Source organism: Corapipo altera, unplaced genomic scaffold (assembly GCF_003945725.1).
Source record: "Corapipo altera isolate COAL_440 unplaced genomic scaffold, ASM394572v1 268, whole genome shotgun sequence".
Taxonomy (NCBI): domain Eukaryota; kingdom Metazoa; phylum Chordata; class Aves; order Passeriformes; family Pipridae; genus Corapipo; species Corapipo altera.
The window spans coordinates 9,556,210-9,624,662 of record NW_020884901.1 but is presented as its reverse complement, the minus strand read 5'-3'; the positions used below and the strand labels follow the sequence as shown (position 1 = coordinate 9,624,662).

The 68,453-nt window shown below is 53.8% G+C and overlaps 3 protein-coding genes, 1 long non-coding RNA gene and 1 pseudogene across 7 annotated transcripts in view; all 5 read left to right on the top strand.

Moving 5' to 3' along the window:
* The window catches only part of NELFB (negative elongation factor complex member B), an 11,762-nt gene extending 11,065 nt beyond the window's left edge, over window positions 1-697 (top strand). The window contains exons 13-14 of the mRNA XM_027650215.1: window positions 1-53; window positions 291-697. The exon at window positions 1-53 is cut by the window's left edge and continues 56 nt beyond it. Coding sequence (XP_027506016.1) covers window positions 1-53; window positions 291-428 — 191 coding nt within the window. The 3' untranslated portion in view covers window positions 429-697. The remainder of the gene's footprint in view (window positions 54-290) is intronic.
* A 7,790-nt stretch (window positions 698-8,487) lies between these two features.
* LOC113950474 lies at window positions 8,488-17,254 on the top strand. The gene is made up of 3 exons (XR_003528744.1): window positions 8,488-9,460; window positions 10,832-11,049; window positions 15,053-17,254. It is a non-coding gene; the product is annotated as an uncharacterized LOC113950474 (long non-coding RNA).
* Window positions 17,255-19,429: 2,175 nt separating this feature from the next.
* On the top strand, window positions 19,430-44,254 carry LOC113950468 (glutamine synthetase). 4 transcript variants are annotated; one of them, XM_027650348.1, is made up of 7 exons: window positions 19,430-19,449; window positions 38,063-38,238; window positions 38,774-38,935; window positions 40,590-40,736; window positions 41,604-41,731; window positions 42,745-42,944; window positions 43,502-44,254. In XM_027650348.1, the coding sequence occupies exons 2-7, from the start codon at window positions 38,073-38,075 to the stop codon at window positions 43,821-43,823; spliced, it is 1,125 nt and encodes a 374-aa protein (XP_027506149.1). In that variant the 5' UTR covers window positions 19,430-19,449; window positions 38,063-38,072; the 3' UTR covers window positions 43,824-44,254. The 4 variants fall into 4 exon arrangements, with proteins under 4 accessions (XP_027506149.1, XP_027506147.1, XP_027506148.1 ...); XM_027650346.1 differs by lacking the exon at window positions 19,430-19,449 and adding an exon at window positions 36,359-36,380; XM_027650347.1 differs by lacking the exon at window positions 19,430-19,449 and adding an exon at window positions 37,888-37,911.
* LOC113950444 lies at window positions 21,166-22,671 on the top strand (annotated as a pseudogene).
* Window positions 44,255-59,972: 15,718 nt separating the features above from the next.
* ARRDC1 (arrestin domain containing 1) overlaps window positions 59,973-68,453 on the top strand; it is a 39,998-nt gene continuing 31,517 nt past the window's right edge. Inside the window, exon 1 of the mRNA XM_027650322.1 lies at window positions 59,973-60,138. Coding sequence (XP_027506123.1) covers window positions 60,021-60,138 — 118 coding nt within the window. The 5' untranslated portion in view covers window positions 59,973-60,020. The remainder of the gene's footprint in view (window positions 60,139-68,453) is intronic.

Genomic DNA, 68,453 nt, shown 5'->3' with positions numbered 1-68,453 from the left:
TGGCACCAGCCAAACTAGAGTCTCTCCAAAAGGCTTTGGAACCCACCAAGCAGGTAGGAAGGGGAGCATGACAAGGGGAAAACTGGTTGCAGATGAAAGCAGCTGCCTTTCCAGACGTGGTTTAATGGACCACGAGCTCTGCTCTGAGTGTACCCAGCCGTAGCTCAATCACCTTGCAGCTTCCTTCTTCTTTCTGGGCTGGTTTTTGATGGCACACTTGCTGTGCTGGGTAGTAGGGGCTACAATGGAGTGTGACCCTTGTTTTTCCCCCCTCAATTCTCATTTTACAGAGTGGGGAAGCTGTGAAGGAGCTTTACAACCAACTCACCGAGAAGCTGGAGCTCCGCAAGCCGAGTCCAGCTGAGGTGACTGAGACCCCCTCCATGGAGCTGCCCTTGCCCACTGTGCCCACACCAGCCTCACGCTGAGCTGGGTCTGCAGGAGAACAACTAACCCAGTGTGAAGCTCTCTGCTGCCTTCTGAGTGTCTCTGCCCACAGGGTGGAAACACAAAAAAAGCCACTGAAGCTCCTTCAGGAAACACTGCAGTTTGCCCAACTCATGCTGGCTAGAAAACTGTATGCAGTGCATTGCAAGGTTTACTTTTCTTAAGGATAGCTGAGTGTCTTCATGTAGAGCCACTTAAAATCTGACTGTACATTGTTTTTTCCAAAAGAAAATGGATATTTTTAAGCTTGGCATCTTGTGTTTTTAAACTGCTGTAAGAACTACTCAGTGAGTGTGGAACCCCAGTGTGGCTGAGCAGGTGGTGTGGGCTCCTGAGGCTTATCATGGCTTTCTTTGGCCTTGGTCTGCTCTTGGGGGTCTTTGAGAAGATGCTCAACAAGAGGAGGTGTCAGAGGAGATAAGCTCCACTGACACCATTTCCTGTTTGAGGTTTTAACTCTTCTGGTAGATGGTAGGACATGCTGCACTAGTCAGACATGTCCACTGCTGTCACAGCCCAAGCAGCAGTAACAGCCTCTTCTCTGACAGGCTTTTACAAAGAAGGCCAGAAATCAAATCATTCCCTCCCCTTTTTTCCCCACTCTTCTCCAAAGGAGTAGCTTGGAGTCCTGGAGCAGGTGAAAAAGAGCAAGACTGGCACATTCCTCAGTGACAGTGGGGTTTGAGTGTAGAGGCAGTGAAATTCTGGTTTTGAAGAAAGAGAATCATAGAATAGTCTGGCTTGGAAGGGACCTTAAAAGTTCCAACCCCCTGCCATGGGCAGGGACACCTTCCACTAGCCCAGGTTGCTCCAAGCTCCGTCCAACCTGGCCTTGGACACTTCCAGGGATGGGGCAGCCACAGCTTCTCTGGGCAACCTGTGCCAGGGCCTCCCCACCCTCCCAGGGAAGGATTTCTTCCCAATATCCAATCTAAACTTACTGTCTGTCAGTTTGAAGCCATTGCCCCTTGTCCTGTCCCTCCAGTCTCTTGCAAATAGTCTCTCTCCATGTTTCTTGTAGCTGCCTTCAGGCACGGGCAGGCTGCAGTTGGGTCACCCTGAAGCTTCTCCCCTGCAGGCTGAGAAGTCTGTCCTTCATGGCTCACCTGGGTCACTGTCTGTGCTGTTCCAGCTGACTCCGGTTTTGCTTTTGTTGCTGCCTCAGGTGGAGTGTGCAGGAAAGTGGGCATGGGAGAAGAATGACCTGTGGGAGTTTACAATGGAATTCACACTGATTCCAGCAGGTACAACATGCCTGAAGAGAACCTGAATGTCCCTGTAAGCAGGAATCTGTCAGCAGGAATTACTCCAAATCTCAGAGTAACTCAGATCAGCCTGATACCCAGCCTAAACCTCCTCCCTTTTCTTTTTTCCCCCCAATTCCTGGTACTTAAGCACTCCCAGTGCCAAGTCACGCTCAAGAGACTTCTGTTTCCTGAAGCTGTGTCCAAAAGACCCAAACAAACATGGTAGTTAAGTAGAGGTGGAACTCCCTCCCCAGAGCTGCTCTCTCCCTCCTTGTGTGGTTTTCTTCCTCCTGAGCTCAGAAGTGCTGTGTGAGGAATGTGACTGTCCCCTCTGTCCATCACCTGGGTGCTTTATTTCTCTTTTGATGCAGCAACTTGTGGGAGAACAGGAAGGTGGGTGGCTTTGTGGGTGGCACAGGTGCCCTGTAGCCCAGGGTGCCTTTGTGTCCCTTGTCTCTGCTCCAGCTCCCGGGGTCGGGAGGACCCTCCTTTGGGAGGCTCTGGGCAGTTCTGATACTGGGCTTGTTTGGAAGCAGGACCTGGGGATAACAGTTGGGTCTTCCTTGCAAAATTTTCGTTTCAGACTGTGGTGCCAGGTGTGCAGGGTACCAGGGGTGCAGGGTACCAGGGGTATGGGGTGCCAAGGGTGTGGGGTACCAGGGATGTGAGGTGTGGGGTGCCAGGGGTGTGGGCTGTAGGGTGCTTGGGGTGTGGGGGGCCAGGGCTTCCAGGTCTGAGGTGCCAGGGGTGTGGGATGCTGAGGCTGTGGGGTGTCAGGGGGCTTGGGGTGCGGGGTGCCGGGGTTGTAGGGTGCCAGGTGTGCAGGGTGCTGGGGATGCAGGTTGCTGGGGGTGTCAGGTGCCAGGAAAGGGGGCTGGGAGTCCAGGTCTGGGATGCCAGGAGTGTAGGGTGCTGGGTATGCAGGGATCTGGGCATTCAGGATACTGGGATTTCAGGGTATGGAGGATGCAGGGTCTGGGGTGCTGAGGGTGTGGGGTGCAGGGTGAGGGTGTGCAGGGTGCTGAGGGTGCAAGGTTCAGAGTGTCAGGGTGTGGGGTGCAGGGTGCTGGGGATCAGGGTGTGGGGTGCTGGGTGCTTGGCATGCAGGGTGCTGGGATGCAGGCTCTGGGGTGCCAGGGGTGCAGGGTGCTGGGGGTGTGGAGTGTGGGGTGCTAGAGATGTCCAGGGTGTCAGGAACGTGGAGTGCAGGGTGCTGGGTGTGCGGGGTGCTGGGTGTGCATGGTCTGGGTGTGCAGGGTGGTGGGTCTGAGGGGTGATGTGTGTGAGGGGTGATGGGTGTGCAGGGTTCTGGGTGTGCAGGGTTCTGGGTGTGCAGGGTCTGGGTGTGCAGGGTCTGGGTGTGCAGGGTCTGGGTGTTTGGGGTGCTGGGTGTGCGGGGTGCTGGGTGTGAAGGGTGCTGGGTGTGTGGGGTGCAGGGTGTGCAAGACAGTGTCTGCCACCTGTGCCAGGGCCAGGACCCCTCTGTGTTCTGCTCTGGGGCTCCCCCTTGGAGGATCCCCCTCCCTTCTGCCCCCACAGCTGCCGTGGTGTGGGATGGCTCCGTCCTTTGGCACAGCAGTAGGTGAGGCACAGCCGGGCTGGGCAAGGGAATTCCTTTTGCCTAATCTTTTCCCTACTGCCCTGTCCTGGCCGTGCTCCCAGGGCTGGCAGGGCTGCTGTGCAGGCAGGCACGGCTGTGGGTGTGCACTAGAGGGTGGTGCAGCTCTGCCTGCCCTGGGATCCCTGGCAGGGACCTGGGATCGCTCCCTACTTACACTCAGGTCGCAGTTTGTCTTTACAAGAGGGGTGTGATACCTGTGATGTGAACAAAGTGTGTATTCTCTCCAAACCTGCCATGCCTGACCGGGGAGTGGATTTTTACAATGAATTCTAATCAGTTTGAGGAAACTGGTCCTCACTGAGGGCTTTGCTGGGAGATCAGAGTAACCCAGAGCCCAGCGAGGTGCTTCAGGCTCCGTGAGACTGGCACTTACAGGATGACAAGAGGTGGGAATGGGACAGCTGAAGGCACTGTCAGGCACCCTCACACCTGTGAGTGCTCAAAAGCATCTGCTCCTTGGCAGAACACCCTGTTCTTAGTGCTGTGGGTGCTGGATCCCTTGGAAAAGCGGTTGGGAACAATGGATGGGTTGTGGTGCAGATGGCTGGAGGGAAGATGGACATGGAAAGGAGTGTCTGACAAAGGCTGGAGCAGATGCTGCACAGCAGAAAAATGAGTTATCCCTCTCCAAGAGACTTTTCTGGCAGAGCTGCTGCAAGCTTCAGGCTTTGGGGTAATTCTGGTGAGTTGTGCGTGGTAGGGGGTTGGGTTTGGGACTTTCCCTGTAAATGAGGATCCCCTTATCCCCAGCTGCTCAGAATGAATGTCTGTCTTTCACTTTGGAAGAGTTGCATTTAGCCCAGAAAATGAAGTGACACGAAAAATCTTGTTACTTCCTGTCCTGGTTTCAGCTGGGATAGAGTTAATTTTTTTTTCTATATCTTTATTTTCTTCTTAACTCCTTTTGCAGACTAGTTCAGCCATTTGAGGGTGGAGAACAGCCCCGATTTTGCCTGTAGGTGGGTACAAGGGTATTTGCAGCTGCTGTAAATGCTGTTTTAGCTCTGCTCATGCTGGGGTTGTCTCAGATGAAGGGAGGTGGTGTTTGGAGGTGCCCAGCAGCAGGGCTGTGTGGGGCAGGAGCTGTGCCCTGGTGCTCTGAGTCTCTCCAGAAGCAGAGGGGACTGAGCACGTGGGGCAATTCAGAGCTCCTGGCCTCTGCAACCCAGTTCTGATGGATGGCACACAGATACTGTTCCATGTTTCCTTTTGTACAGTGGTCCTGGCATACAAATGCCCCTGTGAATACAGCTGTCTCCCTGGAGAGATGTCCTGGTGGAGCAGTTTTTCAGGAGCAGGAAGTGCTTCTGCAACTGTCTTTGCAGCTCTGATAGATCCTGCTGTGACCTCAGAGCTCTCTGCTCTCTCCACCTTCTTTCTGACCTTTATTTCCTGTCCAGGCTGTTGTGTGAGTAAGGACTGAGCTCTGCAGGGCTTGTGTATCAGTCCAAGCTCCATCCTCATGTCTCAGGCATGCTCTGGTTATCCTTCCCAGCACCAGAGCCAGGCTCAGCCTTAAAAACAAGGGCAGATCAGCTCCTTGGAGGTTTAGGTGGGTGTAAAACATGGATTGAGAGCAGCTCCACTCAAGGTCACTCAGTGTTGAGGGCACACCAGACAGGGCTGTGGCCCTGTGGTTGCTCCAGACTTTGCCACTCCTGGATATCCTCTGCATTCCCTGCTCCTTCCCAGGTCCCTCCTCTGTTCTTGCCCTCTGTAGTGCAAGAAGGACCATCAGCAGTCGAGGAGAATCCATTTAGCACGTGGAGAGCACACTGAAGATAAGGAGGTCAGTCCAGCTGGAAGGATAACCTCTCAGAAAGCAGCCAAACCATCTGTGTGGGTGAATTTTGGCCTGCTGGACCTGCCAGGGGAGTTTGAGGAGAAGGACAAAGCTGAACGACTGGATGCAGTGAAACCAGCTTCCTTTTCTTGCAAAACACTTGCACAAGGGGCAAAGGTGTCTCACCTGGGCTGAGGTGAGTCCTTGTGCTGCTTCTCCTCCTCAGCAGGGCCTGTGCTCAGGAAAGGGGGAAAGCATCAGTGTTAGAGCACAGCTCCACCTCTGCCTGGGTGAGAGGCAGCCCAGCAGGGAGGGTTGGTTCTCTCCTTCTTCTGCAGGTCCTGTGAATGGAAGTTCTATGTGGCAAGAAAGTGAGAAAGATGAACTCCCAGACTGGTTTGGGTTGGAAAGGACCTTAAAGCCCATCCAGTCCCACCCCCTGCCATGGGCAGGGACACCTCCCACTAGCCCAGGTTGCTCCAACCTGGCCTTGGGCACTTCCAGGGATGGGGCAGCCACAGCTTCTCTGGGCAACCTGTGCCAGGGCCTCCCCACCCTCACAGATATTTCTGTGGTAGTTCCTGTAACCAGCCATCCAGTTTGAGTCAGGCTAAACCCGTGCTAGTTCTTGTTCTGTTGTCATAAAACCCAATCCAGAACTCAGAAGACAATTATTTTTACTTGTAGTTTTAATATTATTTCTTGCCCTCAGACCAGCATCAATTTGCTGTGCCCAAGCTGTGTTGCCTGATGAGGGTTAACAACACAAAAGTGGTGAAATGTGTATAAAATCCTGGGGGTGAGTCACTAGCACTCTGATACAAAGCAGTCGGATGATTAAGGGTACAAGTTTCATACTGGCATTTTTTCAACCACATTTGTAAGTAGAAACAAGTGAAAATCCTCAGAAGAAATGTGTCTTATGGCATCTGTTCTTTGTCTTTTGTTAACTGTTGACTCCTGTCAGCTAATGGAAGGTGCTGACAGACTCTGCAATGCCTCTTTTGCCTTTTAACCCTGAAACTCCATTTTCCTGCCTGCTGGGAAGGCTGAGAGCTGCTCTCTCCTGGATTTGTTGGCAGCTGTGTGTCCACTTTCCTCCCTCCTTCCAGATCTGTTTGACTTCCCAGCTGGGAAAGGGAGCACTGGTGTGGTGGGAGAGGAAAGGCAGGGCTGTGTGTGCAGGTGATGTTTGTTCCCCTGAGCTGCACACGAGGCCTCCTTGGAAATGTCACTGGTTGGTTGCTTGTGCAACAAAGCCTGGGTAGCAACAGCAAAGCATCTGGTCCAGTAGGTCACAGCCAGTTCCCAGTTTGTTCTCCTCCCAATGAGCACCGTGGGCTGTTTAATCTCTGCTGAACAATCCCATAATTGCAGAGGGATTTTTGCAGGCGGGTTCCTTGAAGAGCAGCCAAAGGGAGTTTGTTTTCCATCTCACCCATCCCAACAGGACAACACTCAAGGGCTTTGGCTGAGGACCAGAGTGTGGGGGGATGCAGGAAGCACCCCTGCAACTAACAGGGTCCTGCTTGGGGGGTTTGAAGACCCCAGACCTCCAATCCACCTTGGCCAGTGCTGTATCTAAGCAGAGGGACTTGCACTTGCAGGTGTTTGTGGCCTGACTCTGCCTGGGGGGGTCACTGCACCTTCTGGATGCCACAGGAATTTTGGACCATGACCCCATGGCCTGTTGCAGGAGCTGCTTGTCCTGATCTTTCAGTTCAACCTGTGTGTGGGAGGTTTGATGTTCCCAGAGCTATCCTGCTGTCTGGAGGGCCCCAAACAAGAGGACCCCAGATCTCTGTCTTTCCAGTGAAGATCAGGAGTTCCTTCTGAAAAGCCAATAATTGCAATAAGTCAAACACACAGTTTAGGTCAACCCTGACTTGCTGCAACAAAAGAATTATTGCTGCCTTTTTGTGATGCACCCTGGAGACTGGGAGAGCTCTGGGTCGATGGTGAGCCTTAGGGAGGTGGAGTTTCCCGTTTTTTAGTCATTACACCACATTCCAAGCAGAAGAATGAGGCAATGGGTGCTTCCCAGGAGCCTGGAGGAAGGTGATCTTTGGTGCTGGAGTGTGTCCTTGGGGCTGCAATGGATATAAATACTGACTGGCACCTACCACCTCTGTTTCTGAAAACCTCTTTAGCAGTAAAGAGGCTTAGATTGTCATCCAACATCAAGGGAAACAGGCCCTGAGGAGCAGAGTGACACAGTCCTGTTCCTCAGTGTCCTTGCTCCAATAGTGCAGCCCAAAGGAATGGGAATGCTGCAGCAGCCAGGTTTGCAAGGAATGAAGGGCTCAGTGACTACACAATTATTCTGGGTTTCTCTTCCAGCCCAACCAGCTGGACTGAGCCCTGGACAAAGGAGCTCGGCCTCATTTCCACCCTGGTTTCACAAAGGAATTGCAAACCTGACGTGCTGCTGCTTAGGAAAGAGATTTTGTCAGTGCTCCCCTCTGCTCCATTCCCTTTGTGTCAGCTCCCACTGGGAGTTGCCACAGTTGTCCTCTCTGTGGGTTTCTGCCCCACCAATGTTTTGTATCCCAGAGCCTGGGATGTTTTGTATCCCAGAGCCTGCTTTTCATTCCCTGTTCTTCAGAGCCTGCCTGAATTCCAGGCTCTCTGACACCACCTCAGGTCCTGCTTCCCTCTCCTTTCAGGCTTGGGGAACTTTATTCCATGCCACTCCTTTCACTTGGCCTTCAGCCAGATTTGACCTACTTGTCATTTCTGTGGAATTGTCTGAAAGCAACAGGAGAGAGAGGGGATGGCCCTGAGGAGTCCTGGCTCTTCATTACAGCAGTGGACAACTGGAGAAGCAGATCAAGGCTCTGCTCTGCAGGTGAGCTCTGTTTCAGCAGGTGCCTGTTATGTGATAACCTTGTATACACATTTTATTGGCTTATCTGTGGTGTACTGATGGTTATCAAACAAGGCAACAGCCCAGCTCTTGATTGCTCCCAGCTCAGGAAGCCACGGTGAGTTTGCAAAATGCTCCTGGGCTCCACTGAGAGGATCTGAGCAAGTGGAGGATCTGCAGAGGTGCTTCTGCTCCCACCAGACTTCTCCAGCACAACACCAAGGCTGTGCCCTTGGGTTGAAGTTATGGAATCACAGAGTCCCAGACTGGTTTGGGTTGGAAGTCACCTTAAAGCCCATCCAGTCCCACCCCCTACCATGGGCAGGGACACCTTCCACTAGCCCAGGTTGCTCCAAGCCCCGTCCAACCTGGCCTGGGACACTTCCAGGGATCCAGGGGCAGCCACAGCTTCTCTGGGCAACCTGTGCCAGGGCCTCACCACCCTCCCAGGGAAGGATTTCTTCCCAATATCTGATCTAAATCTACCTCCAGGCTGGGGGGCAGAGGGGAAACACCAACAGCTTTGTGGGGGATCTCAGGGCACCCCACAGCTGTGAGAGGGGTCCTGTACCCCCTGTACAGGGGGTCCCTCAGCAACATGGCCAGTCCCACCCTGCTCTGCCCTCCCAAAATGGGCTGTAATCACTCCAAATTCTAAATTTTTTTGACTCATTTGTCAAAGAACTTACTGCTCGTGACTAGTCACGGTTTGGAAACAGCTGCTGTGTTTTGGGCTCTCACAGTAACTCACGAGTTTTGGGTTTTCTGCCCTGTGTAGTATTAAGTATTATTTTTATTCCAAAGATGGAGCATCTCTCACAAGCCTGAGTGAGTTGTTTTGAGTTATTCTGCTGCTCTTATCCTGGTAATTTCTCTCCTTTGAGTCTGTGTGAAAAGCTGCTCCCCCTGGAACAAAGGAGTCACGTTGGCTTTACTCATCAAAAATTGCATATGTATAAAATCTCAGTGTTGTCCTCAGCCTGAAATCCCTCCCCATGTAGGACTTGTACCACACACTGGAACCCATTGCCTGCAGCCTGGCAACCGCCTCCGTTGCCATGGGAACGGCTCCACTATCCTTCCATGGAGAACCTCAAGAATTCCCATTTTCGGAGCTTTTAGAACACCTCCAGTCCTGGCTTGTTTCATTCACTCGCTCACTCCCATCCATGAGATCTTCCCCTCCCAGTTTAGAGAGTTACTCAGCACTTTGGGACTCCTGAGGAGTTGGCTGAAGGGAAGTCACACAGCACTTTGAGGCGCAGCTTTATCTGGGATGTTGGTGCTGCCCTTGGGTTTATTTCCTGTGCAGATGTATCATGTAATTAGCATTGAATGTGTATTAGATTTGTACTTCACAGAGAACTATAAACTGTCTGACTTCTGCACACTTTTCTGCACTCACAAAGGGCAGAAGCGTCTGAGAAACCTCCGACCTCGAGTGTTAAACCCCCAAGTGATGTAACCTTGGCTGGGGGAGAAGCAGCTTCCTGGTGGTGAGTTTGTTGTGGGATGGTGTGGGATGGAGTGTCACACCTGCCCTTGGATCCCACTCCCCAGCACGTGGAGAGCAAGCCCACTGGTCCTGATGTTTGTGCAGGAGCTGTGGAGGATCATGAGGGTCGCTGGGTTTGCCCCTCCCCGGGCACTTTTTTTGCACCCAACTGGCACAGTTCTGTTAAGCACAGGTAGGTTTTCTCCTGACAGTTATTTATTGAGAGCTTATTGTTTCACTTATGGGAAGATTGAACTGGAATAACATGAATTTTGAGCAAGATGGTCTTAGAAACATGTTCCTGGGGGTATTTTCTTTGCTTGGTTTATACAAATGTCTAAACAAGGCTGGGTTTTGCTTTTATCCAGCTAGAAATTCCAGGCACAGGTCCATGGGGGAAGGAGGGGAGAGGTTGAGGGGATCTCAGGGTGGGGAGGCCCTGGCACAGGTTGCCCAGAGAAGCTGTGGCTGCCCCTGGATCCCTGGAAGTGTCCAATGCCAGGTTGGACAGGGTTTGGAGCAACCTGGGCTGGTGGAAGGTGTCCCTGCTCATGGCAGGGGACGGGTCTGGATGAGCTTTAAGGCCTTTTCCAACCCACAGCATTCCATGATTCTGTGATCTGATGGCACAACCAGACCTCAGTTATCCAAATCCTGCACCTCTAAACAGAAGGAGCTGGAAGGGCCAGGAGAGGAGCCCTGGTGTGGAAAGACTGGATGATGTGGCATCAGGTTTCCTGCACATCAGGGGCCCGTCAGAGCCTCACCACGGGGGAAAGAGCAGCTGAAGATTTAGGTGAGGAATAACAACAACGAGGAAAACAAAATAACGGTGTGAGAACACCGAGGAGGAGAAAAAAAAAAATTCTCAGCTGCAAAATACTCAGTAACACTCCCAGCCAGCATTGGCTCGGTGCATCCCAAAATCCTGAGACATTGGGAAGAGACAGCTTGGAGAATCCCGAATTACTGACTGGGGTTTTGATTTATTCTTTGCAGCCAGACAGTGCTCTCTCCCTCTCTCCCTCCCTCCCCTCCCTCTCCGGTGTGCGGGCACAGCAGCCACCTCTCCCCCTCCACCAACCAAAGCTGGGGGGGGGGGCTGCTCCCGCAATAAAAGTGTGGGAAGCTCATGGCTGCGGAGTAATGCAGACAAAGCACGAGGGAGAGGGACAGAGAGGGACGGAGCCCCCGGCGATGTGACCCACCCCGCGGGAGGACGCGTCCGTAGCCTCCGAGCCGTGTTTGTGCTGCCTCACGGCGATAGACAGAGGGCTCGGATCCCCCCGGGGATTTCTCCGGCGCTAATTCACTCCGCACAAAGCCCAGCCTGCCGGGCTGCTCTCCAGCAGCAACCTTTGCATCCCTCCAGCTCCCCCCGAGCCGCAGGAGCTGCTCCCCCCCGGCTGCTCCCGAGCCAATGTCACCTGTACCCAATGAAGCAGACCCCGAGGTGCCACGCATGGATCCCAGGATTCTTATTTTCCTTCTCTACGTGATGATCCTTCACGAGCTGGTGAGTGGCTGGATGGAGTACCAGAAGCAGATGGCCAAGCCAAAGAAGCAGGCGGGTCCAGTTTGGTCCTCGAGGTGAGTTGATGCCTATTCTAGTCCCAAAGGTGCACAGCCCAGGGGTGTTTTGGGGGGAAAGGTTGTCTTTTGTGTGTGTGTGTCAGTCCTTATAGATGTGTGTGTGTCTGTCTGCTCTGCTGGGCATTAATATACAGGGTGAGGATTAAGGTCTGTTAATCCTTTGAGCCTGTATTGTCTGAGCATCCCGTGCATTTGACACACTTGCAGATAAACATGCCTGTAACTGGGTTTTTTTCCCTGTGGAAATGGGCTGTAACTCAGCATATTTGCTGTGACTCAGGTTCCCAAACACCTCACCTGGAAGAGAAAAATGTGGGCAGCAGAGGAGCTACAGTTCATGCATGATATTCATCAATGAGGCACAAACCTCCAGAGACTCCTGCAATCAGAGTATTTCATGTTAAATCACTACTGTGCATGTCACTATCTCTCTGTCTCCTCCCACTCTCTGGGCTGTGCCCACTACACCAATCCCTTGTTTTCTGCCCAACAACAAAAATGAGCTGGAGAAATAAGGACATAAACAAAAAATGCTGCATGTCCTTAAAATTCAGCTCTGCTTCTGTTCACATCTCGCTCACATGTAACAGTGTCTGGGGTAGTGGTTGGCTCAGCAGTGTCGGGGTCCTGTAATGAAAGATGTCCTGACAGCTTCCATCAGCTTTGTGATTACAGACTTGCACCCCAGGACCCAAAATTCACCTCCTGCCAGATTTCAGGCCATGGCACACCGACACCTCGTAGCCTTGGACCTGAAAAGATGCCAGTGACCCAGTTTGCTCCAGGTCTGACGGCTGCAGCTCGAGTGAGCTCACAGCTCACTCCTCATCCTAATCCTTTGACAGACTTCATTCCCAGCAGCAATTCCTGTGCCTGGTGCTGCACAAACACCCCCCAAAGGTGTCTCCGTAGACAAGACCCCCCAGGGAAAGCAGTGGAGTGAGGAAGCTCCTGGGGCTGATGGAAATCAGTAGCCAGCAGCTCCCAGCCTCTTCATCTGCAGTTCAGGGATACATTCACTGGCTGGGTTTCCAGACCAGCAAAGCTGAGCTGCACCTTGTACAAGTGAAATGATTAGCACTGGGAACACTGCCATGGGTGGAGACAGTGCAGAAATAGCTTGAAAGAGAAGGGGCTGGCTGGCTTCTGATTGAGGTCAGAGGCAGATTTCATCACTGTCTTCAAGGCAGAGTGGAGGGAGGACTTGGGACACAACTTGCACTGAGCTCTGGGGCACCCTGATGCAAGAGAGAAAACCTAATGGACTCATTTGATTTACTAGAAGCCACCAAAATACTTGCATCAAGCAGCCAGGAAAATGTCATAGGACTGGGGGGTTTCTTTATAGGGAACCTAAGGGAATTAGATATCCCACCAAATCCAAAAATCTCTAGGGGCTTCCACCTCACCCAGCCTCATTTGGGAAGGTGGAACCAAGCCAAATGAGTTGTGCAGAGCCCCAGACCCTGGAGGCATCCCAGCCCTCTCCATCTGAGCTGTCCCTGCTCCTGCTGCTCCTCTGGCTGACCTCAGCCAGCCTGGGAAAGCAGAGCCACCAGGTCTGTCCGTGTCACATGAATCCTTCACATGTTGCTCCATAAACAGGTGAAGCTCTGTGACCCAGAGAACTGGAAAATTACAGGATAACTGGGATCCTTTCAGTGGAATTAAGTTTGTCCTGTGTGGACACCCTGGTTCTGGTGTAGCCTGGGCTCACACCCCCCCACTGAGTTAATAATGCTGAGGTTTCTTGACTGGTGAGCCCACAAGGCCAGGTTTCCAGCTCTTGGAGAGCACAGCTGGAGCCAGATGTTCACCCTTCAGTCTAGTCTTGGGCTTGGAAAGTGCTCAGAAATGGTTGCCACATCTGTAGCCTGGCTGTCCATAGAGTCCAAGCCTTGGCTCAGCAGCGGGATAAAGCTTCCTGATGCCTCACATCAGGTCAGGAGCAGCACAGCACAAACCCAGCACCTGCACCAGGGTGAGAGCAGGGACCTGGGACACCCATCCTGGCTCAGCTCAGCCCTGGTGGCAGTGGCTGTGGGTGCCACCTCCAGCCAGGAGGGCACTGGTGTGATCTGTGACCTGAGGGGTATTTTAGGAAGGATTTACAGGCATTGCCAAGGCAGCCACTCAAAACCCTTCTGTAAGAGCTTAACCCTGAGGCAGCAGCAAGGCAGAGCTCCTTGGATGAGATGGAAGTGAGGGCACAGCTTCCCAGCACAGCCTGGAGCTGGGCCAGTGCTGTAGAGGTGAAGCTCCATCTCCTGCCACAGGGCCTGAGCTGCCACCTCCCCGGCCTGTTAGAAGTAATTAACGTGAAAACCAATTAGGAAATTAAGTTATAAAGCAGCAGGCTAATTAGGACATGAGAGTGCTCTCTCTTGGCTGCAGCCTCAGCCCAGGCAGATCCTTTTGTGGCCGTTGGATAGTAACAGGCTCTGTTGTGAGGCAGCTTTTTCTCACATTCACAGCTTTTCCACAGCTCCCTCTTCCTCCGCTCCTGGAGTGGCTGGCAGCTCCCCCGCCCCTGCCTCCATTCATCAGCCTCCTCTGGCATCCCAAGGCACTTCTGCTCCCTGGTCTCCCTTCCTCCAGTGCTTAGATCACAGAATCACAGACTGGTTTGGGTTGGAAGGGACCTTAAAGCTCATCTCATTCCACCCCCTGCCATGGGCAGGGACACCTTCCACCAGCCCAGGTTGCTCCAAGCCCCGTACAACCTGGACTTGGACACTTCCAGGGATCCAGGGGCAGCCACAGCTTCTCTGGGCAACCTGTGCCAGGGCCTCACCACCCTTACAGGGAGGAATTTCTACCCAATATCCCATCTAGCCCTGCCCTCTGGCAGTGGGAAGCCATTCCCCCTTGTCCTGTCACTCCACTGCCTTATCCGAAGTCCCTCTCCAGCTCTCCTGGAGCCCCTTTAGGCCCTGGAAGGGGCTCTCAGGTCTCTCTGGAGCTTTTTCTCCTCTCCAGGCTGAACACCTCCAGCTCTCCTTCAGCCCTCAGAGTACCCTCTGGCCTCCTCTGGACAATGTTTATTGACAAAGTCCCTGGGAATCACAGGAGGAAGATCTCTGAGCAGGATCTGGAAAGAGGAGAGATCTCCAATCACCAAACCCAGAGATCACCAAGGCACAGCCCTTTCTGCAGGGGTGGGGACAGGACTCCATATGAATGTCACTCCAAGTTCCTCCAGAACTGTTGTGCCCCACCTCACCCCCAGCACTGGCAGCACAACCTGCACATTTGCTGTACCAGTCTTTTGCAGTCTTTGCAAATCCAGATATGAAAATGGGGAGTGAAGGTATCAGCCAGGAGGGCTGAAGGAAAGCAGAGCTTGGGACACAGTGCCTGGAGAGAGGAGAAATGCCCAGGGCAAGTGGGCTGGAGTGTTCAGTCGTCCCAGAAGAGCCTGGGGTGAACGCAGCCCTGCTGGTCCTGCAGCCCAGCCAGCTCCATGAGACTGTCCTGGGCATCTCTGCACGGCTGAGGTTGGTTCATGGCATGTTTGGTTCATGGAGTGATTGGTTCACATCCAGAATAACCCCCCTGAGAGAACATGGACTGAAACAAGGGTGGCAAAATCCCAAAGAAAAACCAGGACTGCACATTGTTTGCTTTTAGGGGGTTTGTTTTCAGTGACCTACCTGGAGAGAGGGGACAGACCTTGGGGCTCTCATGGGCTGTTTAGGGGGGTTCTGAGCTCACATTTGTGCACTTGAAGTTCAGCAGCTCTTCCCAAGACCTCCAGTAGCTGGGACAGGGAAGGTTCCTGCCACCACTTCAGGTGCACAGGGGAGGCTCAGCCCTGGGGCTGCAGCTCAGGCACCTTGAGCATCAGGATCTGTGGCAGGATCCAGCACTGGCCCTTCTCTTAGCACCAGTGGTGGTGAAGCAAAACTCCCCGTCCTTTCAGGAGCCTGCCCTGGACGCAGCAGCTGTGCCCCAGCTCTGTCTCACCCCAGTAACGATGTCTCACTTTGTTCCTCCACAGCAATGCCACTAGATCCAGCCCCTCCAGCTTCTCCAGGCCCCTGGTCCACTCTGTGCGCAGGGAGAGGTACAGGGACTGGAGGAAACCGGGAAGGATCATCCGGAAAGCGTGAGGATGGATCTGTTGGGAGCGTGGGGAGAGATGGCTGAGCCGGAGGAGCCACCCCTCAGGGTCTGCACCACCTCACCAGCCCACACAGGAGCATCCCCCAGGCACTGCAACCTGCAGCTTTCCTCACTGAGAACACACCACTGAGGAGGAATGAGCCCCTTCCTCCTGGGAATTCGTCCCTGCAGGGTGAGGAGCTGCACTGGAGACTCCTCAGCCAGCAGCAGGATCACTCCAACTGGCACCTTGGCCACCCAACACAGTGAAGTGACTTCTCTGCTTCCCAAAGAGTTGAGTGGATGGAGACCAGATTTCCTGGGGGGAAATTTGCTCCTGCAGGGGCAGCCCTAGGAAGCCTCCAAATGGTTTCAGGCTCCTCTTCCCCTGCTCCAGGACTGCGTGGCCAGTAAGCCTCACTTCCCAAACTGACTGGAAAATCTCTGGTGTCCAGTTTGTCACTGCTCCCAGGAGAACTTACCTCTACTGGGACACACAGAACCTCATGGCACTTTGGGAATGCTGGCTCCCCATTAAGTCTCATGCACTGAGAATCCCTAAATTCTTTTCTGCTTTCCTTCACGCTTGTTAAATGAGTTACTCTGGGCTGGAAGGGGGAAAACGCCCTGAACCAGTGACTCAGAGTTATGCCACCAAATGCAATTTACTGCAATGACCTTGTAATTAGCTTTCCTTGGAGCATTCCCAGCAGTTGAGCCAAATAAATGTAAGAGCCACTTTCTAATGAGCAGATAGATGGGGAAGGAATACAGTATTGCTCTTTTTGAGCCTGCAGTTCAGGCATAAAATTAAATTTTAGAGGCAAAAGTCTGCTGTTGCATCCTGCACCTCACATAGGCAGGATGGGAATCTTGGAGCACTGGAGGGATTCTGACACTGGGCTCTCACAGCAGCTGTCCATGGCAAAACTGCTCCTTATTTGCTGAACATAATGTTTGGCTCAAAGACAGCCTGTTTTTCTCGTTGCCAACCATTTATAAACCTGACTCAGGCTCACAGACGCATTATCCAGGAGCAGATAGGGAAGGGAGTCGGGATAGATTATGCATTCATTATCCAGAAGTAGCCACCAGATACATTTGCACATTTGTCTGCTGCTCAGTTGTTTGCAAATTGTTCCTGTTGGTTGACACTGTGTTTGTTCAGTCACCCAGGGCTGGAGTCACCTGAGCTCAGCACCCAGACCCAGGTGCTGCAAAGAGGGGAATGGGAGGGGGTGTGAAGTGACTCCTCTGAAGTTAAACCTCACAAGGAAGCTGCCTGAACAGTGTTCTTGAAGTTCCCAATCCTCTATCCCCAGCAGTATAAGTAACTCAGATGTAAACCTCTACTTTCACATGGGGGAGATGAATTTTCTACCTTGAAGTTGATGCCTCGTGTTCAGATGTGTTTGAAAAAGGAGAAAGAAGTGGCAGTTAATGTTTTCCGCACATTTCAAAGCATAAACTCCCCGCTAAGCTGTGCCTCAGCCCTGTGACACTGTGACACTGTGGCTGTCCCTGAGGCCTCCATGGCCTGTCCTGATCCCTGCAGGTGCAGCCAGAGGTGACAGCAACAGAGGGAGAAGGTGGCAGGGGGAAAAACATTCAGAAAGTGTTTCTGGGGGCTGGGGGACTTTGCTTCCCTGGAGTGTGAGGGCGGATGTGCAGCTGGATATTCTCCCTGCTCTTCTGCCAGAGCCTGGGTGAGTTTGCTGGGAGCACTTTGCTATGGAAAAATTAATTACCCCAGTGGGACAGGATGGGACTGGCCTCACTGACACGCTGGGCTCCTCTGTCCTCAGTGGGACAGACAGACCTGAGCGGGCACAGAAGGACCTGACTGGGCAGATCCTTAAGGAAGGGTGAAGGGCCAGGACTGCCGTGCTCTGCTGATCACATGCTGGGTTTATCCCTGTAAATATCATCATGTTTCCTTCCAATAAACTCTTTTCCACACGTGGTGTTCAGGCTGTCTCTGTCCTCATTCAGCCCTTCCCTCTCTCTGCTGGTTTTGCTTTTCCCATTCTGGGAGGCAGCGAAGGTGCTGGCTGGAAGCTGCTGCTGTAAGGGGTGATCCAGCATGGCTGGAAGCATCTTCCACGCTGAATTTATGGCACAAATGTTTGTTCTCTCACCCCTTATGCAGAGGAACCCTTGATTGCAAACCAGAGTCTTATTTTCAGGTGGTTGTGGGTTTGCTCTGGTTTTTTTGCAAATGTTCAGGGTGCTCTGAGCTCTGTCCTGCCCAAGGAAAACACCTCTGAATGGGAGCTGGTGGTGGCAGAGGGCTTGGGATCCACCAGGCTTCAGTGGTGTGGACCCCCAGACTCCAGACCCTGCAGAGGCTCACCTTCACTCTGGTATTTGCACAATGGTCTGGGCTGACTGAGGGTTCAGGGTGAGGAGGGCACAGCCGAGGGTGGCCCATGTGCTGAGGTAACTCCAGCCCCTGGGGTTTGGGTCTCATTCTGTGCACTTTCACCCCTCAGCACCCTTTGTCACACATTTATTCCCTTTGCAAGGGAGGTGGGTGACTTCCTCCCCAGGAAGGGCTGTGCTGTGACATCACCATACACAAGGAATGACTCCAGACAGGAATTCCCAAGAAGACACCCCACATGTGCTGTAACCACACAGAACCAGCACAGCCGCTGCACTGAGCTGGGCTATTTATTACAGAAGAAGACAAACGCCCCCAAAAGCCTAAAAAAGGACATGAAGCAGCACTTTCTGGGTGCCCTGTGCAGCCCCTTGCCCCAGTGCAGCTTCCCCTAAAGCCCCCCATGGCAGGGAATCACCTCGTGTGGCTTCAGGTGCTGCCATCTCAGGGCAGGAGGCTGTGGGGGCTGTTGGCTCTGCTCGAAATAGTCTCTGTGGGTGGCACACAAACTAAACCACACTTTGCTTAGAAACTTCCTTTTTAGATCGAAATTCAGTTTGCAGCCTTCCACAGAGAGCCAGTGAAAGCCCCGCTCACCCCAGAGCTGGCTGCCCACAGGAGCACCCAGGGGGGCTTGGAAGCATCAAGTTTTGACCATCCACGGATTAACTTTCCTTCAGGGACTGTTTCCATCAGGTCCCAAAGAGTTCGTTGGGATGCAGCATTGGGATTTCACCCCCTGGGCTTTTAATCTCAGCTATGGATGTGTCCTGCCTTACAAAGCAAAGGCAGTGGCAGTTTCGAGGTTGGGCTTGGACCAGAACACTTCTGCACCAACACACCAGAGATCATCTGAATCATAGAATCATAGAACCAGCTGGGTTGGAAGGGACCTCCGAGATCATCAAGTCCAACTCTTGATCCAACCCCGCAGTGGTTGCCAGACCACAGCACTGATGCTGCATCCAGTCTCTTCTTAAAAACCTCCAGGGACAGAGAGTCCACCACTTCCCTGGGCAGCCCATTCCAATGGCTGATTACCCTCTTTGTAAAGAAATTCTTCCTAATATCTAACCTAAACCTCCCCTGGCACTGAACATCTCAGTGAAGCCCTTTGGGGGTTTCCTTTTGCCTGGGAAAGAAGCAGGAAGACAGTTCCAAAAATTCCCATTTTCTGACCTGCAGAATGATGGGACTGTTTGCTGTGACTTGGGGACACACCTCCCCATCCACAGCTTATGATCCCACCAATCTGCAGCTTTTACTGAGCCTGAAGAGTAAACAGCACCCAAACCTGCTGGATTTAAATGGTGCAGCTGAGATCTCAGGCTGGGTCAAGTGGGGGAGCTACAAACAGGGGGGTTGGTGTCAAACTCTGCCTGTGATGTTACAGCTACAAGAGATTAGTGTCTGCAGTACCTGGAACCCCCCACTGACTGCCCATCTTACCCCACCCAGCCCTGCCACCCCCCTGCTGGTGTTCCAGTGGTTTGGGAAGTGATGTCACCCCAGCCCTGCTGAGCTCTGCACCCCTCGATGCTTCCTGCTGGGGCTGGACCCTGCTCACTGTGCTGGGTGGGGTCACACAACCACTTCCCCTGCACCCTTGCAGGGTCTGTGCTCCACTCCCCAGCACCTCCTGACCTTCCCCTGGGGAGAGCAACCCCGGAATCTCCTGCTTTTGGAGGATTTTGAGCAAAAAGTCCAGCTGTTCTCATGCATCAGCTGCTGCTTTTGCTGCCTGCAGTTCTCTGAGCTGCTGGAGTTTCACTGCCAAGTTCTCCTTTCCACCATCCAGTCAGGGGGTCACTGGGGGCTCCTGCTGCCCATCAGCTCTTCCCTGGGGAGTCTGAAGGAGCTCCAGTGCTTCTGCTGCTCTGCCACCGGCCTGGCCCTCCTGGGAGGACAGGGTAAGTCTCCCCCATGGCTGTATGTGAGGCTTTATTTGTGTTATATTGTAACAGGAATCAGCTTCTAAAGGTAAAGCTCTCCATGGGCGTGACCCCACGAAACGCTGTTGGGGTTTGTAAGGGCTGAGACAGGTGAGGGGGTTTTATAAATAAAGGGCTCAGAGCTGCAGGGTTGGATGTGGGTCCTGATTCCTCCCTTTCACATCCAGATTAGCTCTAAGTATGGAATCACAGCATCACAGGCTGGGCTGGGTTGGAAGGGACCTTAAACCCCATCTTGTTCCAAGTCCCTGCCATGGGCAGGGACACCTTCCACCAGCCCAGGTTGCTCCAAGCCCTGTCCAACCTGGCCTTGGACACTTCCAGGGATGGGGCATTTCTCCTGCTGTTCTCCAGGCAAGTTTGTGGCTAATGGTTTATGTGATTTGCCTTCAAGTTACATGAAAATTAACTGTTTCCCCCCCCTTGCTTTGCCTTATTAAGTTAAAGCACATTTCAAATTTTGGAATAATCCTTAGGTGTTTTCTTCTTACCTCTCAAAATTCCTCCTCTCACTCACAGTACAGATGCTCTGTCTCTTTCTTTATGAAATTATTACATCTATTAAAACTTGTTTTCTACAGAGTGGGCATTTAACCCAAACTATGGCTACTGGGGAGGAAGGAAGGTCCTTTTGCCTGAGAAAGAAGCAGGAAGACAGTTTCCAAAATTCCCATTTTCTGACCTGCAGAATGATGCTTGTTTGGACTGTTTGCTGTGACTTGGGGACACACCTCCCCATCCACAGCTTATGATCCCACCAATCTGCAGCTTTTACTGAGCCAAAAGAGTAAACAGCACCTAAACCTGCTGGATTGAAATGAAATCCATGACCCTGTGGATTCTTGTCACCCTGAGCTGGTTGTTGCCACCACAGTGGGTCTGTTTTGGGTAGAAAAGAAAGGATCCCCTTGTTGCCAGCGGTTGCTCTCTGGAATGGGGTGGGATTTCTGGAGCTCTGTGGGTGATGGTGCCATAAGGCAGCCACAAAACATTATCAAAAAGGCTTTATTTCAAAAAGGTTCACTTTTTAGGAAAAATAGTGAAAGACAGAGGAAAGCAAACATTTAATGTCTGCCTTAGCCCCCTCTGTGTTAGAAGCCACTGTCCTTTGCTGATGTTTTAGCAAATAATAATCAGCCTTCCCTGACCTCCTGGCTTTGACTCCCAAATTTACCAAAATGGGTGTTAAAGGCTGGATTAAGGAATTGACACCCTGTTTCAGCCGGGCTTGGGCAAGCCCTGGTGAGGACAAACTGGTTCTCAACACCTCCTGAGCTGTTCAAGCCCCGTTCCTTCCTCAGCCCCCCCGGAGCACACAGGAAGGGGCAGTTTCATTGCTGGCTGAAGATGCCTCTGTTTAAAAACACATCAGCTGTGACAATGCCTTCAGGCCTGTTTCCTCCCTGGGATCTGTCCCTCATCCCTTGGGATGTGGTGCAGAGCTGTGGCTGCAGCAGGACAGGCTGAGAGCATCATTCCATGGAGCTGGTACCCCAAAGTGCCCTGAGCATTTTGGGGAGGTGCTGGGGTGGGACGTGCTCATACCCCAAAGGCAGAGTGAGCAGTGACTGGCACAGAGGCCAGAGTGTAAATCCAAGTGCCTGAATGTAATCACAGGGATCTGAATTCAGGATCATCCCCAGGTGGATGTGAGGCTGCCAAAAGGCCAGGGAGATGCTTCACTGCAGGAAAGTCTGGCAGCAGGAGAAGGGAGCAGGTCAGTCAGGCACTGGCTGAGTGTGCTGTAACCAAAGCTGGAATCATGGAGTGTGGGGAATGCTGGGGTCTCACCAGGCATTTAAAATGCAGAGACTTTTGGAGCCAAGCAGCAACAGCAGCATCTGTGTCATCTTTCTCCATCAGCAGTTAGTGGTGGTGAACATTTAAGCTGCTCCCACTGTTCCTGTGTAGCCCTTTCTCCTCCCTTTGTGGCACAGTTGGAGGATGTCAAGCTGAGTGTGGCAGGTTGGAATCTGATTCTTGTGAGGTTGTATATTTGTGTGTGAGAAGCAAGACTTTGGCTCCTTGAACTGTGGAAGCCAAGGTCAGTGACCACTGGAAAACCAAAGCAAGACTTTTGGCCTTTGAAGCTGCCAGGATAATATGTGGAGGCCAGGATGAATCGTGATCGACTTTTGGCCACAGATCTTCAGGATCAGGGATCACTGGAAAACCTCCCTCTGCTGCTTCAGCCCCTGTTGCCTCTGACCCAGCTCAGCCTAAAGGTGATGAGCTCAGGGGCTTCTCTCTTCCACCCCACCCCTTGCAGGTCAGCACTGAGGGTTCTCCTGAGTCCTCTCTCACCTTCATGAACCCCAGTGTGGACTGAGTGTCCAGGGGCTGCACCCACTGTCCCTCCCCTGGGCACCCTTCTCCTGCTGAGTGGCTTCTGGACCAAGCAGTGGGATTCAGGCATGATCCTGCAGTTCAGCCTGGTCCTGGGAGGTGTCCTGATCCATCCCCATTGCTCCACTCAGGCTTTCCTACCTCAGCCTTGGCAGAAAAGTAGAATTTTCTGCAACCAGTGGCCATTTGGGCAGTTCCTCTGCCAGTTCAAGTTTTCCTGCACTGCAGCATCTATTTCCAGATATTCATCTGCATCCACCAGTACTTTGGTGTTGGATGGTGCAAGAGCAAGTCCCTCTGCAAGAAATCTGGAAAGCCTGTGCTTGTTCATCTGGCTCATCCTCTTTGTCCCAGGATTGCCTTTCTTCTTCCTCCTCAAGACTTCAGTCCCAGGCTCAACAAAATGCCTGGATATTCATCTATTTTCTTCTTCCACGCCATGGTTCTTGTTTTGCTCTCTTTCCTCCTGTCCTTTGCCATTTCCCTGACTTGTGGAGCTCTGTTGGGAGCTGCCACTGCTGCAGCAGCAAGGAAAGCTCCAGAGGCAGCAGAGGGAGAGCAGGTCTCTGCAGATCATTGCAGGTCTCTGCAGATGATTGCAGTGTCTCTGGTGGTTTTTGCCACCTGCTTTGACTCCCTGCACATCTGCAGGACCACTGGCATCCTTGTGAAGTCCTGTGGCATGTCTTGGCACCTCTTGCACAGAGGAGCAGTTGCCTCATCTGGGTGTTCATGGCAAACACCTGCCTGGATCCCTTGATTTATGTGTTTGCCAATGTTTGCCAATGCCAAGGGAACCTTTCTGTCTCATTGCAAATGCTGGGCACCAAGTGAGTGTGAAAGGTCCAGGAACCACCCAGGACATTCCTGGAAGATCCCACGGGGTGGCTGCTGGAAATCCAGATCCTGAACTTCCTCCTCCTGTTCTGTCCCAGGTTCCCAGAGCTACTGTAGCAGCACTGCAGGAGTTCCAGGATTTCTTTGTGTCCTCCAGTGCTATCAAGGGCTGTTCCTTTGGGCAGGGACTCCCTGGGCTGTAAGGAAGCTCCAACTGGGCACCATTCCTGCCAGTACTGGTGGCTGAATCTCCCAAATGTGGGCTTTTTTTACAGTGGCCAGACCTTGTTGGGTGCAAGAGGGAAGAAGAATTGACAACCACAGTCCTAAACCATGAGAAGGTCCAGTGAAAATTGCCATGAATCTCGTGCCCAGGAGTATTTTGTGCTTTTTCTTTTCCATCAGGAGCAGGGTCTGTGCAGGTCTGAGTCCAGCACCCCAAAACACAGGGGACAATAACCCATGTGCAGGCACCTGGTTGTCCCTTGGCCACCCAGAAGTCAGCAGCTCGTATTGTAGTGATCCAAACTGTGGGAAAGATGGGAGTGAAATGAGTACTAGGGCAGGAGTCAGAGAGAGCAGATGCTCCTCTAGATAATGCAACAACTTGGAAGTTCAGGGTTTATTTTTAGGCTTTGCTGTAAACTTATTCTCTGAATGTGACACAGGATCCAAGTTTCACTTCCCCATCCCTCAAATCAGTCTGAGTCGTCCTTCCCCTTTCTCTCTTGTCTCTTCCTATGGAAAACCTACAGTTAACAAAGTCACTGTGACCTGCTTTTTGTACCAGCAAAGCCAGGGTTTCTGGAAAACACTGCAGGAAGTGCTGCTGTGAGAGAATGAGAGGAGGAGAGTCCTCATCTCCCAAGAGGAGATGGGCAGTAAGTCGGGATTTTCAACAAGGTTTTTGTTCCCAGTGCTCCACTTAGGTTTGGGTTTGGGTATTGTGGCTATTGGATCTGCCCCCGGGGCCACCTCTGGCCACCTCTGCAGACACAGCCTTTGCTGGCAGTGCCCTCAGGGGGGTGAGGTGGGGGCCCACCTGTGAGGAGGGTGCAGTGACCTCCCCCAGCACCAAAGCAGGGGCTGGGAGGTGCAGAAAGGTGGCTTGCAGGGGTCTGCTCTAATCTAACCCAACAAATAACCTGTTTGTCTTAGAAATCAGTGTCAAGGGCAGGGTAGAAGTGACTGAGAGACTCGTTTTCTGACTTGGTTTCTCTCTAGTGATTAATTCCTCGATTAATCCCCACCTGCCTCACCGGGGCTGCTGTGAGGCTTCACTGAATTTGTGTCTATTGTGCACCTGGCAAGCTCAGAGGAAAAGTGTTGTTCCCTGCTGGTAGAACACTCCTGTTGGATAAATCCTCTTGCCAAAGCCAGGCAGGCTCCAGAGCCCCTGCCTAAGGCACGTGGGTGACAGAAAACAGCACCTTGGCTTTGGGCTCTTTCCTAGAGGAGGAAATACTTTTGTGTTTGTGATTTGATGCACAAATAAAGGGATGTTTGCACATGCCTGTGGAAAAGGTGACTGTCCCTGTCCCCTCACAGCATTTGCCACAGTGCCCAACAAACAGATGAAGCTTCATATTTCAACATGCAGCTGAGCAAGGGATGGGGAAGGGTTGAATCAGGATAATCCCTTTTTATTCCACCAGGGAGCATAACTCTAATGGTTTTGATGCAAAACACTTCTGCAGGTCAACATTCACCTTTTTATTCTTAAGTAACTGACCATTAGTGATTCCCTCTGGACAGCCAACTGTGAAACAAACCCAGAGTTGTTTGGGCAAGTACAGGGATGGCAAATAACCAGGAATTTAAATGTATCTGCAGTCCTGCAAATGGCTGTAGCTACACTGAAACCCAAAACCTGCCCTGAGCACCCACACAAATCTTATTGTCTCTCCTCAGTTTGAGCAGTTACTCAGTGTTTAGTAACTCCAGTAGTCATTCAATTCCATGTTTGATTTAAGGGAACTTTTGGGAATATGGTTCCTATTCACTTCCTATGAGGAAAAAAAAAACCTATGAGGTTTTAAGCTTGTAATATTTTAAGGTGATTTTCTTAGGCCTTTGTGAGGTGAATTTCTGAGCTCGTAAGGGGCATGACCATACCACTTCTTGGTTAATAACCAGTAACTACACCTTGGTTAATCCAGATTATCACTGTTGTTCAGGTTTCACAAACAGCTCCTACCCAGGGGCTGGAGAGCCACAGCTCAATGTTTCAGCAGAAAGTCACACTTTGGGTGCAAACACTTCATTCTGCAGATTCCCTGGTTCCCCCCACGGGAAGAAACCCTTCCTCCCCCGGGAAACATCACCCCATTTGCATATTAATCGAGCTGCTGGACGATGAGTGACTGGGAGGTTCCTCGTGATGTCAGAGCCCTGCTATTTCCAGTGGTCACCCGCGGTGGGGAGGAGCAGGGAAGTGGTGGATTCTCCGTCCCTGGAGGTTTTTAGGATGAGACTGGATGTGGCACCATGGTCTAGTAACCACGGTGGTAGTGGATCAAGGGTTGGACTTTATGATCTCGGAGGTCCTTTCAAACCTGGCTGATTCTGTGATTCTACGATTCCATGATTCCACGACTCCCGCTGCTGCTGCTGCTGCAGGGTTGGGAAAGCCCCTGGCAGGGCTGAGGGTTTGTTCCAGCGTTTCTTTGGGATCCCAGCAGTGCCAGCCTGGCGTGTGGGTGCTGGCAGAGCCTCCTGCCCGGCAGGAACCGCGGCCACTCGCCCACATTTTCAGGTGGTGACTGGCAAAGGTGCTTCCTGTCTGTGAGCTGCCAAAGCCTCAGCACGGGCACGGAAGAGCTGTGGAGCTGGGGAGGCACCTCAGGAGGTGTCAAACCCCTGCTCGAGCAGGGTCAGATGTCCTCCCCATGCCCACATGGCTTTTGAGCATCTCCAAGGATGGAGCATCACCTCCCTCAACCCACCAGCAACACTTTGTCTAAGGCAGCCCAAGGTGCCATCACCCTCTTCACAGGGTCCCCCAGTTGGATCCATGAGCATGTTTAGGATGTCAGTGGTGTCCTGGGGGTTAAAAGGGTTTTTTGGGGAAAAAATGGGGCGTTTGGGGGGAAGAAATGGAGTTTTTTAGGAAGGAAAATGGTTTTATTAGGAAAAAACAGAGGGTATTATGGAAAAGAAATCAGTGGGTTTGGGGGAAAATGGTGGGATTTGGGAAAAAATGGTGGGGTTTGGGGAAAAATTTGAGAATATCTTTGGAAAAATGGTGAGGTTTTGGGAAAAAATTTTTTTTTTTTTGGAGAGGGAATTGTGGTTTCTTGAGAAACAAATGGGGTAAACCCATGGTTTTTTTACAGAAATATAGGTTTGGGGGGCAAAAATGGATTTTTTTTTTTTTAATATGGGGTTTTTTAGAAAAAACATGGGGGGTTTGGCAAAAAACTGGGGAGTTTTGGAAAAATGGGGGTTTTTTGGAAATTTTTTTTCGGGGGGAGAAAACGGTGGGGTTTGGGGGCAAAATGTTGGGGTTTTTTTGAGAAAACTGCATTTCTGAGGGACCAAATTGGCTTTGGGGGGGGGAGGGGGGAAATACTGATTTTTAAGGAACCAAATGATGGTTTTTAAGGAAAAAAAACAGGGAGGTTTTGGGGGAAAATGTTGGGATTTTTCATGGGGGTTCAAAATCACATGATTTGACTGCATGGTCTTCAGAGGCACCTCCAATCTCAGCCCCTCTGTGCCTCTGGACAAACATCTCCAGGGAATCCAACGGGATGGTCACTGCACCCAGAATATTTGATCCAATTGTTTAGACAAGTGCACATGTTCACCCAAAAATATTTAGTGAGTACATTAAGAATAATGAGAGTAATAGGAGTTATTCCCCTTGTGAAAGGAAAAGCACTTAAACTGCTGTTCTGTTTGATCCTTCGTTGGTGATTTTTGGATGGAAATGGAAGTTTGTTGGTGGCTCGTGCTCAGGTTGGTGTCCACCAGGACCCAGCTGCTTTCCTGTGTGTGTTGGTGGGTGGGGTTTTCCCATTTTGCAATGGTGGAGGGGACAATCTGCATTTTCAAGTTTGCTTTTGTACCCAAAACAGCTGGAAAATGGGGAAACCTGCAGGTTGGTCACTCATCAGGGGTGACTTTCAGGGAGCAGAGGCTGGACACTGAAAGGCCCCATGTCCCCTGAGACCTGCCAAGCAAGACCTTGGTGGATTTTCCTGCTCCAAACAGGAACAAAAGCAGTTTTTAAAGCTCCCTAGTCCTGGCACAAGAGGTTGCTTGAGCCTGTCAGCACCTCCAGGGCTGCTTGCTGGTGGAGGCTCCTGCAGGATAAATATTTACAAGAGAGATTTGTGTGAAAAGGTGCCTTTGAGTGTCCCAGGCACCATTTTTGGTTAGAAACACCACATTCATTGAAAGCTGCCCCACTGGCCCGTGTTCAGCCACACACTGAGCTGGCCCATGGCACCTGCTGGGGTCAGTCCTTCTAAAACTCACAAAAACCAACCCAAATCCACTTCTGCTGGGGAAGGAGTGGTCACTGCTTGCTTTTGCACCTCAGTTTCTACCTAGATCATGATGTACCAGCCTTTCCAAGCCCAGCCCAGCTAAAAAAAGCTCAGTCAAAAATCCCAGTTCCAGCCACCAGGATTGGTGGCTCAGGGACACAGGCCCCTGAGGGATGTCCCTCCTGGGGGAACTGGAGCACCACTACTGGGCAGAGTCCTGCTGCTCCTTGCCTGCCCCAGGGAGCAGCTCAGGGCATCCCGTGCCCAAGCCCAGCCCTGTGATCCCTGCACAGCTGGAGAGAACACAGGTGGTGCCTGTGGAAAGGGAAATCAGGGGATCAGCTGCAGCTGTGCCTGTACCTGGAGGGAGCAATTTGTCTGCCTAAGGAGAAAATAACCAAAAAATGGGTTTTTGCAACCACTGCAGGGAGGTGGAGGGGGGTGAAGGCCAAGCTGGCACCGTGCAGCTCCCGGGGCTCTGTTTAGTGCCATCTGCTCAGGAGAGATGGTCCCAGCCAGGGGAAATGCAGCTCAGAGACCACCAGAGAAACACCACCACGGCCCCAGGGCCCCCTGCACCTGCCTGGCAAGGCCTCACCATGCTGGGCCTCAGCTTCCCTCCCTGCCCTCGTCTGCTGAAGGTTGTTGCTGAGGATGGAGAGCTGGGTGAGGGATTTCTCCCTCTGCTTAGGGAATATTTGGGGATGCTTATCCCATCCCAGACTGTTCCCCACATCCAAGGGCTGTATCAAACCTCCATGCTGCTGCTGGGGGAGCTGTGGGTGAGGGATGGAGGGTGATCATCACCTGCAGCTGGAGGTGGGAGGTGCCCCAGGGGAGGGAGCAGCCCTGGCCAGCCCAAGGATGCTGCCTGGAGCTGGCCAGGGCTGTGGGACCCTTGCTGGGAGCACCAGGACCTGCCTGGTAAGGGCCAAACGTGGTGTTCCTTTAGCTTTCTGCAGCGGTGGGTGATGGGGGAGGCTCACAGGGGGGCCTGTGGGGCAGCAGGACTTGGCCAGCAGTGCCCAAGGGACCAGCACTGCCCCACCAGCTCCAGCCTGGGTGTCCCAGCAGTGGCTCCAGGGGGTGAATGAGCTCCCCAGGGCCACCCAGCACAGCCTGCAGCCAGGTGCTGGTCTCTGGCTTCCAGCCTCCGTTACTTTTCCAGGTCCACTCTCAGGTGGGGGCTGGTGAGGCCACCAGGGAGGGAAAGTGGATGTCACCTGGGTGAGGGACCACGGGCAGGGTCCCCATCCAGGCCTCCCCTTCCCCACTGCCCTCGCTGTTGAAGGTGAAGCTTTGGCTGTGCTGCTTCTCTCCTTTCCCTCTGGTCCCTGATGCTGTTCCTGGGCCAGCACTTGGCCATGGGCAGGACTTTCTGTTGCCCACCTGGCAAGTGTTGGAAAGAAAACTGGTGCAGAGCAAAGGTTCTCCTGGAGCCAGGGAGTGCCTGTCCCTCCTGCCTCTGCCGTGTCCCTGCTCCCATGGCAGCGGGTGTCACCCGTGGGCAGTGACCCCCTCTGTGTCAGGGGCTGCTTTAATATCACCAGGAATTCTCCTTTCCTTTGCAGCATGGGAAACCAGGAATGATTCCCCCAAAGGTGCAATAGGGTGGATGGATCCTCAGGCAGAAGGAGGCTGAAGGCTTTGAGGATGAGTCAGGATGTCCCTGGCTCTGGGGAGGGAGGCTGCCCTGGGTGCTGTGGGGAGGAGATGGGGCCCTTCCATGCTCATCCAGAGCTGCTCCTGGGGCAGCATCACTGTTGTTCTCCCAGGGGACTGTTGTCCCCTGAAGCCCCCCATGTGCCATCAGCCAAAGCAGGAGATGGAGCAGCTGGAGAAGGCTCATCAAAGGGACTGTGAGTGCAGGAAGGGGGGTCAGGTCTGGCTAAAAGGGGAAGAGATCAGCCCCAGGGGGTTGCCCAGAGCCGAAACAGGCTCTCTCTCCCACAGGACACTAAATCTGACTTTCCTTGGTGACTGTTGCTGCTCTGACTTGCCCTGTGGCACCTGAGCCTTGAGCCCAGAGGGCAGCAGAGCCCCTGCCTTCAGTGGCACCTCGGGCACAGGGAAGGGACACCTGTAATTAGACTGAGCACTGCTGGTCTTAGACCTCTTTGTGCTCATTACCAAGGGGTAATTAGTGACTTTGCAGCCTCGTGAGATCGGAGGGTGGAAGAGGGGGTTGATTTAAGGTATGAGGAGAGCCTTGCCCTGGTTGTGGGAAGCAGCACAACAGCCTGGGAGATGCCAGGTGAGGGGGCAGCAGAGACAGACCTGTTCCTTGCAAGGGGAATTTTGCTGGCAGGCTTTGGGAAGCTGAAGAGAAAGGTGCTGGAGTGACATTTTACCCCACCCTGGGGAGTGAAACAGGGAAGGGGTTGGGGCTGCAGAGAGGGGTGGGGGTGGCCCAGGGCAATGGCTGGGCTAAGGACGGCTGTGCCACCTGCTCCAGCTGGCACAGGGAGGCTCCCAGGGACCAGCTCTGGATGTTTTGGGGTATCTCCAGCCATTTTGGGGTGTTGGAGCCTTGCTGGCCAGGCTGGAGACTCAGATTTGGGGGTGCTGTGCATGGCTGTGCCCGCTCTGGCCTCGGGGCTCTCCTGCTTCGTGCCACCGGTTTGGCATTTTGGGTTTGGCTGCTGCTTGGATAAGGAAGGGTAAATCCAGAAGCACTATAATGTCCCTGGTCATGCTGAGGACAGGTGACAATGGGGGGCTGAATCACCAGGTCACCCCAGATTGGTGCTGGGAGAGAGATCCCCAAGGTTTGGGCAATGACAGAAGCTGCATTGGTAGATGTCTTGGTAGATTCCAGAGGGGGATCATGTTGGAGGCTTGGGATGAGCACCCAGATGGGGTGATAAATAACTCTGGGGTTGTTGTTGCTCTTGCAGAAGAGCAAACCTGCATCAGCCTAATCTCTGGGAGGGGGATGAGAGCCAGTGTGGATGGGGATGTTCTGCTGGGGAGCAAAATGAATTCCTTTTGAACCAATCTACTGGTAAAAGGGGTTAAACAAGGCCAAAATGAAGTGCTTAGTGAGTGTTTTCCCCCCAGACATGAGAGTTTCTCGGGCTCTGGGTTTGAGTTAAATTCACACAAAAACCCTATTAGGGGAGGTTTCTGGTTTTACCTGTGTGGGATCTGCATTGAGTTACAGACTGAAGTTCAAACCCCACTACCCAGAGCACTCAGGTGCACTGAACTGCTTTGCTCTGTGTTAACCTGCCAGATTTTACCTTTCCTTGGTGCAAAAGGCTGCAATGAGCTGGCAGCAAGGTGGTTTTGTTCAAAGAACAAAGCTTTCCCCCCCCAGATATCTACCCACTACCATATCTGCACTAGTGGCCTCAGACACAACACAGCACCTATCAGACAGCCTTGCTCTGTGCATCCAAGGCCAAACCCTGCTGCAAGAATTGCCTTTAAAGTGCTTAATTAATTCCCCCCCACCCCTTTAAAGTCCCAGCTCCTGAAAGCTTGTGATGGCAAGGGGGTGGCAGAGAAAAGCACTGGTTTTGGGTAAGCACTGACATAACAAAACCACCAACAAAGAGCCTCCTACTCTTCTCCTTGGAAAAACCCCCTCGTGACTGGGACAGACAATGTGACACTGGGTTGAACACCCCACTGGCAGCAGGGAGGGAAGTGAAAAAGGCTTTGCATTTGTGTAAGGGCTGCAAAAGGGGGGTTGCCAAACGGGATCCAGGCTGGGAAACCAGCTGGGTGAGGAGGTTGTGGTGACCGTCCCCCTTGCCCGGGTGATGACAGTTCTGTTGTGATAGTTCTATTTATGATGAAAGGTAGCTAATCTTTTTGGTGGTTTGCACTTTGTTGCCATGGGAACTTTGATGCACCTTGACATTTTTTTATGTTTAGTTTTGCTGACACAAATGCTGCTGGTCAAAAATCCCTGGGTTTGCATCCCTGGAGGCTTGGGGGAGGGATGTCACAGGGCAGCAATCATGGAAGGAACAATCACTAAGATTGGAAAAGACCTTTAAGTCCATCAAGTCCAGCTGTCAACCCAGTACCACCACGGTGTTCACCATTAAACCACAATGCTACATCCACATGTTTTCTGAACACTCCCAGGGATGGTGACTCCACCAGTTCCCTGGGTGGTCTGTTCTAATGCTTTACAACTCCTTCCATGGAAAAATTTTTCCTAATATCCAATCTAAACATCACCTGGTGCGATTTGAGGCCATTTCCTCTCCTCCTGTCACTTGTCCCTTCCCTGAAGCAAAGAGCTGGGAGGTGGCTGAGCCCTGGTGGGCTCCTGGCTGGGGAGCTCCAGCTCCCTCCCTAAAGAGATGAGAAGGAAGTTTGCCCCTGGAGGATTGGTTTTGGCAGAGATCACAGGGGAATTTATCCTTGTTGGCCAAGAAACCCTGGGGTGCCCTGGCCCCACACCTGCCCCTTCATGAGCTGGGGAAACCCTGGTTTGTGGCTCCCCAGGCAGCCCTTCCTTCCCGACTGTGGGTGACCCAGGGAAGGCTCAGGTGAGATTCAGCCCAGCTGTTCATCCATCTAACAGGTTTTGTGTTCCTACTCGTGCCTGTGCTGCTTTTTCTGCCTCAGCAACCTGCAAATTGTAGCTGCTTGGCCAGACAAGCCCCTTTCACTTTGGCTTCCTGGGCTTGTGCCACTGTCCCATGCCCCCTCTTTTCCTCCAGTTTCTTTTCCTACAGCCTGAAGTGACTTCCAGAGGTTTAAAAAGTAAATTCAAATGAAAGCCTGGCAGGGGAAAACTGCTTTGGGTTTATACCTGGGATTTATTCTGTCTGGGGGGTCATTCAGGGGCTGCATGAGGGTGCTTAGGGCAGCTGAGGAGGGGCACAGCCCTGTGCCCCTGCCCTGAGCCCTTTCTGCTGCCTGTGGGGAGCAGAGAAAAATGTACACACGACCCTAAAGCTGGAAATAACCTCCAAAATGTTGCTTAGCCTGAGGAAAAGAAGGCTCAAGGGAGACCTTATTGCACTCTACAGCTGCCAGACAGGAGGTTGTGGCACGAAGGGGGGGGGGGGGGTTGGGGGGTGCTGCCCGGGGACAAGCGAGAGGACAAGAGGAAACAGCCTCAAGCTGTGCCAGGGGAGGGTCAGGTTGGACATCAGGAAAAAATTCTGCACAGAAAGGGTGGTCAGGCATTGGAAGGGGCTGCCCAGGGAGGTGGGAGTGTCCAAGGAAGGACAGGACTTGGCACACAGTGCTCTGGGCTGGGGGACAAGGTGGGGATTTGGCACAGGGTGGACTCGATGACCTTGGAGGTCTTTTCTAATCTCAGTGATTCTGGGAAAATAATTTGTAAGAGTTTTCTGCAAACAGACCCTGATGCACTGTCTGTGCTGTGAGCAAGCTTGGGCTTGTACTGGCAGCTCACACCAGCCCCATGGGGCTGGAGGAGAGTCACTGGCCCCTACACAGGGTTTCTCTGTGACCTCAAGCAAGTTCCCCGTGCCTCCAGGTCGGTGGGTGTTGCAGGGTGTTGTCTCCCCATCGCTGAGGGGACACCCAGCATCCCACAGTGGTCACCCAGCAGAGGTGTGAGCGTGGGAGGGGGGGTGTCCTCCCAGACCAGCTGAGCCAGGAGCTGCCAAACCCAGCCTGGGTGGCACATGGAGGAAAGGGCAAGGCTCCAGCACCTTGGCATTGAGTTGCTCCAGGATGAGGGCTTTATCCCTGGCTGTGAGGTGGGGAGAGGCAGCTACACTCACCCCAGGCCAAATACCCCCTTGTGTGTGTGTGAAGGCTGAGGGACAGCAGGGAGCTGCTTGAATCCCTCCTCACTTTGTTCAGAGCAGGGTTTGAAGCCTCACCAACCCTGTGCCGTGGGCTTTCCCTGCCTGCACTGGGCTGGCACTGCTGGATCTGGAGCCACAAGTGGGTTGAAGCCTTCCCAGGGGGATAGAGGAGGAAAATCATAGTTTGGGGTCTCATGGGCTTCCCTCATGGAGCAGTGAGTGCACTGGATGGGCTTTCCCACCACGGGGGAAATGGGTGGGATGAGTCTGAGTGGGAGGATCCCACCTTTACAGGAGGGGCACAGGTTGGTGCCAGGTGCTCTGGTGGGCACCAAAGTGCTGTTTGAGCTGGGACTGTGGCACGTTCAGCTAGGACATAAAGAATTATGTGTATGCATATGTATATATGTGTGTATGGACAGCAAAAGGTACGGCAGCACTGCCTGAGCGAAGGGAAGGTGGTTTGGGTGCAAACATCCACACATCAGGAGATTTGCCATTGCTTAAATGTGTTGCAGCTGTAAAGGGAAACTGTCAGTTCAGCTGTTTTGTGGGGGAAAAGTGTAAAAGTGAGTGTGTATTGGGACAGGGGAGTGCCAGCACAGCCCCCTGAACACAGTGCTGGGTGGTCTCTGCTAAACCCTTCAGTGTGGATCTGGCCCACCTTGGCCACCTCCTGCCACATCCCAGCACATCCCAGGCAGTTCCTGCAGGCCTGGCCTGGGTCACCCACCCCCCAGCCTTTCCCACAGCATCCCCCTCATTTCCTTGGCTAAAAAAAGCTGTTTCTTCCAGCGCAGAGCACACAGGAAAATCCCCACCTGCTCTGCCCCCAGCCCCTCTAATCCCTTTATGGTGTTTGTGCCGATCCTGCTCTTTGCCTTCCCTCTAATCTCCCCACCCAGCTGTTTGGCAGGACACAAACACCGTGGGCTGTTCGGATCAAACCCAGGGAGAGGGACTGTTCCCACCTGGGGTCCCTGGCCCAGGGCTCCAGGAGGTGCTTTGGGGGTTTAACAACCAGGGACAACCCCCATCAGTTCTGAGCAGCATCCTGAATCCTGGAGGATAATTCAGAGTGCAAACCAAAGTCTCCAGCCAATATCCCTGCTTTCCAGTGTGCCCAGGGATGATCCCTCATGGGCAAGGGTGAGGAGGGAGCTGACAGCCCTCTGCCCCACTGTAGCACCAGCTTGTAGCTGGGGTGAAGGTGTTAAAAGTCGCCCCAGGAGGTAAATTAGTCCATGTTTTACCCCTCCGTGGTAAAACTTGTTGTGTGACTGAAGGTTTTCAATCTGGAAAATTTGCTAAGGGTTTATTATTCCTGTTAGACCAAATAATCTTTGGTGTATCCTGGCAAGGCTGGAAAACTCTTGGGCTGATAAAGCCTCAAAGTCAGAGAGATAAAAGCTCTGTTATTGATCTATTATAAGTAATGCATTATATTAAAAGTATTTAGGCCTTGGCCAGGTCTCCCCAGGAGGGTTCTCCAGGCATTGCTGCCTGCAGATTGATGGCCATCACCCCAAAAAAATAGGTGCTGGGAAAGTTGCTGCCTCCTGCATGGCCTGCAGCTGCTGGGTGATCCCTGTGGATACTGGGATGGTGTCCCAGCTGCCACCATGGAAGTGATGGTTGGCCTGGGCTGTAGCAGCAAAGCAGAATCAGCTTCTCTTCCTTCTGTCCTTTATCTCCAGAAACCCCTCTGTGCTGTGCCAAAGCTCTGAAAGGGCTTCAGCAAAGTCCTCTGGAGATTCAGTCTCTGACCTTTTCCTTCTACAAGGACGCCCCTGCTCCCTTCCTGCCCTCAGCTCTGACCTTGGGCCAGTCACTGATTCCCTGAGCCGGGAGCCTCGTGGTGGTTAATATTTGCTGTACCTGGGGCAGAGGGAACCTTCTGATTGTGAGGAGCGTGGGCTTGTTTGGGGGTAAAATGTTGTCCAAGAGGCTCGAGGGTTCAGGTGTGAATTGTGTTTGGCATTGCCAGTGTAACAGAGTTGATGCTACAGAAATGGCTGGAATTAGACTGTGGTGAGGTAAGACTTGATCCCAAGAAAAACTGACTAAGCAGGTGCCCACCACTGTATGGCAGAAACACTTTTTCCTGCTTACTAAAACCCTTTTTGGTAGGAAATAATTTTGTACATTTGGCAAACTGCCTCGGGTGTGGTGTTTGGGCAGGGGTGGGACCAAGGCACTTGGAAACATGGGTTAGTGGTGGCCTTGGCAGTGCCAGGGAATGGTTGGACTTCATGATCCCAGAGGTCTTTTCCAGCCTAAATGGTTCAGTGATTCCACAGCTGTGCATCCACAGGCTGCTGTCAGCCCTGCTGCCCCCAAACAGCCACAAACACAGTGTTTGTCCTCCTGGGGCTGGATGGGCTTTGACCAGGTGAGGGATTATTGGTGTTTGTTCTGCCTTCCCCTTTTGGGTATTTTGGTGCTCCGTGGTTGCAGCCATCCACAGAGGAGCTCTGCTCCCTAATCCAGGTTACTGGTGAGCGTTACCACTGCCTGGATTTCATTTCATTTTTCCATTGTTCTGAGCCCACTCAAGATGTGGAGTGTTATTGCACAGGAGGGCACATCCAGGGCTTTCTCTGGGAATAAAATGAGGCTGTCCCATACCTTTACTCAGGGAGGTGTGGGGATTTGGCACATGGACACGCTGTTGCTGGTCCTGCTGTGAAGGATGCAGCACATCAGGCTCTGGTGAGGTCTCTCACCTCTCCCCAGGATGGGTTTGAGATGCTTCCCAAAGGATGCAGATCCCTTTCTGTGCTTCCTGATTGCATGAAAGCTCAGCATCAGACCCTGCTGAGGCCAGTCCCACGGGCTGCAGGTCCCCAGGCAGGACAGAAATGGGAACAGGGAGCCCAGGACCCGGCAGAGCCGCTGGTCCCTCCAACCCCACACCGGCTCGGGCACGTGTTGCAGCGGCTCCGGGAAACGCTGCTGCACACCCAGGGGTGCATTTCCTCCTGCCCTGGGACGATTTCCAAACAGGAATGAGGAAATGCTGAGCTTTGCAAGCACACTCGTGGATGTGTCCCTAAAATACCTCGTGGAGGGAGGCGGCTGCTTTCGAGCTGCACCCCAGTTTCAGCTGCAGGAGGCCCTGCATGTCACCCGGGCAGCATCGAGGGCACGGGTGACACAGAGGAGACCCCCCTGCTGCTCCCGGGGACCTCGGGCACATCCCTGGGTGCCAACCTCCTTCCCAGGAGCTCTGCTTGGGGCCGTGCCCGTGGGCAGTGGGGTGGGTGACGTCTGGCCCGCCCGCAGCCCTCTGTCACTGATGTCACTGCCCGGGCACCAAAATTGCTAATTAAGTTTTGCTTCTCTGGCTGCCAATCTCATTTCCTGGTTCTTGTGCAATCCCAAATGCTTTCAGGTTTCTTCCCGGTTCTTTATCTGCCTGCGGGACCAAAACACCTTCAGAAGAAAAACAGAGCTGGGGTTTTGGGTCAATGCCCGGGGAGGAGACGTCCTGGGGGGGGGCAGTCAACCGTAAAGGGTTTTTTTTTTAGCTGCTCTGGTGCAGATGTTTCATTGTCTTGCAGAAAAACATTCCTGAGGGTGATTCAGACTCAAGCATGAGTCTGCCTTAAGGACCGGGGGAATTAGCAAAAACCCAACTGCTTTGGAGCCCAGTCATGCTTTAAAGCCTTTTCTCCTTTTGTAACATCGAAAAACTGCTTAAAAACCAAGGGTGGAGAGCCGCGAAAAACTACTTAAAAACCGAGGCTGGAGAGTCGCGGTGCCCTCGCCCCTTTGGGTTTGCTGGGGGTTGTTCGAAATCCTGCTCTCCTCCTAGAAAAAAAAAAAAAAAAAGGAGTATTTGAGATAACGCCCGGAGGCGCCGGCACGGGCTGTTTGTGTCTGTGCCGGTTGAGCGCTGGCACCTTTGGGGTCTGTCTGCCCTGACACGTGGGAGCCTCTAACGCAGGATCTATGGAAAACTGGGAAGGCAGCGGCGCGTTTAATTCATTCTAATTGGATCTGCGTTCGGCTCAATAGCTGGAAATTGCTGCTATATTGAAATAATCGACTCAAATTCACACACCTGTTGGCTGGGGATTTTTAGCTGACTGTAAATCACATCAGGGCCACTGCGGCGCGGGGATGTCTTGGGGGTTTAAAGGTACTTTACTACGCTCTGGTGCTTAAAAATTGTACTTAAGCTCAGCGGTTTATAGTTGAGAAGGGCTAAAGTGGGAGATTTTAGTGTTTTCCCAGTAGTTCTCCCTGGAGCCCTCACTCTTTCCTTCCTTTGAAGGAAAGCTCGGGGGGCAAACACAGCCCTGCAGCACGGGGGGCTGAAACCGGGTGGGCAGGAGTTGTCCCTGGGGTGTCCAGGGCAGGATGGGGGGAGAGGCAGTGGTAGGGCTGCCAGGCATCTCTCTGCCCCTGTCCCCAGGGATTTGGCTACTCCTATCCCCAGGCTGCCCTTGTCCTTGGGGATCTGGCTGGTCCTGGTATCTCCAGGACCACCCGGGCACCCGGATCCATTCCCAGGCATCTCACCTGCACAGGGCACGGTCCCAGAGAGGCTTTTGGGGTGCTGGGGGGAGCAGCTTCCCCAACTCCCATCCCACAGCACCGTAGCAGGGCTGGAGGGAAAAATACCCGCCGCGTGTAAGGAGGCGACCCTATATCAACAAAGCGCCAGGGGACACAGGCAGCCAGGGGGCAGGAGGTGGAAAACGGGATTTTCAGTGATTAATACTCGTTATTTTAAAATAAATATTAAGTCATTTAGCCAATACCTCGCAGTTTTTTAGAATAAAGCGATGTTTTAGCCGTATGGTAATCGTTGCTTTCAATAAGTCACATTTCAGTTTGAGAAAGAAAACAATGCTAAACGCGTTTGGAGGGTGTCCCCGGGGGTGGGGGCCGGGTCCCGGCGCTGCCGCCCCGGGGGAGGAGCCGCCCCCGCCCCGACCGCGGGCGCGTATAAAGCGCGGGCGGAGCGGGCACGGGCAGCGCTGGGGCCGGTGAGCGCCGGGGCCGCGGGTTCGAGTCCCGCGGGGGGAACCACACTGGGCTTGGAGTTGGGGGGAGAGGGGCTGGGTTGGCTTATTTTGGGGTAGGAGGTTGGTTTGCGAAGGAAATGGGCCGGGAGTGATGTGGCTGTCACCCTCGCAGGGCCGTCGCCATGTCGGTGTCACACAGCTCCAGGCTGAACAAGCTGGTGCGGGAGCAGTACATGAGGCTGCCCCAGGATGGGAAGGTGCAGGTCACCTACGTCTGGATCGACGGCAGCGGCGAGGGCGTGCGCTGCAAGAGCAGGACCCTCGACAAGGAGCCCAAGAGCATCGAAGGTAACGCCGCTGCTTATCCCTCTGGGTGATGGGTGGCATCCTAGTGGGCCCTGAGCATCGCCTGGGAAAAGTTCTGCGGTGCTTTGGGCAGGGGGAGTTGGCACTTGCTCTCCCTGGTTGCGTGGCACGGGTGATACCTGTCGCAGTTGTCTCGTGGGGTTACAGCAAGCGGCTGGGTAAACACCCAACCTGCGTCGCTGCGGTTTCCTTAATCCGTTAATGACGGGGAGGAGGAGTTCCTCGCCCCTTCCCACCAGGCAAACAGGCACTGAGACGTGTCGGCATCTGGATGGGGTTTGGCAGAGAGAGGTGAAGGGTTTGGGACTGATCCTGCCTATGCTTGATGGTGCTGGGGGAAAAGAACACACTGGTGCTCAGGGATGTGCAAGGAAACCTTTGTGGTCATCACCCCGTGGCACTCGGTGCCCTTTGGGTGCTCCATCCTGGGTCTGAGCCACCAGCACTCGGCTCAGTCCACACGTGATGTACCTTTTCCCAACTCTGCTCCCCCCTCTATCCCCCTTCTGCCTCGCAGACGTCCCAGAGTGGAATTTCGACGGCTCCAGCACGGCACAGGCAGAGGGCTCCAACAGCGACATGTTCCTGGTGCCCGTCTGCATGTTCAGGGACCCTTTTTGCCTGGACCCCAACAAGCTGGTGCTCTGTGAAGTGCTCAAGTACAACAGGAAACCCGCAGGTGAGCACCTCCAGCGTGCACCCCCCCCGGCTCCCGAGGGTCACCCATTTATTATTTAGGGTGCCGTATCCCCAAGGGGCCACTTGCCACGGACCACTGGCCTTGGGGCACCGAGCACTTGGCCCCGGGCTCTGAAATCCAAGTGCTGGTGGCGGCGGTTGTTTGCAGGAACTTGTTTTAGTGGCGTGGGGTGAGGAGGAGAGCAGCGAGACGTGGAGCTCAAGGCCAAAGGCGTCGCCCGGGTTTTGAGCTGAGCACACCCAGCCCGGGGGTGGGGGTTACCGCGGGGGAGCAGGAGCTGGGTTTTTACATGCCGGGTTCGCGGTCGCTCTCCTCGTTCGTGGGAGGCTGCGGAAAAGGAGGAAGAATGTGCCGGGCTGGCTCGGGGTGACCTTTTGCAAGCAGCCCCCGAGCGCTGGCTCTGGGCTTATCACCGCGAGCAGGAGCCTGCAGTGCCGAGTCCGTCCCGTCCCTCTGATAAAGCCCCAGACACAGGAAGGGGAGCCGGTTTGCAGGACACGCTGAGGGGCTCCCAGGGGGGTTGTTTGCCAGCAAATAACCGGTTTTTTGCCAGTCCAGCAGGGCTGCGGCCCCGCTCCGCGTGAGGGGGAGGGTGATGCACACATCTGCCGGGAGGGGGGAGGATCCTGCGGGCGCCGATGGCGAAAGACGGGGCTGGTTCCTCCTCAGACAGCCTGTCGGCCACGGGGGAAGCGTCTCGGTCGGGATTCCTGCCCGGCAGCTCCTCTGCTGGAGCAATTTGTAAAGCCCTGGAGTTGAAGCTGGGGCAGAGAGCTCAGCCCAGAGCCCCACAGGCGAGAGGGGCACACCCTCCGGGCTTTCCCAGGGTGGGTTTCTGTGGATATTAAGGGCTGTGTGGACCCGGGACGGGAGGAGAAAAATGGACCTTTCCCCCTCGTCCCGTCAGTGGAAGGGAGATGCCCCTGCTTCCCTCCAGCCCCACACTCTGGGCATGTGTTTTAGCTGCTCTGGCTTTTATTACAAGTTAAGGCAGAATGTGCAGCCTGGAGGCTGCCTGCCCACGTGACTGAAGTTTTTCAGCCTTCTTTCCCCCTCTCTGTCTCCGTCCAAGCTCTCATTCCACTGGCCTGGCACCTTGTCTCATGTCAGGATGGTTCCTTGATATCTGTGTTTTCTTGGCAAAGCCCCAGTTGCCCTGAGCACCTCCAAGGGATGAGGCAGCCCAGCCAGCTTGGATGCCCACCAAAGCCATGGAGCTGGAAAAGATAAGGATAATTAAGATGAGGCTGGTAGGAAGAGGATGGGGGTGAGTTAGTGATGGAAGATTTACAGTCTCTGTTCCCAGGTCTGCTGGATGCCTGTAGCACAGGGCTGGGATATGGCTCCTGGTCTCAGAGAATAAGAGGAGAGCGTAAGAGGAGGGAGGAGGATGTTCATGGTGCATTGACAGTGGTTTGGGGAATAGGCTAATTAACCCCTCTTGGCCTGTGGCCTGATGCTCTGGTGATGGACTAACTGTGAGGAGGAAACCAGTGAGCAGGAAGGAGGTTTCCTTGAGGCTTCTGTGGGAAGCACTTGGCAGTGGTGGAGCCTCCATCTCTGAGTGGGATGGAGCAGAGTGTGGGGGATACCTGCTCACAGCTGGGTCTAACCTGGACCTCTCTGCTCCCAGAGACCAACCTGAGACACACGTGCAAGAAAGTCATGGACTTGGTGAAGGACAGCCACCCCTGGTTTGGGATGGAACAGGAGTACACACTGCTGGGAATCAATGGCCACCCCTATGGCTGGCCCGACAACGGCTTCCCCGGCCCGCAGGGTGAGTGCCCCCTCCCTGCCCCGGCCCAAATGTTCCCTCAGCTCCCACTCTGCTGCTCAGGGGTGCTGCCACTGGTAGGCATCAGACCCCGGACCTTGTGTGCTGCTTTCCCATTGCAGCTGACACGGGGCAGGATCTGGGATGGGGTTGGGAGCTGGGAGAGTATCTGGTGCCCCGTGGCTCACGTGAGCTCACCGGCCAGACCCAGGTTGCACAAACAGCTCAGCTGCACGACTTGTTTGGCAAGGGCTGGAGAACTGGGCTGGAAAAGCCTCCTCCCCATGGCTGTTGGGGAAAGGGCTTGGCCTGGCACAGCAGCAAGCCAGCTCCTCAGATGCTTCCTGGCAGAGGGAAGGGGGTTTCCCAACCTGGCTTTTGTTTGGACTGGTTGCTACCAACATCCCCCTTCCCCCAGGGGGGAGATCTCCTGACCTGCTTGAAGGAGAAAGAGCAATATATCAAACCCCAGCAAACTGAATTTTCTAGCCATGAACAATGCTGGCTGTTGTCAGAACAATCTCAGGCGCCTGATGTGCTCAGAGGGTTAGTGAGGTGCCTCGGGGCAGACCAAGCCAAGCTTTCCTTATCTCCTGGCCACATCCCTTATCTCCTGGCCACCTCTAGGTTGATGCATTACAAGTCCTGTTTAACTGCCCAGATAAGGCTGAGGTTGCTCTGATGAACTGCTCAGCTGCTGCTCCTGGGGTTGGGGTCAGTGGCTTGATGTCCCATGGAGTGCAACAGCATTTTAATTCCCATAAATCCTCTGCCCATGGCAGCAAGTACCTGGGAGTGTGGGGTTATGCTGCAGTGGTGTTGTTGCTCCCAAGAGCCTTGCTTGGGTGGTGATTCCTTGCTCCTTTCCAGGCCCCTACTACTGTGGGGTTGGAGCAGATAAGGTGTACGGGCGTGATATCGTGGAGTCCCACTACAAGGCATGTCTGTACGCGGGGGTGAAGATCTGTGGCACCAATGCAGAGGTGATGCCCTCCCAGGTACGTGTGGGTGGCCCCATGCAGCCCATTTCCCACGATGGATACAAGTTATCATGAGGCTGGAACAACCCAGCAACTCCCAGCTCCTCTGGAACACTGAGTGCAGTGACTCCCCATGTCGGTTTTGCCTAGATGGGAGCAGTAGCACTGCCAGGATGAAAATGTACGTTTGATTTTCTCCTCGCAGAGCTGGTGTAGAGCTGGGAGCTCCCCCCTGCAGGGATGCAGGGGATGGAGGAGCCAGGACAGGCTGTGGGAGCAGCACGTGGAGTGACGGGTGTCTGAGTCCTGTTCTGCTACCTGGGCACTGGGAAGCTGGGGTGGGATATGGCTTTGGGGAGTGGTTGGGAGGGATTTGGGTTTATTTGGGGGTTAGCAGAAGGGAGTCCCTGATTGCCTTAGGCAGGTGGCCAGACTGACCGACTGTGAATCGTTGACTCCTGCTGCTGATGTGGTGGAGATAAGCGGGGGCTTGTCTGCAGCGGAGCTGAGGCAGGACTTTTAACCACCCTGCTGTTTGCCCTGACTTCTTCAGGGTCCTTCTCGGCTGCTTCTGCATCCTGGGCTTGTGCTCTGGCTGTGCCAGCAGCAGTAAATACGTCACCCTCTGCTTAATCACCGAGGGTGGTGCAACCCCGGCTCCAGCTGGGCAGGGAGCAGCCCTGGGAAGGACTAACAGGCTCCTTGTTAGTCCTCTGCCCTGTTTGCAGTCTGGGCTGGGGGTCCTGCACACCAGCAGCTCCAGCACCAGCCTCAGTCAGGCGTGGTGCTTATTTACCTCTGATTTTATTAAAAACCCCTCTGATTTGCTGTGCGTAGTCACGAGTAGTTTATTCCCTTTTTTTTTTTTTGCTTGCCAAAGCTGTTCTGTTGCTTAATTCAGTGTTCCCCATCCTTGTTGCTGATTCCCAAGGGGTAACAATCAGCCATAGCCCAGGCTGGCAGCCCTCACTGGGGGTGGCAGGGACACCAACCTGCCTGTCCTTACCTGTGCATCTGCTCTCCCCTTCCAGTGGGAATTCCAGGTGGGCCCGTGTGAAGGCATTGAGATGGGGGATCACCTGTGGATGGCTCGGTTCATACTCCACCGGGTCTGTGAGGACTTTGGGGTTGTGGCTACACTGGACCCCAAACCGATGACCGGCAACTGGAACGGCGCCGGGTGTCACACCAACTACAGCACCGAGGAGATGCGGAGAGAGGGGGGTCTCAAGTGAGTCCTGAGGGGTCCCCTGGGATGTACCTGGGAGTTGGGGTGTCCGTGGCCATGTGGAAATGTGTGTCTCCCTACTTGGGTGACTGTACCTGGGTTGGAGCTGTCCCAGCTCATTATTTTAAAAGCAGCTGATCTATGAGAGTGTCCCCTGGGCTGTCCTTGTCCCTGCACAGGAGGAGGGGGTGACAGCCTTCCTGACCATAGGAACACCCCCAAAGGGTAGGTATCAGTCTCTTCTGCCAGGAACCAGCAGCAGGACAAGAGGGCACAGCCTTGAGCTGCCCCAGGGCAGGTTTAGGTGGGACATTGGGCAGAAGTTGTTTGCAGAGAGAGGGATCAGCCCTTGGAATGGGCTGCCCAGGGAGGGGGTGGAGTCCTCGTCCCTGGAGGTGTTTGAGCAGAGCCTGGATGTGGCATCAGTGCCATGGTCTGGGTGACAAGGTGGGGTTGGGTCACGGATTGGACTTGATGATCTCAGAGGTCTTTTCCAACCTGGTTGATTCTGGGATTCTGTGAAATGGCCCAACTGACACCCCCCCCCTCCTGCCCCACAGACACATCGAAGCCGCCATCGAGAAGCTGAGCAAGCGGCACGACTACCACATCTGCGTGTACGACCCGCGGGGCGGCAGGGACAACTCCCGGCGGCTCACAGGCCACCACGAGACCTCCAACATCTTCGAGTTCTCCGCCGGCGTGGCCAACCGCGGCGCCAGCATCCGCATCCCGCGCCAGGTGGGGCAGGACGGCTGCGGGTACTTCGAGGACCGGCGGCCGGCAGCCAACTGCGACCCCTACGCGGTCACCGAGGCCATCATGAGGACAACGGTGCTCAACGAGACCGGGGTGGAGACCAAGGACTACGCTGACCACTGAGGCCGCGGGGTGGGTGGAGGTGTCAGTGTCTACAGTAGCTTCTCACGTGGGATTTGTGCCTGTGTGGTGTCCTTGGCTGCAAGCTCAGACTCTTTAGGAACCTCGCTTCTGGTCCTGTGAAACGTCGCCTTAGAAATACATATATATTTTATAGTAACAGGGAGGGGCCCAACCTATTTTCTCAACCACTTTTTTTTTTTTCTAGTTCCTGGTTTTAGGTTGTGAGGTTTGTTTTGATTTTTTTTTTTTTTTAAACTTGGATGACTTTTTTTGCCCGATGGACTTTACACTGTGATGTACATAGATCCCTACGTGGACGCTGCAGCTGCTGCTGTTTGAGCCTGGGGAGGGTGGCTGCTCTTTTTTCCCATATCTCTGTTGCAAGGAAACGATAATAAATAATTTTCCTGGCTGGGTGACAGCCGGGTTATGCTGTGGTGGGTGCGTTTTTCTGTAACCCCTGGAGCTCCATGGAGGTTTTAATTTGGGTGATGCCGGTGGATCACAGTCACAGAGCAGCCTGCACTGGCCCTGGGCAGGGGCTGGAGATGCTGCAGGATCCGTGGGACAGGTGTCTGGAGCTGCCTTGCTTCATTTTCTGGTGGCCCAAAGGCCATCTCCTTCCATCGTGATCCTGAAAGGCAAACAGAGCGATGTGGGCTGAGCAAACAGTGGCTGGGGCAGCAGCTGGCGGGCGTTTACACAGGGTGTGTGCTGCTGAGTCAGCAAAGCCAGCCCAGCACTGGGCATGGGGAGCCGAGCCCTCCCCTCTGGGGATGCTTTGGGGGCAGGAGGGGAGTCTGGAGGCACATCCACTGCACCCCTGGGCCACGTCCTGCTGAACCACAGGGACAGGGTGCAGCTCCTTGGGGTGGGATTGCTCTACAAGGGGGAGGACACAGATTTTGTTCATAGAATCACAGAACAGTTTGGGTGGAAGGGACCTTAAAGCTCATCCAGTCTCACCTCCTGCCATGGGCAGGGACACCTTCCACTATTCCAGGTTACTCCAAGCCCCGTCCAGCCTGGCTTTGGACACTTCCAAGGGATGGGGCAGCCACAGCTTCTCTGGGCAACCTGTGCCAGGACCTCAACACTCTGAAAGTGAAGAATTTTTTCCTTGTATCTAACTGAAATTTGTCCTCTGGCAGTGTGAAGCCATTCCCCCTTGTCCTGTCCCACCAGGCTCTTGTCCAAAGTCCATCTCCAGCTCTCTTGGAGCCTCTTTAGGCCCTGGAAGGGGCTCTCAGGTCTCCCTGGAGCCTTCTCTTCTCCAGGCTGAACACCCCCAGCTCTCCCAGCCTGGCTCCAGAGCAGAGGGGCTCCCTGGGACAGACCTGCAGGATGTGACCCATCTTCAGTCACCAACAGGGGCGTTGCCTGTAGGTGAGGGGAAGCAGCAGCGTGAACAGACAGGGGACAGCATGTCCACTGCAGGGCAGTCAGGTAGAGTTTGGAACAGGTTTTATGTTTATCCTCGAGTGTGACGCAGGTGACAAGCTGGACTGGAGGCTCCCAAGTCCCTCGTGCAGGTGACAGCACTGCCAGTGGCACAGGGAAGGAGGGCTACAGGAGCTGGAGGTGGCTGAGCCCCAGATCACCAGCAGCCCTTGGTGCCTCTGAACTGTTCAAGAATAAATGTAACCCAGTCCCAACACTAAAAGGGACAAATTTTCCTTCCAGAAGTTCCTGTTTGGGATGTTTAACGTTTTTCATCAAAACCACAACCCTGTCTTGTTTTCCTCTCTTTCTATGATGCCTTTAATGAGTAATTTGAGCCCTGGGACAGTGACTGATGGATGCAGCTGGAAAATCAATAAAGAGCTAAATCTGGAGTGGGAAGACTCCCGTTCATTTCTCTGGCTGTACCAGTGGCTGAGGGGCTTCAGCTTTAATCATCACATGCTTTACAGCCCCTGTGAAATTTGGGGAATTGTGTGAGTTCCCATTGCCAACATGCAAACCCCTCTGGCTGGACACAGCACTGTGGTGCTTCCAAACACTGTGTACCTGTTCCTGGGTCTCACCCTGTGATTCCCCTGCAACAGAGGCCTGTCCTCTCCAGAAAAGGCCAGTGGGACTCCAGGGGAGATCCAGGGACTCTCTCAAAACCACTGCCAGGGGCTTTTCCCTGAGCTGGGATCAGTCCTGTCCCCACATGGCTGGAGCCACTGCATGCTTGGACACTTCCACTCTATCCTTTGCCAACACACAGATCTTCTTGCTTGTGCTTTTTGAGGTCAAAACGGGCCAGAAACCACATGTCAAGGTTTGTTTTCTTCCTAAAGCAGAAGTGATTCCCACCCACAGGGCCGGCAGCACAGGGGAAACAAGGACAACAGCACATTCCCACAAGACTTTGATGGTTTTGCTGTATTTGCTGCTGTGGGAGGTGGGGGTTTGGGTTCAGCGAGTGGGGCAGGAGCTGGGGATGGAGCTGGGAATGGCTGAGGCTTGAGACCGCGGTGGGGGGTCTGAGGACCCCGTTCCCATCCTGCTGGGGAGCGGATCAGTGTTATCCAGGGCTTTCCCAGAGGAGCATCCCGAGGTATCCGGGGGCGGGAGGGACATTTTGGAGGGTTGCTGCCCTCTGCAGACATCGACACGAATCGCAGGGAAAATCCTCTGGGATCATCGAGTCCAACCGCTGATTCAACACCGCCGTGCTCACCACTAACCCATGTCCCCAAGTGCCACATCTACCCGTCCGTTAAATCCCTCCAGGGATGGTGACTCCACAACCCTTCCAGTAAGGAAATTTTCCCTAGTATCCAACCTAAACGCCCCCCTGGTGCAATTTGAGGCTGTTTCCTCTAATCCTGTCTCTTTTTACCTGGGAGAAGGGACCGCTCCCCACCTGGCTCCAGCCTCCTGCCAGGCTGTTGTAAAAGGCATTGTGTAAGGTATCGATTCCTGCCTCACATATTTTTTACTCTCTAATTAAGATATTTGAGATCCAGAAATCCAGCAGCTGCTGGGTGCAAGAGAAGTGACTATAACTAGCAGGCAGCCTGATCCCAGATATGAACTCGTTTTCTTGCACCCTCACAAAAGCGTAATTCAATACCAGGGGGCAAAGGAAAACAAATCTGCTTAACACACTTCATTTCACGCTGCTGTAAAGCAAAATTCGAGGAAGTTAGTTGGGAAACAAAACCAGAACCTTTGCCTGCATCAAGCAAAACTGTCAGCAATGGTGTTAGGGAGCAGAGGACCTCAGCAAGCCAAGGCCTCAGGCTCTTTTGGTTTAGGCTCTGACTGTGCCCACCTGCCCACAAGACCAGCCTGCACCCAGAGGGCAGATGCAGCCACATTCACTAAATATTGTATTTCCATGCAAGCACTCACAAAGAGTGATATAATTAATACATAAAATAGAATAAAAATAAAAAGAAATACAATAAATAAGCAAACAAACCAACAAATGCCCTTTGCAGCTGTTCCAGTCCCCATCCCAGCCCTTGGCTGAAGGCACAGAGCTGGGTGCTGCCAAGGGGCACATTTCCCCTCAGGACAGTTGTCCCTGGGGCTGTGACCCAGCAGATGGACGAGTGGCTCTGGGATACAGCTCCAGAGGGTGGCAAAGCTGGGACACAGCCTCATCCAGGTCTCCACTGGGAATCCTTTCCTTCGCCCCCCACCACTGAGCACTCCAGGGAGGTGCTGCAGAGGGGCCACTCAGGGTGGGGGAGCACCGTGGCCACCCCATGATAGGGGAGGACAGCACGGGGGTTTGCCCTTTCCTCCACCTTCAGATCTCTTTTTACCTCTGTAAATGCCACTACTTTGAATTCAGTCAAAGCCCTCAGGATTCATTTTTTTTTTCCAAGCCAGTTATAAAAATGACATTGGAATCACAATTCCAGTGCTAACAATAGCATCACTCAAAGCTGCTGCCCAGAAGTGGGGAGGTCTGGGCAGAATAAAGACCTAAACTAAAATGTCAATAATAACTCCTTTTTCCCCCTCCCTCTCTTCCAGCCCTCACAATCTGCTTGGGTTTCTCTATCTTAATGAGCATTAAAACGATTTCAAATTAGATCTACAGAAAATTGAATTTTTTTTTCCCCTCAGAAGCTCAGTCTGGCCTTTAAAGGCCACGGATTGTACTTTGGGTTTGTGTAAGAGCATCTTTGATTTCAGAGGCTCTTGGCTCACAGGGAGCTGTGGCTCATTACCAGCAATGAGCTGCTGCTGAAATGCAGCTGGGGGGGCACTGGCACCGTGGAGTGGGACCCGATGTGCCAGGACAGGAGTCAGGGAGAGGTTTGGCCAGGGAGTGCTTGACCCTGGTCACCCACTAGCCCTGTGTGTGGCTCTTCTGGACAGAGCCTGGCTCCCAGGCTGGTGCTGGGTTTGCAGCCAGCTGCTTCCAGCTGCGCTTGGTCCCCAAAAATGTGGGATGAAAGAGCCCCGTCAGCCCAACCTGAGCCCCATGTGGGCTGTTCAGGGTGTCCTTGGGGACACCCTGGGTGACAGCAGTGTCTTGCTGAGAGGGTGCTGTGTCCAGAGACTTGGCAAAGCACCCTCTTCTCTTCTAGATGGCCAACCCACATGGTATTGCTGCTGCTACGACCCCTCTCCACATCCGAGCTTGGGGCTTGGACACAGGCACTGTGGGGAAGGGGTCCAAGACCTGCCCTCCCTCACTTCCCTCACTGCTGGGAATGTACAGCTATTAGACTTTCCAGGAAAGCCCGTTACCATGGCAGGGCCCAGCAGGTGGGGAGGGGAAAAAAACAAAGCAAGAAAAAAAAAAAGCATCTAGATGGTGCAAAGCTGAGCAACCCTGAGCGATGCAGTGCCCCGTGGCAGCACTCACAGCCTGGGGGCTGTTTGCAGGGGCAAGTTTGGCTTTGGAGTAAGTTGGAGCTTGCACTTGGGTGTAAGAGGAGCCACTGGGTCTGCCTTCCTGCTCCTGGGAGAAAAGGCAGCAGAGGCTGCCCCACAGAGCAGATCAGCCCCACATCCCCACCACAGCCCCTGCTCATCTCAGTCATGCTGGGATGGGCAGAGTCACTGCCAGGGTCACAGTGGGTTGGCTTGAGAAAGGTCTGCTAAGAATCCAGCTCCCCCAGGTGCTCCTAGAGCAGCCTCCTCAAAATGAGTCCTTAATGAGCTGCAGCAGCCCCCCTGCTCACCCTCCTGAGCCCCCAGCCCCAGTGGTGGATGAACAGGGCCAGGGGAGCCACCACACAAGCACCCACCAGGCTGGGGGTTACGGGGGAGCTGGGTGGGGGGCAGGAGCTACATGGGATGTCAGGGCCCTGACCAGCCTCACGTGGAGCTACAGCCCATGAGCCCTGAGGGGTTTATTGAAGCTCTGCCAGGACCACCAATCCTTTCTTGAGTTGTACTGAGGAGTGTTGCTCGTCCAGTGTTGGTCATCCAGACCTTAACCCAGGACTGCAGACCTGCCAGAAGATCACCAGGCTGTGTCTCGCCCTTATTGCCCCCATCAAGCCTCATCCTGAACTGCAGGTTGATTTTTCTGGCTTGATCTCAGTCCTGCCTCATTGTAGGGAAGTTTCCTGACGATCTGGACTCCCAGATGAATGTTTCTACCATCCCTGGATGTGCCCTCCTTGGGAAGAGACAGACAGGTCTTTGCTGGTGAGACTCTGCCCTGTACCTGAGGTGTCTCTTCTGGCTTTCTGGCCTTTTGGGAGCCTCTGGCCCTTGCCTTAGCCTGATGGGTGGGATGGGAGGGGTTACAAAAAGGGCTACATGAGAAAAACAAGTGTTGGGTGTGGGGAGTTTAATTTCTTCCTCAATCCTCACTTCCTGCAGCTGCTGAGAAGCAATGCCAGGGGTGGGAGGCCACGAGCAGGGATTTATCTGCAGAGGGTGGTGAGACGCAATCACCATAATGCCTCTCCCTTTTTCAAGGACATTTCATTGAAACTTTTCTGCAGCTCCTGTGGGTGCTTGGGTTGCAGCAGGGCAGGCCAGTGGTGAAATTATGTCAGCAGAGCTGCCCAGAAGGAGGGAGAGGTTGAGCAGAGGCTGCAGTCAGGCAGGTGCCTGGTGGAGAGATGGTCCAAACCCAAACAAAGCCATTTCTCCTGGTGCTGCTCCAGCCTGATAACTGTGGTAACACAAATCAAGTGCATTTGTTGGCCTTGATTCCCATTGGGTGTTTTCAGTGGCTGAACTGTGAATGCAAGACAGGGTTTAGAAGGACTCTGTAAAAATAGCTGTAGGTAGGGCTGGGCTTGGAATATTTGCTGGGCTTGGAATATGGGAGTGTACAAAGGGATGGGTGCTGTTGGGAAACAGCTGCTAATTAAAGAACTGGTTTTATCCTAAACTGTCTCCAGCTCACAGGATACGGGGAAGGTGGGGAAGTGCAACTGTGATGTTGCAGTTCAAGGAAAGTAAAAGTTTTGACAGATTTGGCAGCAGCTGATCCATAAGACAAACTCCAGCCCTGAGGAATAAAGACTGTGTCTTGTCTGGAGTGAGCTCCATGGAGGGGATCCACACTGTGCCTGGGATGTTTCCACCTCACCCACATGTTCTCAGGGCAGTGAAACATGCTGTTAGCAGTTATCCTGGCTGTATTAAATCAGCCATTCCATGTCTTTCCTTTCCTTGTCCTCACACAAGGGTCTCATGGCTTGTTAACCAGCTCTGCAGTGCTCAGCATGTGTTGTCTCACTGCCCCAACTTTTAGGGGAAGGGAAAGGCTGGTGAGTCTTGTCCATCCCCCACTGCTGCTCTACCCTCAGCTGCCTCCTGGTGCTTTCTGACTCGCTGTGCTGTTGGAACACGCTGATCTGCTCTTGGCTTTCAGTTTAACGCCTGAAACTCTTGCATCTCTGTATGTGGCTCTTCAAGACCTTCCTGGCTGCACCCACTGGGTGTTTCTCTGCTTCCTTCTGCCAGGCTGCACCCTCATACCTCCCCTGGGTGCTGGAGGCTCTCGCCAGGCCCTCTGATGTGCTGCTTGACTCAGCCCCTTTGGGACCTTGTGCTGGACAGGCCCCTGGGGTGGCACAGTGACTTCAGCTCACACTGTCCCAGTGGGAAAACTGGGTGACAGTCAGTGCCTTGGCAGGTTTCCCCCCAGAGACAGTGTGGGAGAAGTGTTGTCCTAGTTAGAACAGCTGGGACCAGCTCATCACTGTGTGGGTGTAACCCACCATGCCATTGCCCAGAAACTGTTACCAGCAGACCATTTGCAGCAGCTGCCCAGAGCACACCTGACCCCCCAGGCTATAAACTGGGTGTTCAGAGGCCTGTGAGATAGGAGGATGCTCCTGTCCTCACACCCAGTGTGGAACTCCCTGCCCTGGGGGAGGTACTGGGCATTCCTGCCTGAACCTGAGGGTATAATCTTGGAGTCTTGGGACTTCTGGTACCACTCGTGGGATCCAGAGAAGGACCAGAACCTCAACTGGACTGTGACACCACTCTCTACTGGACTGAGACCACCACTCTCGACCAGGCTGCAACCACCACTCGCACCAACAGGGTTTTCTCCTCTCTTTTTGCTTTTTGGACTCAGGGGACCATGTGGGGCTCAGCACGGGAGCCAACGAACAACATTCTGTTCGTGCCCCAGAGTGCTGGGTTATACATCTGGATTTTTGTGGGCTAAAACCAATTGTTCGTCTGTATAATTGTATTTATTGTATTATTTTTATTAAATTGTTATTCTGATTTATAATCTCTTTTGGGTTGGCTTCATTTCCCCTGCTGGTTTACCTTTAAACCAGCACAGATGTGCAGAAGCTCATCACGCTCAGCTCCCACCAGTGTGGGAGGTGTGGAGGCAGGGCTGTGAGGATGCACTGATGGCTTTTTCCATCACTACCCCCATGGTGATGCTGGATGCCTCCCCAGGGCACTTTTGTACCCAGGTCCACTCCTGGGCCACACCAAAATCATGTCTATTTTTTTTCTGTCCCCACCCTGCACCCACAGCAGACCTGTGCAGGTGGGATGAGCAATTATTCTCCGTGCAGAGACCTGGGATTGCAGGCAGGAGCAGTGTCCCAGAACCCGTCACAAGCTGCTCTGTCCTTTTCTTGTGTCCTCCCTGGGGACAATGGGTTTGATTTTGCCAACTGGCTCGACAGAAGGGCCACAAAGCACTGCACAAGCATCGTTGCTGCCTGGTCACTTGGTGAGAACGGATTGTAGACCCACCCTCAACCTCTCTACCTGCCACCAGCTCAGCTGGCAGTGGCATGGGCTGGGGGTGGTGTCCAGCACTGTGCCCATGTGTGGCTGGGACTGGCATCGTGTCCTGGCAGTGGAGGACGTTTTAGTGCTGCCTCCTGCTCTGGCCAAGGCAGCCTTGGCAGAAGTGACTCACCTGCCTTGTGACAGGTGACCCTCGACCTTTGAGTTTTGTGTATTAGCTCATGGAAACCCAAATAATGACGTGGGGAAAGGGGAATATCTGGTGAAGGACAATCCCGGGACAGCCCCGCTGAGGAGTGGGATGAGCAGGGGTAGGAACAACCAGGGAGTGGTAGTGGGAGGCACCATGCTCCCCCAGCTTTTCCACCCAGCACCCACCCCATGCAGCCAGCCAGCAAACTGCTGTGGAAAGCATTACTTCACAAAGAAAAATGTGCAGGGCTGATGGTGCCCTCGGGCAGAGCTCTGCTTCAGCGGCAGCTTGGGCTGAGAGATTAACTCCTTCCCCTGCATGTCTGGCTCGAGGTGGCTCTCTGGTCCATCACAGGGGGTGTCCCCGGGTCAGCAGTGCTGGGGTGTCATCCTGTGCCTTCCCCTGGCGCTGGGTGGTGGGGAAGGGCTCTGTAACACGTTAACCTTCCATTCTGGTGGAGTGGGTTTGTTCAGAAGGGCACCCTGAGCTGTGTCACCAGGTGTTGGGCTGTTCACTCCACTGGAGCCGCTTGCAGCAGCAGATGGAGAGGGGGGGTCAGTGACACCCTGAGCCTTGGTCTCCTGGGTGCATCTGCTCCTGCACCAAGCTGTGGTTTGGCTCAGACGTCTCTTCCATGATGTGCCAAGAGGGTTGCTCTCTGTGTTCTTGCAGGAGCAGCTGCTGGGACATGTTTCTCCATGCTGGGGATTGATGTATTTTGCTCTGGACACGTGGAGTGACTGATGATGAGCAGGAAAATGAAGTGTTTTTCTCAGCAGCAGGGTGGGGAGATGTGTGCTGGGAGAGGGAGTGGGATTCTCCATGAGCTGTCATGGGCAACCAGGTGCTGGAGAGGAGGAGGGGTGCTGTGGGGAGCCCCCACTCCAGGGCTCTCAAGCTGGGCTGCTGATGTGACCCTTGGTGCACCATCTCCTCCTCCTGGGCTGTGTGGATGGTTGGGGGATTTCTAGGGGGATTTCTTGGTGACTTTTGTCTCTGGCATGTAGGGCAGGGTCCATCCCACGGGTTTTTAGCAGCTAGAATTGGGACATCAGGGCTGTTTGAGCAAATCAGTCCTAGCAGAGGACTGCTGAACCACACAGAGATCCACTGCTCTGGCTGGCAGCTGTGGTGGTCTCAGATATCACTGTTGTCTCCCCCACAACCAACAGTGTGGGTGTGTTCCTCAGCCATTTCTGGGGAAAATTCAGTGGATTTAGGTGAAAGTGCTGCAGGATGTGTGAGGGAAGAGCTGCTTGCCATAGTGGGTCACTGTCCTGGCCAGCTGTGCTGTGATACTGTTAGAGGAACCTGCTACATGGGAAAAGGGAAGTAGAAGAATTGGGCAGTGAAGGGAAGGAAGGCATGAGAGCCAGGTCAAATACAGGATACAAATGTCTTGCATCTCAGGTGGTGTCAGGCAGGGTTAGTGACCTCACTGCCTGCCCAGGACACCTCTTGGGATGGCAGACACCTGGGTATGGGGCTGCCCTGCTCCCGGAGCACAGCGTTTCCCTGAGGATATCCCGGGAGCCCTGCCCTCAGCCTGCTCCTGGGTACTGAACAGCGACTGCTGCCCTTCCCTGGCACTGTGGAACCTGAGCCCAATAAACACCATGTGATCCTTGGTGTGGTCCCGTGCAGGGCTGGGAGTTGGACTTCAATGATCCTTGTTCCCTTACAATTTAGGATATTCCCTGATTCTGTGAAATGTTGTTTTGCAGTGAGGGAGGAACGCAAATCCTGCGTGGTGAGGGGGTGTGAGAGGCCAGCCTGTGGTTTCAGTTTGATCCTTCCCTCAGGAGAGGTCCCACTGGGATCATTGAGTGAATCCTCCTGTTCCCAGAGCCTGTGGGGAGTGCAAACAAACCACTGTCCCCACAGATGCTGAACCCCATGGGGAAGGGAGGACAGGAGTCTCACCATCCGATCCTCCTCCCCAGGCCCACGCTGAGCAACGGGAACTCTTCCAGGGGAGGAGATCAGAAATCCAGGCAGCGCAATTAGATTTATAATAATAGTAATTAATGCCTTGCCTCTCTCTAAGGATTTTCTAGTGAGGCTCACCAGGTGCTGGCTGGGCATTAACTAACCAAACCACAGCACCCCCATGGAGAGCTTGGGGGCCAGCTGGGCCATGGGACCACAGTGGCTCAGCTGGGGGCTCACTCTCCCTGCCCTCATCTTTCTCCATGGTTTGGGGGGCAAAGATTAAAAGTGAGCAGCTGCCTTAGGAGTCCCAGGGATGAGGGATAATGTAGGGGGAGAAGAGCAGGTCAGGAGTACTCTGTGTTACCATGGGTGCTCACCTGGTCCCCAGTGATGTGAGCAAAAGGGCTTGTGTGTCCCTCTGTGTGCAGAGGGATAAATAAGCTGTAATGCATCAGCTCCTCTCTGTGCACGTGTCTGTGGGTGGGAGGCTGCTCCTGCACACAGATTTCCATCCACACACAAATGCCAGTCTGTGGGCTTGCACAGACACCAGCCAGCACAAATAACAGGAGGTTGGAGAAAACGCTTTACAGGGAGAGGCTTGGAGAGCTCGACTGGCTCAGTTCATCACAGAAATTGTGGGGTGTCTTGATTCTGGTGTGTAAGCACCATCACTGGGAGGAATGGTTTGGCACCAGAGGACCTTTCAATGTCAGAGAGAGGCAGAACAAGAAGCAGAGGCTGAGGCTGCCAAAGTCCAAGTGAAAAGCAGACGTGCACATTGGCACAGGGGGGATGAGCAGCGGAAACAAACTGCCAGGGGGCATGACAGGGTTTCTCTCACACAGTGAAGGGCAGTCTCATCCCTCTGGTGATGTCTCAGCCAGATTATTCCACAATCAGGCACAGAGTATGAACTTCATCCAATGATATTTGTTATGCTGTTAGACCCTCTTAGATTTCAGATTTTTCTTACTCCTTGAATGAGGCCTGGGACACTGTCCCAGGGTACAGGGTAATGAAGAATCCGTAAGATGAAGCCCAAAGGTGCTGCCTGCCCCCCTCACAGAGCCCCTGAGCAGTGGTGCCTCCCAGCTCTGCTCTGTGGGCTGTTTCTGATCCCTTGCTGCTCCCCTCATCCTCCCAGGAGAGGGGCTGTGGTGGGGCTGGTGGCTCTCATGTCTGGTGAGCTTGGTGAGAGCATGGGGCGATGGAGTTCCAGGAACAGTGAGGAGGTGCTGCAGAGACCTGGGACATTGTACCAGAGTTGACCAGAGAAGCTGTGGCCGCCCCATCCCTGGAAGTGTCCAAGGCCAGGTTGGACGGGGCTTGGAGCAACCTGGGCTAGTGGAAGATGTCTCTGCTCATGGCAGGGGGTTGGAACAAGATGTTCTTGAAGTTTAGAATTCTGTCACATGGAGCTTCATATGCCATGGTGGCACATCCAGCTCCAGTGCCACCCTGTGCCCTTGGGGAAGCTGCCCCTGATCTGCCTCGCTGGCACAGAGCTGAGCCTGTGATCCCAGAGAAGGGAAATGGAGGCTCTTGGCTGTGGCCTCCTGTGAGGAGAGGGTTGGTGTGAGGGAAGGTGTGGCTGAAGGGTACCAAGTCTGCTTGAACTGCTGGAAGGTGTCAGCCTGACTCACTAATTGTTGTTGCTGTTGGTATCAGATGACGTAGCAGTTGACTGGTCAGCAGGTCAGCTGAGAAGCTGTGAGGCACGGGCTGAAACAGGGAAATTATTTGGGCAGGTAATAAACCTAAGTGTAATCTAAACATATCAGTGCTATGGATTTTACATACAGACACAGGACTGCAGAACAGCTTTCATCAGTGGTGTATATAGCACAGGGACATCAGTAATGAGCCCTCTGTGGGCTTGCTGTTCACATCTGTGTATTTTAGTCCAAGGGAAGCTTAAACCTAACGGCCAGTTGCTTAATTTCCTCCTCCATCACAGGCTCTCTTGTGCCTGCCCTTACAGGGTGTGGTGGGGTCATCCAAGCCACTCCCTCACTCCCCCCGGTAGGATGGAGGAGAGGTTTGAAAAGCAAAAGCAAGAAAATTTGAGGGCTGAGAGAAAGACTCCTCACATTGTAACAGCGGGGCAAGAGAACAGGAGGGGCTATGGGTGTCCCTGCCAGGCTCACCCCTCTCCCCTGCAGCCACAGACCCCAAGGCAGGTGGAAATGACCTTGCCAGATACCAAGTGCCCCGGGGGTAACGTGCTGCTGCCTCACCCAGAAGCGCTCCCGTCGTTAAAGCCGGGATCAGTCACTGCCCAGGAATGCTCCGGCATTTCCGCGGTGCCTCTCCCTCAGCAGCCCCGGGGCCCTCGCTCAGCTCAGCCCCGGCAGGGGGGAAACTGAGGCACGGTCAGGTGGGGCTGTGCCTCCTGTGTCACCAGGCACGGCTGGAAACATCTGGAAAGCCGAGAGAGGAACAAATTTGAGTCACAACACAATGCCTATGACTTAAAGCTGAAGTCTTGCCTATATCTAACAATTCATATATTGGTAGTCCAGCACTTGCCTCCTCAGCTGAGCCCTTCTTAGGCCTGTTTTCCCCTCGGAGAGCACTCACAGCTCTCCCACTGCCCACAGTTGAAGCTCCTCTGTGCTGCAGGCAGAGCTCAGCTCAGGTGCTGCTGGGGGAGTTTTATTGATAATCCTTTTTTTTTTTTTTAATAACTACTGTGTTCTTTGTCAGGAAATTTCATGTTCTCTGAAGTTAAGGGAGTGTGGTGACATCTGAAAAGAAAATTTTATTCTAAAGGTTGGCTTGACATTTGTTTTTCTTCTCTCTTTTTAAATTTCCCTTTTAATAAGGAAAAAAGGAGGAAGGGAGAGCAAACAGAATGCAGAGGAAGTGAAATTTTCTACCATATCAACAAAATTCTTCAAAACAATTTTTTTTAAAGCAAAACAGTAGCCCAAAATATCAGAAAGCAAATCACTGCATCCTCAGCTTTTTTCCCCCTCTCTGAATTTCAGCTACAGTGACTCCACACACAGCAGATAAGAGGAATGACTCTGGGGCAGGGGCAGGTGAGCAGGGAGGGAGGAATGCAAACACACATTTTGACTCCAGTGAGTAAAATCCTCCAGAACTCGACATCACCAGGCCTGTACAAGGAATAGGGTACCCTCTGGCACTGCAGGCATCAAATACACTGAATTGTAGAATCACAGAATCCTACAGAATAATTTGGGTTGGAAGGGACATTAAAGCTCATCTTGATCCAACCCCCTGCTGTGGGCAGGGACACCTTCCACCAGCCCAGGTTGCTCCAAGCCCCGTCCAGCCTCGTCTTGGACACTTCCAGGGATGGGGCAGCCACAGCTTCTCTGGGCAACCTGTGCCAGGGCCTCTCCACCCTCTAAGAAAGGAATTTCTTCCCAATATCTCATCTAACCCTGCCCTCTGTCAGTTTAAAACCCTTCCCCCTTTTCCTGTCACTATCTGCTTGTATAAAAAGTCCCTCTCCCTCCTTTTGATAAGACCCCTTAAGGTACTGGAAGGCCACAGTGGATTCTCCCTCAGCCTTCTCTTCTCCATGCTCCAATTTAATCCATGGAGTTACACCCTACCCCTGCCACACACAGCATAGCCATGCTCTGGGGGATGGATTGGTGCTGTGGCAGCACTGCTGGCCCTGCCAGCACAAGGGCTCCTGTTTGACTAAGCACACATCTCCTCTCTTGCAGTACTGTAGCTGTGCCACAGCGTGCACAGCCAGGCCCAGGGTGCTTTTGTTCAGCTCCTGGTGCAGGAATCCTTTTTATTCACGTTGTGACCTTGGCTGAGCAACTTTGCAGGGCTTAAAACAAGGCACACAAATCTCGTTGTCAGGAGAAGCTGTGGCACAGCACGAGGGGCTTGGTTTGTGTGGAGGGGTTTTTTTCAGCCTGAGTTGTCACAGGTGCTGTGTTCCTCTGGGGAGAGGGTGCTGGTGCTATCCCAGGGATGGGGTGGCCCCAGATGTCCACCAAACCCTGAGTCTTTTCCCACTTTCCCTGGGGGAAGTGGATTTACTGAAATCTGCTGTAGCTCACGGTGCTTTCAGCCCTTCTCATAATTTGTTTGGTTTTGCTGGCAGAGCTAAACAGGAGCTGCAGAGACTGATGAAAGGAGGCTGCAGGCTCGTCTTACAAAAAAGAAAAGAGACTGGAGCAAATTGGCATGCACAGCCTGGGAAAACAAAAGCTAAGGGCAGCACAAGGAGAGCAGAGTGCGGATGGATCCCAGGGTACGCCCTGCAGGAGGAGATGAGCTGCAGGAAGCCTTGGCACAAGCCTGTCGGGTGTCTGTAGCCTGTGACTACAGGCAGGCTGGAAACAAGGCTCTTAAACACCAGAGGGAGGGCCTGGAAGGGCTTCCCAGCAGGAGTTCTGTGTGCCCGGAGCACACAAACTCCTTTGGTGCTTTACAGGGGGTTTTATGTTGTGTCATCCACTCTAAGGCAGCAAGGAGGGTCCCACAGCCCTGTGTGCCCAGGCTGGAGTCACTGCAGATCTGTGGGAGGATGTCTGTCTGTCCGGCCGGGTCCGGGCTGGGTGTGCTCTGCAGATAAACAGCTCCTTTTACACTTATTCATTCTGCCTGTGTACACAGCCTGCTCGCCAGCGGCCGGGAGGTGCCTTTCCTCAGCACTGCCTTTGGTGGGTTTTACAGATGGTTTTTATTCGATCAGGCAGCATTTAGGGGGGGACATGGCAAGTGTGATGGAGTGTGCTGCTCACCCTCAGCTTCCTGGGACACACCAACTGGGCCCTCACCTGCTGATCCACTTCACCTTCACCTGCTGATCCACAGGGAGCGCTGGGGCCGTCACTGACTCCTCAGCCCCAGTCCCAGTTGTCCATCAGGTCCCTTGTATTTGCCTCTTGCCTCACTTAAAGTGATTGGGGTTATAAAAACAGGAGGGGGGGAAAGGTGACAGCTGGGCTGGGAGAATTACAGGGAGGAAATGAGATTAGAGGGAGCAGGGATCATCAAGAGGCAAGATGGCCCCATGCTGTGCAGCCGGCTCCTTCTGTCAGAGCCTGACCCCACAACCAGCTCCTTCTCTCATGGCAGTCAGGGATCCATCAGCTACTCCTTCTACCACAGCCTGAGCCCACAACTGGCTCCTTCCCTCATAGCAGTCAGGGATCCATCAGCTGCCCCATCCCTCACAGCTCAATCCCACAACCAGCCCCTTCACTCCCAGCACAGCCTGGCTGCCGGAGCTGCCCTTTCCCTCACAGCCCAGTCCCACAACTGGTTCCTTCCTTCCTTCACAGTCTAACCCCACAACCAGCTCCTTCCCTCATAGCAGTCAGGGATCCATCAGCTGCCCCTTTCCTCAAAGCCTGACCCCTCAGCTGGCTCCTTTACCCTTATAATTCAGGGATCCATCAGCTGTTCCTTCCCTCACAGCCCAGTCCCACAGCCAGCTCCTTCCCTCACAGCCTGGCTCCATAACCAGCTCCTTGCCTCAGAGAAGTCAGGGATCCATCAGCTGCCGAGTCCCACAGCCGGCCTCTCCCCTCACACAAGTCAGGGATCCCTCAGCTGCCCTTCCCTTTCAGCACAGCCCGGCCGCGGCGCTGCCCCATCCCTCAGACCCTCCTGGTCCCTCAGACCCTCCTGGTCCCTCAGACCCTCCCGGTTCCCTCAGACCCTCCCGTCCCCCCGACCCGCCCCTCTCCTCAGACCCTCCCGTCCCTCAGTCCCGCCCGCCCCTCAGACCCTCCCCGTCCTCAGACCGGCACGGTCCCTCAGTCCCGCCCGTCCCTCAGCGCGGCCGGGCCGGGGCGGTGCGGGCGGCGGGGGCGGTGCGGAGCGGGCCCCGCCCGGCGGGGCAGGGCCAGCCGGGGCCGCAGGTGCCGAGGCTGCGGGCGGAGCGGAGGGAGCGCAGCGGCCGGGCCGGCGCGGCCATGGGGAAGGTGCAGCTCTTCGAGATCCGCCTGGGCGAGAGCCGCGTCGTGTACAGCCCCGGGGAGCCGCTGGCCGGCACCGTCACCGTGCGGCTCTCGGGCTCGCTGCAGTACCGAGGTGAGCCGGGCCTGCCGTGCCCGCAGCCCGCGGGGCCGTGCGGGTGCCCCAGGGAGGGTCGCGGGCTGCCGTGGGGTGGGAGCCCGGGAGGAGCCGGGTTTCCCCCTCCCCGCCGTGGGTACCGGGGGCTCCGGGGCTGGCACAGCCGCTGCCGCCCCTCCTGCCATGCGGCAGCCCGGGAGGGGCTGATGGGAGCAACCTGCTGAATTATTTCCTCCTCTGCTTCCTCTTACTTTTTTTGCTCCCGTCCCGTAAATAAGCAAACACCGTTCCCGCACCCCTCCCGAAACAACCACAGCAGCCCGCGGAGCTGGTGGGTGCCCGAGGTGGCAGCGGGAGGTGGTGGAGGAGCCCGGTCCTTGCCTTCCCTGTCCAGCCTTCCCGGAGCCCCGCGGCTTCCCTGCGCCGCCGGCATCGCTCCGGCATCGGCCCCGAGTCCTGGTGTCGCTGGGCTGGACGGAGCCCGGCAGGCGAATGTGTCAGGGCAGGGCAGTGGGAGGAGGTGGACAATGCCGTGTCCCGGTGGGCACAGCCCTTCTCCGGCAGGAGGGAGGAGGTGGGCGATGCTGTGTCCCGGCAGGAGGTGGGCGATGCTGTGTCCCGGCAGCAGGGCTGCCCACCCACCTACCCACCCGCTCGCAGGCACCATCAGCCGTGTTGTAACATCTCGGATGAACTTGGCCGTTTGAGCTGTGGCTGAACTAGTCTGGGAGATGCCCAGGCTGTGTACAGGGTCCTGTGTGTGCCAGGGGAGAGAGTGCCCGCCGGGCACAGTGGTCTGAGCTGTGTTCCTGAGGGTGTGTTCCTGGTATTGTGGGGTGGGGTGGCTGCTGCTCCAAGTGAGACCCAGGCCTTGCTCGTGGCTGGTGCAGTCCATCAGGACAGAGGGGTGGGGATGGACTGCAGGGAAACGAGCTGCTGGGCTCGGATCTTCCAAACTGGAAGCTTCCTCCCCCGCCTTAGAGAAGTCGTTTGCATTTGCAAGTCAGCTTTGCGCTCAGTGCTGTGGAAATGTGAACCGATTTGCTGTTTTCCCTGAGGTCTTGCTCGCTTCTCTGGTGTGCGCGATTCTTCCTTTGTAACAAATTATTAGGGGGGGGGGGGGAAAAAAGGACCAAATAATGTAAAATGCAGTGTGTCTTGAACAGAGATGTCAGCCTGGATGATGGTGCCTGCGCTTGCCTGTGTCTTGCTTTTGTGAGCACCTCTCTCAGTTGTCTGCTTTTTGAAAGCTTGTGGTGGAAAAAAGTATCTAGGACAAGTGCAAACTTGTAGCCTGTTTAATTCCTGTCAGAGCAAAACAGTTGTGGATCCAGCATTTATCTCCTTGGAGAGTACTCCCAGAGGTACTTCCTCCAGCAAAGATGTTCTTAACGATCTTCTTTGTTAAGAACATCTTAACATCTTAACAAAGGTGTTCTTAACGGCCCATCCCATTGATATCCACCCCTGTTCCTGAAGGTGCTTCCTGGGAGAGATTAGAGTGTTTGGCCTTGGAGAATTTGGTTGTGCTGGCCCCTGGCCACAGTCACACCTTGCTGCTGCCTCTACAGCTCCCATCTTGGAGAGGACCTGCCAGGTTCTGCTCTACACCAGCTCTCCTTTGCTTCCTGGTGTGCTTCCCGGTTGTTGTAGGGAGTGGGGAAGGTCTCTGTTTTAGACCTTCTTTCTGCTTCCTTATTGCTTTGATTCTGTGAAACATCAGGGTCTGGTCTAGTCCCTGAACCCAGGAGGGGTTTGGCTGTGGGATCTGGTGTTTGGTGCTAGTGCAGGGATTTTGGTTAGAGCTGGGGCAGCTGAGCAGGGCTCTAGGAAAGCTGACAGAAGCACAGAGCCAAAATCTGAGGTGGGTTCCATGTGGCTGTTGCTTCTGCTGTGCAGAGGTGACCTGAGCAGCTCTTTTAGGCTGAATTTCCTGTACATTGGCTTCACAAGCTGGGGCGGAAACTTTCCATAAGTGGTGTCTGAACTCACCAAGTCCAGTCATGTTGGGATATGAAAACAATATCTGCTAAGTTCAAGGTGGCTCTTTGCTGTGTGTTCTCCCTCCTGCTCTGTAGCTTGCGGTCTCTGGTGTTTAAATGCTCCACACTGGGGCTGGGGAATCTCTTGGATTCCTCTCCTTCCTTCTGGATGAAGGAAATGTCTCACTATCAGAGGAAGAGGCTCATGTAGCTGCTGAAACACCCTTTAACAGCAATTAACATGCTGGGAAGAGATCTTAAAGGGAGTAGTCAAACCCCTTTAAGCTCCACAGGGATCACACAACCTCTGACACGCTCTGGCTTTCTGCTGGGGTGTGGGGAGAGGTGGGTGGCATCAGCTTGTCTTACATACTATATACCCCCACATCTGTGACCAGCTGTGACTTTTCAGACTAACAAACAGCTCCCAGGAGTCCTCACCCCTGGCAGTTCTGGCCCACAGCACCAAGGTTTGGTACTTTCCATTTCCTGAGCCAGGCAAGCCCGGTGAGGTGTCAGGGCTGTGGTGTGTGAGATCACAGGCAGAACAAGCCTGTAGATGACTCTTCACACGGTAACTTATGGCTCTTGAAAATTGCACCTTCTGAAAGGTGACGATGCAAACAAACAGAGCTCAGTTCTGCCTTGCTAAACACACCAGAAATCTTGGGTCACAGAGCAGCGTAGCTGGAGACACACCTTTGGGGATCATAAATGCTCCCACTTATGCTGGCATCTGTGCCAGCCCTGCTGACTAGTAATGAAGGCTGTTCAGGAGCACATCATCTTCAGCTGACCTTGTGACAGCGTCACTGGTCCTTGGTGACCCACATGGACCTTCTGGGGAGGCACACTTCTCCCTCTGGCCGTGCCAGGGTGAAAGACCTTCCCAGAAAACTTCTGAGCCTCAGGGGAGAGCGCTGATGGAAACGTGGAATTCCTAATCATTGTGCCTGGCTTGCTGGGTAAATCATCAAACATGGGTGTACAAAGAATCATTAATCTTACAGGAAGCTTGCGCAGGGACAGCTGGAGATGGAGTTAATTTGGGGGGAGGGAGGAGGGAAGTTTGTTTGGAGCAGGGCAGGCAGTCCCTGTTGCTGGCAGGAGCGTGCAGGAACAAAGGCTTGTGCTGCTCGAGGATGATGGAGCACTTTCCTCTCAACTCTGTGGCTTCCAGGGGGCTGTGTGGATTATTTCGGTCCCTGTCTGCTGTTCAGTGAGGCTTCTCACCACAACAAGTGTAATGTTAAAATAACAGCCCTCTGCCAGGTCACTGAGAGTAAAAAACAGCAAGTGCTCTTTCCGGAACAGATTTCAGCACTTTGCTATTCCCTGCTCTGTTATTTAGCTGTCCAGGTTTATGCAGGGTTGACTTGACTTTAAAATCACTCCCTTGAACTACAAAGCTCCAGGCACAAGTACCTGTGTCTGTTCACGCTCTCAAAATACAGATACATAATTCCCATTTCTGCAGGGCAGAGAGCCCGTGAATCGTAATTTCCTTCTCTGATCTTAAATGTAGTAAATATTCTCACTTCTCATAAGGAGAACAGAGAAAGCTGGTGATGAAGGGGGATGGGGAGCAGGTCACTCGAATCCTGAGTCATGTGCCCAAACTAAAAGATGACTTCTGTTCCCTAGGAGGGCAGTAGGAAGAAGTTTGGGGTTGGCTAACATGCAAGGTAGTTCTGATGTGTGTATAACCTGTGCCCTTCCTGAGGGGAAGGGGTAACATGAAAGGACTCTGCTGGCCACCTTCCTCCTACCACTTGACCTCTGATACAGTGGAAAATATTGTTCCTGCAGAAAGGCTGTGGCTTGGGCTGCCTGGGAAAGGATGGATTCAGTCCCTGCTTAGCAGTTTGAACTTGGCTCTATCCTGAGTCAGAAGTTTGTCTTTAAAGGTGGGTTTGAAATCTCTGTGCTGGCAGCACAGGGCACCTGCACACCATCAGGGCAAGAGGGATCCCACGGCTGGTCCCTGCTTTGGGATGGGGTGTGGGGAGGGAGCACAGCACTCAAAGAGCTGAGCAAGGGCCTGTGGGGTTTGGAAAGCAGGAGCAGCTCCAAAGCTGCCGCTATCCCTGGCAATCCTGGCAGTGCCCAGTGAGGTCCTCGAGCCCTCTGGTATCCAGTGGCAGTGGTGGGTGCCAGGATGAGGCGAGGCTGGCACTGCTGTGCGGGAATGCTCCTGGATGGCTCCGGCAGCCGGGATGGCTCCTGCTACAGCAGAGGTGGATTAACTTTCTCTCTCATTGTGTGGAGTGATACAGCAGGGAGCTGTGTGGCCAAGTCTGTCTGAGGCTGGGGAACAAAAGAGGGATTTTTGCTCTCCTGGCTGGCTTGCTGAGAGAGCTCCAGCTCCTCTGGAGTCAATAACTGATCACGAGGTGGGTTTGTGTCTCTTGTCGCTGCCTCTCTGCCGCTCCCCCCGCCCGCGCAGCACTTGTGCTCAGCTGAAAACCTGTTTGCTGCTTTCCTTGGCGAGGAGACGTGCCACGGCCTCCCATCCCTTGTTTGACAAAGTGGGAGGACATGTGGAGTGGAGTTGTGTCTATCTGATTTGCTTCCGAGTGTGACAAACGGGGTGTGAGTGCTTATTCCTTCCCCGGAGCAGCGCAGAGCTGTCAGAGATGGAGCTTGTCTTTCAGGGCTGGAGTCAGGTCGGCGGCAGGGGAGGCTCCCTGGCTCGGACAAAGGAGCCTGTGGGTTTCCATCCTTCTCCTCCTGAGGCAGTTCCCCTTCCCTGGCAGGGTTGGGTGAGGAGGAGCAGCCAGGGAGGGTGCTGGCTCTGGCCAGCCCCTTGGCCAAGGGAGGTGTGGGTGTAGGAATGGGTGTGCTCTGCTTGGTGTGTGTAGTGGAATATCTTGTGCTGAAGGTCATCCCCAGGGAAGAAGTAGGTCTGTAGAAGATATGGAGCTTGCTAGAGGCTCTTATGGCCAGTGAGAGTAGGATGGAGCCTGAGATGATCTCGTTTGGTTAGAGCATGGTGCTAATATTGTGGGTTTGATCCCCACATGGGCTTAAGAGTTGGACTTGATGATCCTTGTGAATCCCTTCCAGCTCAGAATATTTCATGATTCTGTGACATGTGGACCATCCTCTGCTGTCTGGAGAGGGGATGCTCAGGATCTTCCAAGAGGAGAAGGAAGCGAGGTGGTTGGATTGTGCTGTGAAGCTGCTGCAGACCTGACCCGTGCCAGAGCATAGGGAAAGGTGCTCTGCCAGGCACTGGGGCAAGTCTTTTCCTCCTCCTGCTCCTGGCAGCCACTCCTGAAAGCCTGGCAAGCATGCCAGGGGCTGGGCTTTGATTTGGTGCCTCTTTCCTTGAGGGCTGATTGCTGAGATACCCAACCTACAGTCTTTAGGCTACTGGTGTGACCTCTGGAATCTGGCAATAGGAATTGCTATGGAAGTTAATTGTGTCTTTGTGCTGCTCTAAAAATCTGTCACTCTTCAAATCTCTTGCCTAGAAATGGAAACTGCTTAGGAGAGGAGAAAACGAGCAAAGGACCAGAGTGCTGCCAGTCAGCTGATTTTTGCCCTGTGTGTGCGCTCGGAGTCCCTGGGTCGTGTCCAGGATCTGAAACAGAGGTGAAATGGCTTCAAACCACAGAGATGTTCAGGCTTCTGTCACCTTGTGATGGACTTTAAACAGCAACTCACATACCCAACTCTCCCCGATGGCAAAATAAAACTAGGTGGTGGAGTGCCAGTGTTAGGTGTGAGCGAGATGTTCTGCCGTGAGTAAGTTTGTGGGCAGGGGCCTTTCACCAGAAAATGGGTACTTGTGGCTGGGTATTGTTTTGCCCAGCATCAAGTACTGGTTCAGGGCCATGTGGTTGAATTGCATGGCTTGAGCAAACCCCCACGGGTGTATTGGGAGCTTGAGGTGCTGGTGATGGCAGTGGAGAGGATATGGGGGTGTCCCGAGGTAAGGATGGATGCTGCTTCTGAGCCCCTCGACAAGATGTGCCAACCTATAATTATTTGGAGACCTAGTTTGAAAACACCCTGATCTCTGAGCACCTTAATCTTCATTAAAAACTGGAGCTTATCAGATATCCTTAGCAAAAGCTGTTTCCAAGAAGCATGAATCATTTCTGGAACACTAATGCTTATGACTTCCACTCCTTTGTTCTTGCTGATGGCACTGTGTTCTTGGTCATTCTGGCTCCAGCAGCTCAGGCCAGAGGTGACACCACTGCTGCAGCTCACTGTTCATCCCTTCCAAACACACCCACCTGAATCCCAAATGCTCCCAAATGCAGTAAGAACAGGATAAAACTGGCAGGGTTCAGCTCAGGTCCCGGATATTTCTTTTCTGTCTGCTTGGACCTCTGTGGTGCCCAGCCTGACTGGGAGCACTGTCTTACCCCCTTGTAGCACTCCCAGCACAGCAAGGATTTGTTATGTATCTGGTGCTCTGGTAATAACAAGAACATAAGTCATCTTTCCAAACTGATGATCTTGCTATAAATAGAGAATCCAGCTGCTTGCGTTGAATGGCATCAAAGAAAATCATAGGAGCAGCTCTTATGCCGAGTGAAGTGGATTCTGGCTGTTTTCTCTAAAGATGCTGGGGTTGGGGGATTTCTTGATAACAGAGATGTGCAAAAGCAGTTCTCCAGATCTCAGTGTGGTGTGTGAAATCTCCAGTGGGGAGCAGTGGGACTGGGATCTCCCATCCCACGCTGTGCCTTCTGCCTCCCCATGGCAGAACCTGCCCGCGCTGGTACCTGGGCAGAGTGAGGAGGCACTAAATGCAGGGTTGCCTTACTGCTCGTAAATAAGGCTCTTCAGGAAAAAGCACTTGAAACCTCCCCTGCTGGGAGGAGGGGAGCTGGCTCCGGGCTCGTGCCCGGGAGCTGCAGCAGCACTAAATCATTCCGAGGTGTCTCAGCAGTTCTATCTGCTGAGTTGTGAGTTCAGCGCCTGGAGCAGGGCGGACGGACCTCGGTGCGATTCCACGTGGTTCCTTCTCTCCATGCTTCTTGTGTCCTCTCCCTGTCTGTGGGCTCCAGCCTCTCACACTGAAACTCTGTTCCCAGGATGGCTGAGCAGTCCTGAACGTGCTGCTTTTGTCCTTCTCAGTGCCGTGGAGGCAGAGGCTCTCTCAGGACACTGGGTTATGGCAATATTGTCTGTGCCGAGTCCTTCCAGCCCCAGGCACAGCTGGGGGGTGCCCAGCACGTGACAGGCCTTTCCTGTCCCACCAGATGCTGAACTGACTTTGCAAGTGCTCGTCTCTGAGATGGGGAGTGGGTTTTGGGGAGCTCGTGCCCGAGAGCATCCCTTGAGCCTCAGGAGGGGGTGAAGGAGCCTGATCTCCTCTCCTGAGCTTCTGCATTGCATCTGCAGGGCTGTGTGTTGCTGAGACCAGGAAAGCAATGTCCAGCTTGTCGTGGGTGGCAGCGAGGGTCTGCCAAAATGAGCAGGACCTGTTTTAGCCTTAACTCCTAGAAAAGGGTATCTGAAAGTGTCAGAAGAAAATGAGCGTGACCCAGTCCTGCAGCAGAGTCTGGCCCACAGGAGCCCTTGTGCTCTGGTATTACTGTAAGCCTGTTAAGCATGAATTTCCAGAACTCTTTGAAGCCTTTATTTAGAAAGAGTCTGAAAAGGGAGTAGGCTCTGATGAATCAAACTCTTTGTGGTGAGTAGGGAAACCTGATCAGTCGGCTGTTTATCTTCTGCAGTGGCTTTTCCACCCAGTGTAGAGGGGTGATGCTCCTGTGGCGAGGGCAGAGGGGCTGTCTGGGAGAAAGAGCAGGTCAAACCTGCTCTGGGGTGTGGGAAGAGCAGAGTGGAGCTGGCGGTGGTCGCTCACAGAGGTGTGTTCCCAGGACATCAGAGGGCTCAGCCTCCCTGGCTGCTCCTTGGGAATCGCGGCCTGTTCTGCCAGCGAGGTGGGAAAGGGTGCCAGGCTTTGCATTTGCTGGGAAAGAACGGTGGAGTTAATGAGTTTGAAGGGGTAGTTTGGTTACACCCTGGACCTGACTGGTCTCAAAGCACCCAGCACACCCCTCCTGGGGCCTGCAGTGCTCTGTGGTAGGTTGTGGTGGGGCTCCTTGCCTGGTTCTTCCTTTTTTAGACAGCCAAATCTGGCGTACCAGAATATCTTAACTGCTCTGGCCTAAAGCAGTGCTAAGTGCTGGGTGGAAACCTATTCCACTTTGGGCAAGCTATAAAAAAAGAGGTTCCTCACTCCTATTTCAGTGCTGCTCAGCCTGAGGAAGGGTGGCTGTGGTCCCTGGCTGGCTGAAGTGTTGAGTGCTGGCAGGTCCTGGCATCCATCAGCATTCCTGTGAGCCGGGGCGAGCTGCTGACTCTGCTCCACTCCACTTGTCT

What these genes read in the sequence shown, in the direction of transcription:
- LOC113950468 (XM_027650348.1), top strand. Translation starts at nt 38,073, where the DNA reads ATGTCGGTGTCACACAGCTCCAGGCTGAACAAGCTGGTGCGGGAGCAG. An exon ending in GGAGCCCAAGAGCATCGAAG is followed by an intron (nt 38,239 to 38,773) that starts GTAACGCCGCTG and finishes TCTGCCTCGCAG; the next exon opens with ACGTCCCAGAGTGGAATTTC. An exon ending in CAGAGGTGATGCCCTCCCAG is followed by an intron (nt 41,732 to 42,744) that starts GTACGTGTGGGT and finishes CTCCCCTTCCAG; the next exon opens with TGGGAATTCCAGGTGGGCCC.